This window comes from Leptopilina heterotoma, unplaced genomic scaffold (assembly GCF_015476425.1).
Source record: "Leptopilina heterotoma isolate Lh14 unplaced genomic scaffold, ASM1547642v1 Lhet_267, whole genome shotgun sequence".
Classification (NCBI taxonomy): Eukaryota; Metazoa; Arthropoda; class Insecta; order Hymenoptera; family Figitidae; genus Leptopilina; species Leptopilina heterotoma.
This window is the reverse complement of record NW_025110976.1, coordinates 820,659-889,742: the sequence shown is the minus strand read 5'-3', so window position 1 is coordinate 889,742 and position 69,084 is coordinate 820,659. Positions and strand designations below refer to the sequence as shown.

Sequence of the window (69,084 nt, the reverse complement as noted above, 5' to 3'; positions counted from 1 at the left end):
CGGAGATATAACTATTGGCGTGGATCAATTTTTCCGGAGCAGTCCTTGATGGTGTACATGATTGGCAGTTCAATTTTTGTCAGAAACAAGTAAAACAATATTTTTCTTAAAAAGTGATAAATTTTGAACAGAGTGACGAAGCCATTTAAAAAAAAATTTTTACGCAAATGGAAGCACTTCAAAAATTGACATTTTTTTTGGCTAAAATTACCGTATAAAAAATTAGATAAAAAATTTTCAAATTATTCAATCAAAAAAATCCCACGTCATTCTGTGGAAAATCTATTTAGGAAGATGTATATTAATTTTCAAGTCAATCGACTGAATAGTTTTTGAGTTATCGTGTACACCGTCTCGAAAATTGTGGTTTCGAGAAAAACGCAAAAGAAGAAAAAAATGAACTTTAGTGTAATATAACTTGAAAATTTTTTAATTTACTATTTAATCAGCAATTCCTGGGCCATAATTTTTTTTCTTTAAGAATGGAAGGGATACAATGAAAAGGACCCTTCCTAAATTATGAAAGGGCCTCCTAGACCATTCGAAAATAGAAAGTCGCTGCTTCCAGCAGCTCTCGGCGCGTCCCCACCGCGCTGACTTCTAATGACCATAACTTTTGTAATTAGTGAGACATTGTCTTCGGCGACATCTCAAAATATTCGTTAGAATATAAACTTTGAAATTATGCAAAAATAAAAAATAAATTTTTTTGAAAATTTCAGGGTGGCGTAACCCCTTAATACAAACTCTGAAGGAAAAATACCAGAATCTTATTAAACGGTTTATAATAAATCTACAAAGGAATTAAAATTGGTTAGTAATTTAGATCCGAATGTTGAACCATGGATTTATCCCATATTTTATCCACTTGGAAATAAAGGTAATAATATTAATATGATTTGTAGTGATAGTGATTACAGAATTAGAAATCATACTTTTTCTAGGTCTGCCTACATTAAATACTAAATTGCTGTAAGAGATAAAGAATTTAATCAATTTTTATATGGAGGTAGATTGTTTCAACAATGAGTGGTTAAAAATGATGTAAAAATAGAAAAATATAGATTAAGATTTTGTGCAAATAATCAAGCTCAAGTGAGAAGTGAAAGATATAAAGGACTGATGGATTATTTACACAATCATGTGTTGGAAAATGATGTACCCGAGTGAAAAACGCTTATATTGCCTTCTACTTTTATAGGATCACCTCGCAATATGATGCAACAATATCAGGATTCGATGGCTATTGTTGCTCGTCATGGTAGACCAGATTTATTTATCACAATGACGTGTAATCCAAATTGGAAAGAGATACAGGAAAATTTATTTCCCTATCAAACTGCTGCTGATAGACCTGATATAGTAACTAGGGTTTTTGCATTAAAAGTTAAACATCTACTTAAACCTATTGTTGATAATAAATTATTTGGAAAAGTCAAATCTTATGTTTATGTTATTGAATTTCAAAAGCGAGGATTGCCACACATTCATTTGTTAGTTATATTGAAAGGAAATTCTAAAATATTAACAGTTGAAAGTGTTGATTGTTATATTTCTGCAGAAATTCCTGATGAAAATATCAATCCTATTTTACATAAAATAATAATGCAAAATAATATTCACGGACCATGTGAAGATTGGTGTTTAATTGATGGGATATATTCAAAAAAAAATTTCAAAAAGTTACCAAGAAGAAACTACAATTGAAGAAAATTGCTATGTTCAATGTCGTCGAAGAAATAATAATAAAGCGTATGAACGACCAAATGGATTTATTGTTGATAATTCTAATGTTGTTCCGTATTGCCCTAAATTTTCAGAAATATTTAATTGCCATATTAATGTAGAAATAGTTTCGAGTATCAAGTCTGTTAAATATTTATATAATTATACAGTAAGAAAAGCTATCCGTCAGTCATAGGAAAGTATGGGAATCGCATAAGTCTGTCTCACTCCCACTCATGGGATATGACTGACGTGCTAGGTTTTCGTACTGTATATTGTCAAAGGGCATGATGATGCATCTATTGTTATCACAAATGCGAATGGTGAGGTAACTGTTAATCATAATGAAATACATCATTATGAAGAAAATAGATATGTTGGTCCAGTTAAGTCAGTTTGGAGAATTCTAAATAAACCTTTAGAGAAACAGAGTCTTAGCGTTAATCGCTTACCCATACATTTGCCAAATGAACAGAATGTTATTATTCGAGAAGAAAAGGTAGTAACGGCATTTCTTTCGATTTAAATACAAAACTTTTGGATTATTTTAAACTTAACCAACGAGATAGTAATGCTCAAAAGTATTATTATTCAGAAATACCAGAGCATTATACATGGGTAACAAAATCTCTTAAATGGAAGCAAAGAATTCGTAAAGTAAAAGTATAGGGAAGAATGTATTCAGTTAATCCACATCAATTGAAGTTATTTCATCTTGGATTATTATTGCTTACAGTAAAAGGAGCAACTTCTTTTGAAAGTTTAAAAACAGTTAATGGAGTTGTTCATGAATCTTTTACAACTGCTTGTTTGGCATTAGGACTTGTAGAAGATGATAGTGAGTGGATTAGGACAATCGAAGAAGCTGCATTATGGATGATGCCTCATTCACTTCGCCAATTATTCTCAAGAATTTTAATTCAATGTCATCCCATACATGAGGCATTATTCCTGAACTGCCCCAAAAATAAAAAAAAGTTCTTGGATTTCCTTTATACTTTGGAAATATGTTACCCTAGTAGGTACAAGTTACTACACCAATTTACAGGTCCAACCCCCCACCCCAATCAAAAGGGTGGGGGGTTGAAATTTCAGCTTCAACTCGAACATGCATTCTTTAAACATTTGTAGTTTCTAGTTAAATTATTCAATTAAAAAAAGTAAGTAGTGTTTTAGAAAGGTTTTTTTGTGTACTTTTAAAATATTTTATTTATATAATAAAAAAAAAAATTTTTTTGCAAAAATTTTTTAAAATATAGTTATTTGCAATTTTGTGCAAGTTCGGTAGTTTTTATTTTCTTTTTAATGATCTCAAATGAAAGCTTGGGAATTCCCCTAAAAGAAGATATAAGTCTGAAAATGGGCCGAAACAATTTGCCAAAGATATAGTGTAATAAGTAAAATTTGTCCGTCCGCTCGCGCACTCCAGCGCGATGAACAGTGGGATTTTTTTTCAACTTACTATTGAAAATTGTCTAGAAACTACAAATTTTATCGGATGTTGATGTTCTTGATTTAAAATTACTAAGAGATCCATCAAAGTCGATTTTTAAATTTTTAATTGTTTATTTTTTTCTTGATACTCAAAAATTTGACAAATTACAATATTTTTAGAAAAAATCATGTTAGTTTTTTTATTTTTCCATTACACATGATCGAAATCAATTTAAATTAGTCTAGTATGACCACCGGATAATTAATAAAGCATAATACAATTTATTTAAATTGTTGCAAACAATGTTAATTAACAAATAGATTACTTCGGACCTTCTTCATAAAAAAAATTGGTTTTTCTGCAGACAAGTTTAAATTTATGTCTAATTTAGTAAAAAACTATTTTACAGTTAAAAATTATCATTAATATTAACAATTATATAAACAATAATCAACTTCCTTTTGTATTTGTAAACATTTTCGTCATTTTTCAAACTTTAAATATTTATATTATATGTACATTCTTTCAAAAACTTAAAAAATTTATTTGCTTAAACAATTACATTTGTTATAAGCAAATTTTTCATTTTTAAACAAATAATTAGCTTTTTTCATCAAACAAAATTTTTCCCTTTTTTATATATTTACTATCATAAAAAAGAACTCCTTAATGAAATGGGAATACTATAAATTATTTATTTAATTTTAATAAACATTATAAGTTAACAAATATTTAACTTCGTTCTTTTTTCACAGAAAAAATATATTTATTTATATGCATTTAAATGTAAACTGTTTTAACTGAATAATGGTTTACTTCATTAAAAATATAAATATTTCTTAACTTATAATGTTCGTTAGAATTAAATGAATAATTTATAGTATTCCCATTTCATTAAGGAGTTCTTTTTTATGATAGTAAATATAAAAAAAAGAAAAAAATTTTGTTTGATGAAAAAAGCTACTTATTTGTTTAAAAATGAAAAGTTTGTTTATAACAAATGTAATTGTTTAAGCTAATAAAGTTTTTATGTTTTTGAAAGAATGTACATATGATATAAATATTTAAAGTTTGAAAAATGACGAAAATGTTTACAAATACAAAAGGAAGTTGATTATTGTTTATATAATTGTTAATATTAATGATAATTTTTAACTGTAAAATAGTTTTTTACTAAATTAGACATAAATTTAAACTTGTCTGCAAAAAAACCAATTTTTTCTATGAAGAAGATCCGAAGTAATCTATTTGTTAATTAACATTGTTTGCAACAATTTAAATAAATTGTATTATGCTTTATTAATTGTCCGGTGGTCATACTAGACTAACTTAAATTGATTTCGATCATGTGTAATGGAAAAATAAAAAAACTAACATGATTTTTTCTAAAAATATTGTAATTTGTCAAATTTTTGAGTAACAAGAAAAAAATAAACAATTAAAAATTCAAAAATCGACTTTGATGGATCTCTTAGTAATTTTAAATCAAGAACATCAACATCCGATAAAATTTGTAGTTTCTAGACAATTTTCAATAGTAAGTTGAAAAAAAATCCCACTGTTCATCGCGCCGGAGTGCGCGAGCGGACGGACAAATTTTACTTATTACATTATATCTTTAGCAAATTGTTTCGGCCCATTTTCAGACTTATATCTTCTTTTAGGGGAATTCCCAAGCTTTCATTTGAGATTATTAAAAAGAAAATAAAAACTACCGAACTTGCACAAAATTGCAAAAAACTATTTATTTTAAAAAATTTTTGCAAAAAAAATTTTTTTTTATTATATAAATAAAATATTTTAAAAGTACACAAAAAAACCTTTCTAAAACACTACTTACTTTTTTTAATTGAATAATTTAAGTAGAAACTACAAATGTTTAAAGAATGCATGTTCGAGTTGAAGCTGAAATTTCAACCCCCCACCCTTTTGATTGGGGTGGGGGGTTGGACCTGTAAATTGGTGTAGTAACTTGTACCTACTAGGGTAACATATTTCCAAAGTATAAAGGAAATCAAAGAACTTTTTTTTATTTTTGGGGCAGTTCAGGAATAATGCCTCACATCTGGATAAACTATATATGAGAACGATTTAATGGTCAAATGTCAGAAGATTATTAAAAAATAAACGACATTGAAGCTTAACAAAGGGCTTGTAGAAATATTAAAACAATGTTATTTAACGAAGGATATAATTTAACTGACTTTCAGGGGTTATTAGATAAACAAAATGAAATTTTTACTGAACAAGTGGCTCCAAAATATACTTTAGAAATTATGGATTATATATTCCACCGAACCTTTTGGTGGTAAAATTGTAATTCTAGGCGGAGATTTTTGACAAATTTACCAATTAAAGAACGGGGTACTAAATCAAAAATAGAAAATTTATCAATAAAAAATAGTAAACTATAGAAATATTTCAAAAAATACACATTAACAGATAATATGAGAGCTTTACCACAAGAAACGGAATTTGTAGATTTTTTACTCAAAGTTGTCAATGGTGAATTAAATGATGCAGATGATAATGTTATATTACCAGAACATATTATTATAAAAGGGAATACGTACTATAACCTGTTTCCTTTCCTTTTAATTATTTTTGAATTATTATTTAATTATTTTTATAACGATTTGACATTTTAATCTGGTTTACTATCTTAAGTAAACCAAAAATCAAGAATACTTTGACAATGGGTCAGGAAAGAAGGTTATCTCCACTTTGAATTTAATGATTTAAATAAATTTTAAGAAAGAAAAGATTTATTTAAGCGCCAGGATATTTTGCACTAAAATATCCAAAAGATTTATTAACTTAATTTAATTTTGCCAGCTAGTTCAGAAAAATTATTAGGAGATTATAAATTAATTTCCCAATAAAACCGCGGAGAGGGGGGAGTAAGGAGACAACACAATAATTACACTGTCACAGAATTTAATTTTTATCAAAGTTAATTTTATTCAAGAAAATTTTACTTTAAGAGTGATATATTTTACGTTGGACAACTATTATATTCGGCGGAAGGCCGAATTGGTTAATGAATTACCGCATGACAAAGCGGTGACAAGCATCACTCACTATTTCGAAAGTTTTTATTTTTAATATTGCCAATCTGGCGAGAAAATGAAGATTTGACCTTACTGGGACTCACCGTCAATTCGACGCCGACCCCGCATGGCTCCTCGTCCAGACATGGCACTTGAATTTTAATTTTTAATATTTTTAATTTAAATTTTAATCGGCGTGATGCGCCTGATACTACTATCAAAACGAGAATGAATAAAAATGGACGTGTCTGTCACTACGAGAGCGTCGCTACACATACGCTTCTTTTTAGTTTTTGGTGAGTCCCCGGCGTACTATTATTTTACTTTACAATTTATTATTATCTGCCCGAGATAAGATATTCGCCGCCGGTATTGCAGAGCGCCCACTTATTGGTCGCTGTCGTTCGCTTCGCGTTGGCTTTTAATTCAAGATGGCCGCAGTCAGTGTTTTGACAGGACCAAAACAATTGATCTTCGTCTTCCTGGTGCTCTTGAATATTCGGGAATCACTTCCAAATATAAACACCAGGAAGCACTTCCCTTGTTGATTCACGAATAATTAATAATTCGCGATGGACCGGCAAATTATCAGTGGAGAATTTACTTGCAGAATATGAAAAACAAAAGCAAAATACGAACGGCAGAAAATGTTCAGATATTTTCAAATTTTCTTATGACAGCTGATTTGACGAGTTGGCAATTGTAATAAATTCAATTATTTATTAATTGAATTTCCGAGGTATAATCTTTTTAATTTTATTAAATTTGTAAATTTCAAAATTTTAATGCTAGTTTTTATTTGTTTTAGGTAAGAAGATTCTCGTCTTGATGGAGTTTCTATCAAAACATTTAACTTTCAATTCTAATTTTAACAAAATTTCAACTAATTATTGAAAATATTGTGCGAGGCAAAATGCCGCGTCACAGTACACAAAATTTAAAATAAAATTTAATCCTTTAAAGATAAAATGTTTTTAATAACTATGTGTGTATCTTTAGAGTAATATTAGAAACTTTTTGGTGTAAAAACATTTCCATTTTTAATAGGAGAAAGAAAAGGGGCGTGCGTAGCGCGCAAAAATAGTGACTAGTTTAAAATAAAGAATATTATTCGTTGAAATACTTCAAAATTACGTTTCATTAATGCTCTTGTCAAATTATATTGAATTTCAGATTAAAATACGCTTTAAATACTTCTAGAATCTGCGACTATTTTTCTTATAACTCCTTAAAAATACATGATGCACTAAATAATATTAAAGGGAATGCTTTAAAGTTCGAGCACAAATGAAACTGTTGTAACACTAATATAAATTAACAAAGTTAACACCCTTAAATTATAAATATGATTAAAAATACAATTTGAAAAGATTTAAAAAAAAGAAAAATTTATCTTAGAAAACGTAAAGCCATTTTTAATGTTTTTTTTCTAAAAAAAGACAAAAAAACATGAATCAATGGAAACATAAATATTGAAAGGCAAATTCTTAAAAATATTTTAAACAGCCATTTTTGATTAAAAGTGCAGTTTATTTCTTCTTTTTTAAAAAAAAGTTAAAGTATGATAAACAGCATTTTTTGTAAAAGAAAATCTAAAACAAAATGTTATGTTTTACATTTTCTTCGTCTAAAAAAATAACTTATTCAATTTACACTATTTATAAAATGAACTTATAAAGAAATTTTTAAAGAATGAAAATTTTTAATACTAAGTACTATATTTAAATGCTCTGAATAAAATTTTGAAACGGATGAGCATAAGAAATAATTTGAAAAGTTTTTCTTTATTAAAACTATTTGACCAGAATTTCTATCAGTAATGAAATTAAATAATCAGAATGTTCCGTTTTTTTTAAATTCTCAATATTGTTTACCAATTTCTATTTGATACTGCACAAAAATGTATTAAGGAAACAAAGTTAAATTAATATAATTTAACATTTTTTTTTAAATTTGCACGTCTATTAAAAGAACTATAAAACATTCACAAAGGCTTAATCTATAATGACTAAATTTACTTATTTTGATGACAAAAATTTTATAGTTAAAAAGACATTTTTTTTAATCAAAATGTATTCTCGCTACCACGTATTAAAATAATTTAATGATATAAAGAAAAAAAACATTTTATTATAATTAAAAAAAAAATATTTTAAATAGAATTTTTTTAAAGAAAAGTATAAAAATTCACAATATTCCAACCTATGAAAGTATTTTTTTTGCAAAAATAAAATTTTTATCTTAATATTGGGTAATAAAAATATCCTTATAAATTTCTAGCAAAAACAATTTGTTATGATAAATTAAAATTTTGATACTATGAAATTATGTTTTTGAAATCATTAAAAGTAAAAATATTTGATATATTGTTCGTTTGAAATTAATAGCACCCTAAAAAATTGTATACTAAAATTAGTTATAGGTTTTATAATTTACAAAATACATTTAAAATAAGGATCAATTAAAATACTTAAAATAATAAACGTTGTCACCCAAATTTTATAAAAAAAGTGAAAAGAAAATTTAGAAAAATTACATATCTTGAAATAAACGAATGTCTAGATTGGTAAAAATGCAATTAAAATATAAACAATTAAAATTCTTTTTTTTAGTAATAGAGTTAAAAGACAAGTTTAAAAAAATAAAGCAGTTTTTTACCACTCTAGACCTTAAAATACTTAAAAATGCGTCATAGTAAATACAAAAATAATATGCAAATCAACAAAAATATTAAAAATATGGGTCAGAATTTCTCAAACGGATCACCTAAAACTAAAAAATTTTCTTTTTGAACCAAAATAGTTTTTTTTACTCTTAATATCGTTAAGAAGAATCCCTAAAAATATTAAGCCAAAAAAATTTTTTTTGTAAAAGTTATTAACAATTGAATTTTTTAGTACTGCTTAATTAACAAATTTTTTTCTCGAGTTCCAGTTGACGGATTTTAAAATAAAAATATGGGTTTTTTTTGTCTTGAATGGACAAAATTTTGGTATGAAGTTTGAGGACTTATTTCGGTACTTAAAAATCAATAGAAAAATTTACGAATCATCATTTCTTATGTTTTCATATGCGCTCTATCGAATGGCGTTAAAGAAAAGTCAAAAATTTATAAACAAAAAAGTTAGTAATGTTTTTTATAAAAAAAAGTCCGATTTTTTTCTAATTTTTGTTTAATTTTCATTTTTTTCTACTATGAAATAGCGAAAAAATAATTCCAAATGTTACAAATAACGTGACATAGATATATAACCTAGAAGATAAGACTATAGAGAAAATTAAAAATTAAAATGGCGGCTCAAAAATGGAGTTTCAAGTTCATTTTTTTCAAAATTTGATTCGATAGTACGAAATTGTTAAAAGTGTTTAGATCAGCTTGAAATTTGTTACTCGGGGGTTTTAGGGGTCGCTGATCAGGAATCTGAAATCTAATTTTAAAAATTAAAAATGCCGGATCCAATATGGCGGACAATTTTTTTAAAAACTCAGTAAATTTGCTTGAAACTTGTTATTCGGGGGGTTTTGGGGTCGCTGATTATGAATCTGAAATCCAATTTTCTAAATTCAAAATGGCGGATCCAATATGGCCGACTAATTTTTAAAAACTCATTAGATTAGCTTAAAATTTGTTACTTGGAGGTTTTAGGGGTCGCTGATCACGAATCTGGAGTCTAATTTTGAAAATTCAAAATGGCGAATCCAATATGGCGGACAATTTTTTAAAAAATCATTAGATTCGCTTGAAACTTTTTACTCGAGGGTTTTTGGGGTCGATGATTACGATTATAATGTCCAATTTTTAAAATTGAACATGGCCGCTCTAATATGACATACAAATTTTCAGTTGAAATTCGATAATCACGTTCTTTAGCCATTAAAATACTTAAAATATTTTTAATTTCTTTTATACTTGAGTATAAAAAGTTCTTGAGTCTTAAGTTTTAAGTCTTATGTATTAAGTCTTATGTCTTAAGTCTTAAGACAACATTACAACCGTTGCTATGTTAATGGTTGACATAAAAACCGTTGCAATGTTAATGGTTGCTAAAACAACCGTTGTCGTGGCAACCGTTGATATAGTAATGGTTGATATAGTAATGGTTGCCATAGCAACCGTCGCCATGGCAACTGTTACTATGGTAATAAAAAAATGTTGAATCTTAAGTACATAAAAAATTTCTAAATAAATTATTATTTATTTATTTTTTTGTCATTGTAGGCCACGAAACCCTATGATTTAGGCGCATTGCGCCTGCTTCTCTCATTGATTTTTTATTTTTAAAATAAATTATGTCTTTTTTAAAATATATTTTTTTGGATTTAATATATTGATAAGTAAAATTATTTGAGTTAAAACTGTAAATAATGATGTTTAAAAGGTTTTACAAGAGCTGCAAGCTAAAGATAAAAAAAATTGTTTTTTCAATTTGACCTTGAAATAAGTAATGATTAAAATAAAACATATACATTTCCATTTTTTGACCTTTAAATTCAAAAATTATAGTAACAAATAAAAAGAAGAAAAATACACAAAAAATGAAAAAATAAAAAAGTAAAAAAAATATAAAATTTAAAAATAACAAGAAAAGACTTTCCAGTTCACGTTTACCTCCACGTGGTTAAAGTTGGAAAACATTAAAAAAAATTTAAGTATTTTAATGGTTAAAGAACGTGATTATCGAATTTCGACTGAAAATTCGTCTGTCCTATTGGAGCGGCCATGTTCAATTTTAAAAATTGGACATTATAATCGTAATCAGCGACCTCAAAAACCCTCGAATAACAAGTTTCAAGCAAATTTAAAGAGTTTTAAAAAAAATTGTCCGCCATATTGGATCCGCGATTTCGAATTTTGAAAATTGGACTCCAGATTCGCGATCAGCGACCCCTAAAACCCCCAAGTAACAAATTTTAAGCTAAACTAATGAGTTTTTAAAAATTAGTCTGACATATTGGATCCGCCATTTTGAATTTTGAAAATTGGATTTCAGACTCATAATCAGCGACCCCAAAAACCCACGAATAACAAGTTTCAAGCAAATTTAATGAGTTCTTAAAAAAATTGTCCGCCATATTGGATCCGCCATTTTGAATTTTTGAAATTAGACTTCAGATTCGTGATCAGCGACCCCTAAAACCCCCGAGTAACAAAGGGCCTAGCGGAGTAAGCATGCAAAATCTGCCCTCGCTGAAAAAACTTTGAAATTCTTGTTACATGTTGGCAACATTAAGATAAAATTTTTCACCAAATATTTTTTCAAAAAATGTATTTTTGTAAGAGTTGTGGAGGGGGAAAGAAAAATCAAAAATTTGTTTTTTCTCGAAAACCACTGGATCGATTTTAATAAATATTATATGTATTTTATAAATTCATAAGAGGAATTAAAAAAAAAAATTAAAAAAATTTTGCCTGAAAAAAACCCCCAAAAAAAAATTTTTTAATTTTCAAAAAAAATTTTTTGGTTTTATTTTAGAGATACATCTTTGGAATTTTTACCGAAAATTCTCCTAAATGTGTACTTTTAAGAAATATTTTTGTCAATTTTTTTAATTGGGTACCACATAGTTAAAAAAATTAAAATCCTAGGTGGCGCATCATTCCGGCTAAAGCACAATGTACCAAGTCATTTTGAAAATATAATATTACATTCGTACTGAGTGACCCCAGAAACGCATAATTACTAAATTTCAAGGAAATTTAAAAATAATCAGTTACTGGATACATTGTGCTTCAGCCGGAATGATGCGCCATCTAGGATTTTAATTTTTTTAACTATGTGGTACCCAATTAAAAAAATCGACAAAAATATTTCTTAAAAGAACACGTTTAGGAGAATTTTCTATACAAATTTCAAAGTAGTATCTCCAAAATAAGACCAAAAAAATTTTTTTTGAAAATTAAAAAATTTTTTTTTGGGGGTTTTTTTCAGGCAAAATTTTTTGAATTTTTTTTTAAATTCCTCTTATTAATTTATAAAACACATATAAATTTCATTAAAATCGATCCAGTGGTTTTCGAGAAAAAACAAATTTTTGATTGTTCTTTCCCCTTCATAACTCTTACAAAAATACATTTTTTGAAAAATATTTAGTGAAAAATTTTATCTTAATGTTGCCAACATGTAACAAGAATTTCAAATTTTTTTGAGCGGGGGCAGATTTTGCATGCTTACTCCGCTAGGCCCTTTCAAGCTGATCTAAACACTTTTAACAATTTCGTACCTTCGAATCAAATTTTGAAAAAAAATTGAACTTCAAACTTCATTTTCGAGCCGCCATTTTAATTTTTAGTTTTCTCTATAGTCCTATCTTCTAGGTTATATATCTATGTCTCGTTATTTGTAACATTTAGAATTATTTTTCCGCTCTTTGATAGTGGAAAAAATTGAAAATTAAACAAAAATTGGAAAAAATCGGACTTTTTAAAAAAAAACATTAATAACTTTTTTGTTTATAAATTTTGGACTTTTTTTAACGCCATTCGATAGAGCGCATATGAAAACATAAGAAATGATGATTCGTGAATTTTTCTATTGATTTTTAAATACCGAAGTAAGTCCTCAAACTTCATGCTAAAATTTTGTCCATTTGGGCGTTAAAGGGTTAACAAAAGTATTTACTGGAACATTATTTACATTATCCTCTGTATCTCGCAAAAAATATGCGGGCTTAAGCAACTCGACAGAAACATTACGTGACGAACCATTTGCGTCAATTTGAAAAACGCGGTCCGAATTACGCTTTATGACTCGATGCGGCCCAGAATAAGGTGGTTCCAATGACGATTTTTAATTTTTCAAAAGAAGGTTATATGGACTCATTTTCATTTACAACATATCGTCGCTGGGGGTGATAAACCATACTATTTCAGCTTTGCGCTGAAAACCATTCTATTTCAAATGCGCACTGAAAAACATACCATTTCGCGAGTGGGATACAAAACATTCATTTTCAAAAGACAGTTGAAAATCATACGATTTCAACAAAGTTTTGAATTCAATAATTCCATTTCGGGAACATACAATTTTTGTTAGGTTGAAAACTTAACCCTTAAACCGCACCCTGGGTGTGCGACACCCATATTCTAGCTTTTTACTCTAATATTTCGTTTAAAGTCGTAAAAATTGAACATATGTCGCTATTGAATAACACATTTTGTACTTAACTTTATGTTCCGTGAGGGACATTAGTCTCCCAAGTGTCTTTGTGTATTTGATAACTTTATGAAATTAACAGCGAAAAATTTCTGGGTGGCTGATACCCAGTTTTCGGTTTAAGGTGATTTCAATAGTTTTAAAGAACATTTTTTTAATTATTAAGATTGAATAAATCATTATGAAACTTATTTTCCTTCAAAATAGATGTACTGAGCTACATAAGAGAATTTTTCTGAACCATAATATCCTTTTCCAGCTTGAAAAACACACTTTAAAGTCCCCGGGTGTCGCACACCCAGTGTGCGGTTTAAGGATGGATTCGGAAGTGTGCGGTTTAAAGGTTAAACATGATATTTATAAGGTTAAAAGATCTAAAGAAACTTGCAAATAACTTGAAATGTATATAATTTATCACAATTTTTATCATTTTATATGTAACCTACAATAATTTTTTTAATTTATTAAAAGAAAATACATTTCTAAAAGTCAAACTATTGTTTGAATTTTAAATATAATCCAAAATTAGAAAATTGATTATTTTGTAGAATTAAATTATCTCAACATTGTTGCTTTTAGTTTAATCCAGAACATAAAATCTTAAAAGGATTTGCTGATAAAATATTATTTTTTGCTAATAATTACGTTTATAATAGAGCATTAGAAAATTTATAAAATTTAATAATTGCAAATTTATAATCGATTTTTCCGAAATTAAAAATTGTTTAATAATAGAAGTAGTTATTTTTAAAATATTAAAATTTTTTAAAATAACAGTATATTCTGCCTTTTAAATTAAACATTTATATTTTTAATTTTTAACAATTAGTCACTAAAATTGATAATTTCATAAAATTTAATATTTCAGTCCCCACGTGAAAAATTTCCCGGGAATTAAACCGAGAAATTCCCGGGAGTTACTCTTGAGAAATTCTCGGGACCCTCCCGGGAATTTCTCAGGACTTTCCCGGGAATTTTCCTAGAGAGTCCTAGGAATTTCTCGAAAGTGACTCCCGGGAATTTCTCGGTCCAATTCCCGGGAACTTTTTCACGTGGGATTAATCATACATATTAAAAGTTAAATTTTAAACAATAATTAAGAATTTATAAAATAATATTAATCTTTGAGAATTTAGAATTTGTGCGAGGAATAGACACATACTGTTTGGTAAATGTCAGGGCGATTTATATCGTTACGCAAGATTACGGAAAGATGTCGATTTATTTATGGAAGATATCGGAAGGATATCCTTAGATGCAAATTTCTTTTATTGTATCTTTAAGTTTTACAACTTTTGATTTTTGAGCTTTGGATTATAAGAGTTTTAAAAGTGTTTTGAATCTTTTAAAAACAATGTTTAGAAATATTTGAGCGTCCGCCGGCAATAACTGGATCTGCCTTCAGACGCACTCTCTAATGGAGAGTCCACAATAGGTGCAAATGCTAGGCTAGTGCAAGTACAAGTACAAATGCTAGTGTCACAGAGTTGGACTTGGTTGCGCGCGCACGGTGCCAACTGTTGCGGAGTTCGTGAAAAAAGTTTTTCCTTTTGGTTTTGAAACTTCGCCGTTAACAGCCGTTAAGTAGTAAAATAATCGCGTGATTACGATTTTTTTGACAAATTTGTCTTAATTTGACACCGCCCAGCACTTATTAATTAAATTATTTATATTCTTACGCATTTTCAGCAAGTAAGTAATTATTTTTTTTACTAAAATTTTAAATTACCTCACCAAAGTCACAAAATATTATAGGTTATGTTTACTATATTTAGATTTTATTAATTTTTTTATTATTATTAAAGTTATTTAATTATTAAACTAATGTTCTTATAACCTCTGAAATATTTAATAAATATTATTTTTATAAAATTAAAACGAAATATCTAATCGAAATAAAAAAATTACGTTCATAAACAGAATAATTTTTTCTATATACTCTTTTCTTCAGTCACATGCATATTTTTAAACATTTTTGCTAGATAATTAATAAAAATTACGAGAGTAGTACAAATTTCTATTTTTTGAAAATTTTGGTACTTATTTAAAAATTTTTAGTTAATTAATTTTTTTTTATTTTTCGAAACATATTATAATTTAAAAAACCAAAATTTGTTAGAAAAATAATTAACCAACCATAAACAACTAAAATTCAGATGAGTTGAAATTTCAGAGGTCCCTTCCGTAATTGCGACTTTTCCAAACAAATTTTAGAAATTTTTTCACTAATTTTGTTTTTTACAGACTATGGAGGATCTAAACAGCCTGTTGATAAGATTAGTGCAGAACCATCCGATAATTTACGATAAAGCCTCGAAGCATTATAAGAATAATTTTAAAAAAAAGGAAGCTTGGGAACAAATTGTTCTCGCGTTCAATACAAAAGTTAGAAGCGACATAACAGGTATATAAATAATTTTTATTAATTTTAAAGAACTGTATAAAAATAATTAAACAAAATAGTTTTGAATTAAAAATCATACTTTAAATTTTAAGTGAAATTTAACATTTTGAAACATAAAAGTAGTTATTCATAAATTACACAGCCACACAAAAAAATAAAGTGTCTTGATCTGAGGTCGAGACATATGTATTCCGATGTATTTCGATGCGCTGAATCCGAATCCGCCATCAGAATTTGGCCAATGGGTCCTGGTTTCGCCCTAACCTCAAAAAATACCCTAAAATCGCTAAAATGGTCACTTTTGATTTATCAAAATTGAATCTAACCGCATGTTGATAATATTCTAAGATCCCTTAATTTAAATTAACTATTCTATAAGCTTTTCAATTGAAAATTCCTATAAAACATTAAATCTATCGAACCTAATCTCAAAAACACATCTAAGATTCCAAACAAACAAATTATACCATACACAGCACAATAAAAATTATGTAAGCTCATGAAAGTTACAACTTAGGTGTTTTTATGATTGCTGATTACGAATCCGGTGTTAGTTTATCAAAATTCAAAATGGCGGATCCAATATGGCGAACAATATAATTAAAATTTGTTTGGATTGGCTTAAAAATCGTTACTCGGGGGTTTTCGGGGTCGCTGATGACGAATCCCATGTCGGTTTCTAAAAATTCAAAATGTCAGATCCAATATGGCGGTCTTTATTATTTTAACGATTATTTTAAATTTATTACTCGCGGAATTTTTCGGGACATTAGATAACGAATCGTATATAAATTTTTATAATCTTAAAGTCTTACGAATTGTTAGAAAACAATTATTAGAAATTTAGTGAAATGGAAATTTTTTGACAAAAAAATTTTTGTACCCGGTTGTAGGCACCCTTGAAAAATCCGCTAAAAATGGAAAAATATTACAAGAAACCAACACAAATAAAGAAGAAATAAAAGTTTATTTATTTTAAGAGACTTCGCCGGAATAAAGAACAAAAATGATGACACGTTTTCACACTATGCTCATCGCTAACAGAAGCATAATGCTACCATGTGAAGTAGCTGGCCCGCATATCATAACGCACTTCTAATGCACTGAACGACTATATTCATCGCATTTAATGGAGTTTTCGGCTGTCAATTTCCTTGGCAGAAAGTTTAGATAGATGAGTCAGTAGTCCACATCATTGTCAGTTGGTAGAGCCTCCTTAACATAAAGGTGCCCACAACCGGGAATGACAGTCATTTTTTAAAAAGACTGATGCAGGATTTTGGTTAAACACGAAGGTAAATCACAAAATATAATGACAACACTGCAAAAAAAAATTAAACCCTTTTTTCTGAACGAATCTACAGATTCTACACCCATATGTTGCTCTTTGAAAACAATACAAAATTACTCTTTTATTTATTTAATGCAAATTTTCTTTATTATGCTCTCAGCTATTACACGAATGCATATATTTGTTTCGTTATTAATACAAAAAGTCCGTATTGTCAACGAACACGACTAGCAATACTTAGATCAGTAAAGTCTGCTTGCCGTCGAAGTTTACGTAGAGGTGCCCACAACTGGCGCACTTCAGCTAATAAATTTAAAATAATCGTTAAAATAATAAAGACCGTCATATTGGATCAACCATTTTGAATTTTTAAGAACCGACATGGGATTCGTCATCAGCGGCCCCGAAAACCCCCGAGTAACGATTTTCAAGCCAATCCAAACAAATTTTAATTATATTGTTCGCCATATTGGATCCGCCATTTTGAATTTTGATAAACTAACACCGGATTCGTAATCAGCAATCATAAAAACACCTAAGTTGTAACTTTCATGAGCATACATAATTTTTATTGTGCCGTGCATGGTATAATTTGTTTGTTTGGAATCTTAGATGTGTTTTTGAGATTAGGTTCGATAGATTTAATGTTTTATAGGAATTTTCAATTGAAAAGCTTATAGAATAGTTAATTTAAATTAAGGGATCTTAGAATATTATCAACATGCGGTTAGATTCAATTTTGATAAATCAAAAGTGACCATTTTAGCGATTTTAGGGTATTTTTTGAGGTTAGGGCGAAACCAGGACCCATTGGCCAAATTCTGATGGCGGATTCGGATTCAGCGCATCGAAATACATCGGAATACATATGTCTCGGCCCCAGATCAAGACACTTAATTTTTTTTGTGTGGCTGTGTTATTGTATAGAAAAACTAATTTTTTTAGAACAAAATACCAGGGTTGCTGCGGTTTCAGTATATAAAAATTGCCTGACTTTTTCAGGATTTGCAGACCATTTTTCTTAAAATTACCTGACCAAATTAGTTAGTTATTGTTTTATTCTTTGATTCCTCACATGTTTAATATTTTTTCTTTTTAAATATTTTCAATTTTAAAATTAATGTATTGGACATCATTGAATTCTTGCATAAAGAATTTTATCAAAAAATTTTAGAATAATTCAATTCCTTCGGAGAATTTTATGATTTATAAGAATAATTTAATTATTGTGAAGAATTTTATGAAAATGATTGATAATTCAAATTAAATTGTTTAAAAAATTTGTTTCAATTTTTTTTAAATGGATTTCTTTTATAATTTTAATTGATAATTTTCAAAATAATTTAATTTCATCAACGATTTCTTTCAAGTTTATAAAATAATCGTGTTTCTTAATAATTGAATTTAATTAAAATTTGTAGAAAATTATTGATTATGTCAATTTTTTTAAAAATTATAATTAATAATTATAATGTAAACATTTATTAAAATTTTTCTAAAAAATTAAACTCTTTTAAACAATTTTATTTGAGATGTGGGTCAAACCATTTTATTTCGCCTAATGTATTTTTGACCTTCAGAAAAAATTTCAATACTTCGGGAAAATATTCTTACATGTTTTGGGATTACGAAATGCACAATGATTTGTAAAAAATAATTTCATTTCATATAAAAAAAGATATTATAAATTGAGAGTACATGAAAAAAGGTTACATTGACAGGCATTACAAAATATTTAAAAAAGGAGTAATCTCTTTAAGAAATATAAAAAAAGCGATTGCTATTTATTTTTAAAGACTTAATTTGTGATTTGAACTTGATAAAAGTATCAAATGATTTATAATAAACTGTAAAATATGTTATTTAAGTTTCTGTATGAAATGTCAAAAATCGATCATATTTAACAATTTTTTTTGACAAAGTCATTTAATTTTCGTAAATCAGAATTATTTAAATAATAAGTATTTTAAATACACTTTATTATTATTTAAATACTTTTTTGATTATCAACTGAGAAATATAAAAAAATTTACCTTAAAAATGAACCATTCTTCTTTTTATCGGGATTTTGAATGTTTGTAACTTCGTTGGAGAAAACCCGATTTATGCCAAATTTTTGGAGCATGTTGATTGAAACAATATCTTCCTGCTACTAAAATTTCGCGATGGGTTTTGCACAAGTTTTCAAAAAAAATTGATTTAAAAAAAGTGTTTATTTTGAAGGTTAATGACAAGTATTATAGCTGACTTGAAGTTGGTTCGCTACTTGCAATAAAAGTCAAATTCAAAATAAAACGATTTTTTTAAAGTCAGTTTAAAACAAACCAACTTCAAGTCAGCTATAATACTTGTCATTAACCTTCAAAATAAATACTTTTTTTAAATCAATTTTTTTTGAAAACTTGTGCAAAACCCATCGCGAAATTTTAGTAGCAGGAAGATATTGTTTCAATCAACATGCTCCAAAAATTTGGCTTAAATCGGGTTTTCTCCAACGAAGTTACAAACATTCAAAATCCCGATAAAATGAAGAATGGTTCATTTTTAAAGTAAATTTTTTTATATTTCTCAGTTGATAATCAAAAAAGTATTTAAATAATAATAAAGTGTATTTAAAATACTTATTATTTAAATAATTCTGATTTACGAAAATTAAATGACTTTGTCAAAAAAAATTGTTAAATATGATCGATTTTTGACATTTCATACAGAAACTTAAATAACATATTTTACAGTTTATTATAAATCATTTGATACTTTTATCAAGTTCAAATCACAAATTAAGTCTTTAAAAATAAATAGCAATCGCTTTTTTTATATTTCTTAAAGAGATTACTCCTTTTTTAAATATTTTGTAATGCCTGTCAATGTAACCTTTTTTCATGTACTCTCAATTTATAATATCTTTTTTTATATGAAATGAAATTATTTTTTACAAATCATTGTGCATTTCGTAATCCCAAAACATGTAAGAATATTTTCCCGAAGTATTGAAATTTTTTCTGAAGGTCAAAAATACATTAGGCGAAATAAAATGGTTTGACCCATGTTATAAATTATTAAATTCCTTTAAAGAATTTCTTTAAGTGTTTTTGAAAATGTAGTTTTTTAAATTAATTTTAAGTAAAACTCTTAAAAATAAATTATTTAACAAAGAATTTTTTCAACTTTTTAAATTAATCGTTACTATTTTTTATTTAATTCTTGCGATAAATTTTTCTAAATACTTATAAAAATATTTGAAATGTTTCGAAAAATTTATTGAAACATTAGAAAATAATTAAATTTTTTTGGAAAATTTTATAACGAATTAAGGAAAAAATTGTATTGTTTTCAAGAATTTATTAAAATTTCTGAACATAATTGAATCTTTTCGAAAATTATTCTTAAAAATTAAAAACAATTAATTATAATCTTATTCTAATTAAGTATTAAAAATTAAGTTTAAATGAAATATAATTTTTTAAAATTACTTTCAGTTTTTCCTAATTAAGATTTTGAGAATAAATTTTGTGATATTTTTGAAAGAAAAATTTGAAAGTTACTTTATTTTTAAAAAATTTTGCATTAGTAAATTATAATAATAATTTTTGTACCTTTTATAATTTTAAATCTGAATTAAGTTAGTTTCAGTGCATTTTATTTTATTGCAGCTGATCAAGCATTCAAAAGATGGAAAAAATTAAAAGACATTTTTGTGAAGGAAAGAACAAAAATTAAAGCATATATTCCATCAGGTTCGTCTGCTCAATGCCATACAGAAAAATGGATGTACTACGACGAGTTGATTTTTTTAAAAGATATCGTCGATCACAAAAGGTTAGAATTAAATAATTTTTTTCTTAATTTCCTGTATAAAAATTTCCTGTATTTAATCTGCTGTATAAATCATAAAGTCAATTTTTTTTAATAACGGAAATAATCATTTACTTTCAGTACTGTTAGTAGTTTCCAAAGACCAAATGAGCACCTAGAAGAAGGTGAAGATGAAGAACATGAAGAAGAAGGTGAAGTTCAAATACAGGAAGAAGAAGGAAGAGAAGTGTTCGATGATGCAGGTGAATTTTAAAGTGGTATGGTGGTATAATTAAGTGTCAATTTTTAAAAAATGAAAATAGTTTATTAATGACAGGCTTCTCACTCATCTATTTGAAAATATGCTTATTTGTTTAAAAAAATGATTTAATTTAAAAATTTTTTTAAACAAATAAGCATATTTTCAAAACTGTGTATTTGTCTTTAAATCTGAGCGGTCAATTTTTTTAGATTATAATTGAATATTGAATGAATAATATAGTTAAATTTTGTTAAAATAAATGTTATGTTCTTTAACAAAATTCTTGTTTCAAAAAACTATATTTATATAATTTAAATTTTTAAAGAATTCTAAATAAAAATCTGGAAAATAATTGTTTTTTTATAAAAAATTAGAATTGAAGTTATAATCTGGATAAGAAAAAAAGTGATTTTTTATTTTAAATGAGAAAAATGTCGGGTAATACTCAGAATAAAATTTTTGTAAATTAACTCAAACGAGTTTATTAGTCATCATATTTATAATTTTGAATAGCTACTTTTTTCAGTCTTAAAACTACTTTTTGCTATTTTTTAAAATTAAGTATTGAGTGGGAGCCTTTAATGAAATCATGGAAATTCATTCATACATTTCCATAAAAAGATTTTTATTATTTTTGTTTTGAAACTCGATTTAAATAAAAGTTGATTGCTTGCTTTAAAAAAAAACTATATGAAGCATGTTTAATTTTCTATTTTCAGATATCTTCTGTTACTTTCCTCTCAATGCACCATCTTCTTCTCCGACCCAGATAGAATATTCTGAACCAGACGAATCATCACTTCAAAAAAATAATATTAAAATTGAGCGATTGATTGTGATAAAAGATATATGGGACAACATCCCTCAAAATCAAAAAGTAAATTGTTATAAAGAATTAAGTCAGTTAATGAAAGAAGGATAATCCTTATTAATTTTAAATGAAATAAAAACACATTTCGAAGTAAATGAAACAAATTTATTTACCGTAGAAATTATTTAAAGTAGGGGAGAGGGCCCCAAGGTGGTCAGGGCCCTAAGGTGGTCACCCTAAGAAAATTGTTGTATATTAGTTAGTATCTTCAAATGTTTTTTGTTATTGTCATTATTTGAGAAGGCAAAGATTTTAGTAAAGTTTTGAGGTAAATAATCGTATGAGTCTCTTTGTAACGTGAACGTCGTGAAATTTCTGTTTTTAAATGATCGAGAAATTTTTTTCTCAGGGTGTTAAAATCATCGAAATTAACCATTTTTAATTAGTAAAAATCGTTATAATTATCTTTATATATCGTACAATAGTATTCCAAATGAATATAATTAATATTGTGCTTTAAAAAATTTTTTCATTAACGTTTAAAAAATTGTGTCTTGGCCCTAAGGTGGACACTTTTTTGGCCCCAAGGTGGTCACTTTTGATTTTTTATGAAAATGTGCTTATACGCTATATTTATCAACATTTATCACTGTGAATGTGAATTTTATCAATTTTTAAGTTTTATGATGAATAATAATGAAATAGAATTATTTTCATAATTTTACCTGACTAATACATACACAAAAAGTATCATTTTTGAAGAAAGGACAAAGTGCAAAAAAATATTATGTAATATGTTTCTGTCATCCTGAAAAACAATTAATATTAAATAAACAACTTAATAATACGTTTTTTTACATTTTTTTAAAACTTTTTTAGTGAATTTTTGTATGGTGACCACCTTGGGGCCACTTTTTTAAAAGTCGAATTTTCAACTTTTTTTAAAAAGTGCCATAACTTTTTTTTTATTAATGAAATGAAAAAAACTTCATGATAGGAAGTTAGGTGATAAGATAAAGTTTCAAACGCCGTATTATTGACCTTTATATATAATTCCATTAGAAATCTACAGTCGTTTAAAAGATGGGTGACCACCTTAGGGCCCTCTCCCCTATTCTTTTCAAGTAAGAAAAATAATTTTTGGTTCTGTTTTTACTAATGAATTATAATAACTTATAATTTCTCTGAAATATTTAGAAAATATAATTGAATAATAATATATAATTTGTCAAATTTTTAAATATTCAGTTTTGTTTGTAAACAAAATAAACTGTTTATGGCTATTAGTGTATGAAAATAATAAATTTGTTAGTGTGAATAGTGAAAATTCACTTAACTTAAAATTAACTTAAACTTCAACATTAAATAGCGCGTCAATAGTAGTTAAATATCTATAAAATATAATTGAATAACATTATATAATTTGATATATTTCTAAATATTCAAATTTCTGTTTTTAAACATAATAAAAACTTTTTATGATATGTATCAAAATAATACATTTTTTAGAATAGTTAAAATTCACATAACTTAAAATAAACTTCAACTTCAAAATTAAATAATATACCAATTATTTAAAAACGATCCTTTCTGTCAAATTTTAATTTTGATTAACAAATATTGAAATCAGCAAAATGCAGTACATATTTCAAAACTTATTAAATTTTATAAAATATAACAGAAAATTGTGGTTCTTTGGCAAGTGGATAACCATTAGCACACACTTTAACCTTTAAAATTACCTGTGATATTTATTATTGTTGTAATTTAATAATTATTTGAGAGATACTTAACATTTAACAGAAAAAATTAATGACGAAGGGGGGCATTTTCAAACGAGTAATGTAAATAACATTTGTCGTAAAAAGCACACAGCGAAATAGTGCATCTAATCTTTTTTATATTTCAGCAAGATATCTAAGACTCTGTCCATTAAATCCTTCTGTTTATTTTCTTCAATCTGCATCTAGTCATTTGCACATAAATTAAAGAGAGCATCTCCACGAGGGACAGGAGTATCAGTCTTCTGCAACTGTTTTTGTAAGACTAATTGTTTCGTTTTCGCGAATTGAGTAAATGCATTTGACATTTCTTGAAAATTTTCAGACGTGCGCAAGATTGCTTCGTTAATACTGGACATTTCATTTTGCCTTTTGGCACATTTTTCTTTTGCAAATCGATCTATCGGCGGTAACTTATTAGCTTTACTAGTCAACTGAGTTTTAGGAATATCTTGTATTCGAGTGTATTGTCTCATTTTGGGAGCTGTAGGGAATGCATCAAATGCATTAGGTTTATCAGGCATTACTTTTCTTTTTAAATTTCGATTTAATGATTGCTTTTGGAGTTGATGAGAAGTCGTAGAAATAATATGCGGTTGAGAAATCGTGGAAGAATTTTTTGAAGAATCCCCAAATTGTAAGGTTGCTGATGTGGATGGTTCTTGAAGTTGAGAAAATGTTGCAAAAGGATTTTGAAGTGCAGAAATCGACAATGAATTTTTTGAAAATCCTCTTAATTGTGATTGAAATTCATCTTCTGTGGAATGTAATTGTGAATTAACTTGCGATTCGAATAATTCTGACTGTTGTCGACATGAAGAATTGCCACTTTGAAAATCATCTTCATTTGGCAAAGTTGAATATTGTGAAGGCAATAATGAAGATTGTGATTGCGAAAAAGTGGAAAACGATTGATGAACTGGAGAAATTTGTGAGAATGACGACGTTTGTAAAAAATCTGAAGCTTGTGATATCACATTATCGTCATCAACTGTAATAACTTCATCCTCAAAATATAAGACATCGTAATTCGAAAATGGTTTTTGGTCAGTTGCTTCGTTATCTTCTAATAAATTATGAAAATTAACATTTTCCGCATCAGTTGAGGATTTCTCTGCATCATTATTTCCATCTGATGATCTCTCCCCAAGAGCTGCAAGACGGTGAAGACATTTCAACATCTATAAAAAATACACATTTTTCGATTATATATTTTATAATGATTCAATTAATTTTAAAAAAATATTTAATTGCACACCTGACACTGAAAGATGAGTATTTTTTGCATTAGGAACAGTTTGAAGTCCGGAAGATCCAGGATTTTTGAATGATTTAATTCTGCTGTGCTGAACTAAAAATTGAAGATCATAATATAAGTACCAACTGGAATTGCATTTTTTATAATGTCCATTGAAAGATCTTCTTAATTGGTTCCACCTCTTCTGCGGATCTGTAAATTAAATAAAATTTGTTATAAAATTTTGCTCATTTCAAATTCCCTGACTTTTCCAGGTGTTCCAGGCAGGGCTCGAAGAAGTGAAAGTATTTAAAAATACGGACTTTACGGACCAACTGACAAAAATAGAATCAGGGCGAATCAAATAAGAGAATATTTTACTTAAAACCAGAAATTCAGTTTTTCATAACTAAAAAACATGAAGAAATCGAGAACTCCGAGTCTTCGACTCGAAGTCATCGTTTTCTTCACGTTTTATAATAATTAATAATAATTATTAATAAAAATAATTTATAATAATTAAAATCATTATCAATTCAATTATTATTTTTAAGAATTTTTATCTAAAACTATTCTTTATATCGAATGTTATTAAAATTTTCAAAAATAATTAAATTCTTGTAAAAATTAACAGGAATTCAATTATTTAAAAAAATTTTTAATAAAATTCTTGGCATCAATTAAAAATAACAAAGATCTTATCAGATCTTCAATTACTTTCAGAAATTTTAATAACATTTTTCGCAAGAATTTAAATATTTTTCGTAAAATAATAAAAATCTTTGCAGAGATTCAATTATGTACTTTCAAAAGTCTTAATAAAATTCTTCGCAACTATTCAATTATTTTCAAAAATATCTGAATTTTAGCAGAAATTCAAACATTTTAAAAAAGTTTTGATAACATTTTTTTTAGTACAAATTTAATTATTTTTAAGACAATTTAAAAATAATGTCTCGATAAAATTCAATTATTTTTAAAATTTTAATGAAATTCTTTGAAAGAATTCAATTATTATAATCTAAGATTTTAACTGAAATCTATTTTTAAATCAATATTTATGAGAAAATTCTACCAGAATACAATTATTTAAATACAAAACCAAATAATTTATTGAATAATTGAATTTTTTCTTGGAAATCAATTTCTATTAAAAATTTTGTCAACAAATTTTTAAATAATTAAATTATTTGGACGAATTTTAATAAAATTTTTAAGAATTTTTTCGAGGAATTAAAAAAATTCTATTGAAAATAATTGAATTCCTAAAAAGAATTTTATTACTTTGGAAAATAATTGAAATTTTTCAATGGATTTTATTAAAATTTTTGATATTTTTTATTACTTTAAAAATAATTGAAATTTGTCGAAGAATTTTGCTATTTATTTATAAAGATAATTGAGATGTTGACCGTTTTTAATAGATTTTTTGAAAATAATTGAATTTCGGAAAAGAATTTTAATATTTCTAAAAATAATTGAAATTTTGACAAGAATTTAAAAAAAATTTTGAACATAATTGAATTTTTGCGAAGAATTTTATTACTTTTATAGAAATAATTAACTTCCTGCAATCATTTGTAATTTCTCTAAAATTCTCAAAACTATATTGTACAATTTACGAACTTTTCTTCCTTTTTAAATGAAATAAAAATAAGTTTTTAAAACTACATATATGTTACAAAATTTAATAATTAATCCTTATAAGTTTTCCATATGAATTAAGATTTTCATAAATTTCAAATTAAAACCTTTCTAAAATTAAAAAATTTATAATAATATTAAAAATTACGGACTGATGGAATCATTAGTTCATATTATAAAATACTGTTACTGTAACTCCTTCAAAATAACTTTCATCAGTTGAATTCAATTATTGTTTTCCGGAATTTTTTACTAAAATTCTTCTTTAAATTAATTGTTTTTAATAATTTTTTAAAAAAAATGATTGAAAATTTTCAAATTCTTTTGTTTGCAATTTAATTTTATGAAATTTCATCGATTATTCTGAAATTGTTCAATCAAATATGTATTAGAAAATAAAAACTTCAAATAACTTAAAAAAATTCAATTAAACTTTTTAAGAAAATATTAAATCTACACAATTTTCAATTAAAAGTATAAAAAATTCAAACATTCAAAGATTGTAATTTGAAACCTTTTCAAAATTCAATTATTCCTAAAAATCCACGCTACAATACTTTCTGTATAAATTTGAATTGGTAAACATGTTTATTACTTGGAATTAGTGACTGACCTTTTCCTTTTGAATTAGCAAATTTTACTATTAAATTAGTAGAAACGACTATTTATTAGTAAAATCTGCTAATTGAAAAGCAAAAAGTTAGTCACTAATTCAAATTAGAACACATTTTTACTAACTTCAATTTAGAGAGTTTAATATTCAATAATTATCTAAAATTTTAACTGAAATTCATATTTAAATCAATTTTTATCAGAAAATTCTACAAGAATTTAATTATTTAAATACAAACATAAATAATTTATTGAAGAATTTAATGTTTTTTAAAATAGAATTTTCATAAAGAATTTTATCAACAAATTTTTAAATGGGTATAATTAAAATTATTTTGACGAATTTTAATAAAATTTTGAAGAATAATTTCATTTTTCGAAAAATTAAATTAAAATTGTATTAAAAATAATTTAATCTCTGTAAAAAATTTGCTTGAATTGAGAAAAGCTTTTAAGATAATTGAAATTTTGACAAAAATTTTATTAACATTTTTTTAAACATTTTTAAGAATAATTGAATTTTGGATTGAATTTTTGCGAAGAATTTTGTTATTTATGAATTTCGAAGATAATTGAATTCATTAGAAGAATTTTATTAAATTTTTTAAAAATAATGTAATTTTTGCACAAAAATTTGTTATTTTAAAGATAATTGAATTCATGATAAGAATTTTGTTATAACTTTTGCAAATTATTAAATTTTTGAAATCATTATATTAAAATTTTTAAGAAGAATTTATTTATTTTACAGAATTTTTTTAGAACTTATAAAAACAATTTAATTAAAATTGTATTGTAAAATGATTGAATTCTTGAGAAGAATTTTATTAAATTTTTTAAAAATAATTGAATTTTTTGAAAGAATTTTGTTATTTCTAAGATAATTGAATTCTTGATAAGAATTTTATTACAACTTTTGCAAGTAATTGAAACCTTGGAATAATTTTATTAAAATTTTTTATAAGAATTTAGTTGTTTTGAAGACTTTTCTTGAAAACTTTTAAACATAATTAAATTATTTCAAAAAATTTAATTAAAATTGTATTAAAAATAATTGAAATTCTGCGAAGAGTATTATTAATTATAAAAATAATTTAATCCGTTTAAAAAATTTGATTAAATTCATGAAAATAATTGAATTATATTAAAATTAATTATATTTAAATCGAATTAATTTTGAAATATTTAAGAATAATTAGATTTCAAGAATAAGCACAATAACTTAAGAAAACAATAATTTTCCAGGATTTCGATCAAAATTGCCTGACTATTCCAGGTTTCTTCAATGTTTATATAATACCCTGACATCCCTGTTTAAAAAAATTATTAAAATGGATAGGATTTGATAGAATTTTCTTCCTTCAATCCTTGAAATTCGAATCCAATTTAATCAAATATTAAAAATCCAATCCACTTCTATCCAAAGTAGAAAATGAAATCCATTCCTATCATAAGTTTTGATGTATTATCTATCAAAGTTAATAATATACTAAAATTCAATATTTTACTATCAAGAGTTTGGATACAAATTCTATCAAATTCTATGAATCGAAAAATCTTATAATTTTCTATCCATGAGTTTTGATTGAATACCTATCAAATTCTTTGGGGCCGTACACATAATACGTCACGCGGCTAGGGGGAGGGAGGGGGTCTGAGAATTGTGACTAAGTGTGACATGGGGGAGGGGGGGGGGTGAACTCATGTGTTACGTTACAATCTTTTAAATTCAAAGATTATAAGAAATTATATGTGACAATGTCACTTTTTCTAAATAAAACTAGTTAAAAATGCTTTAAACTATTTAATATCTATTATGTTCCTGTTTAACATCTATTGGCATATTATTTATAATATGATGATAAATAATATATTCTTTTAATTTGAATCAGTTAAAAATCATGGTTTTAACTGACAATCAGTAGTGACTGACTTTTTGCTTCTGAATCAGTTAAAAACAACTGAAAAATTATCCACAAAACACCGAAACTTTTCTAAATATGTATATTAAAGATTTGCTTGCATACTTCGAAAAATTTACTTGCAAAGTTTAGTTAAAATTGTGTAAAGATTTAAATTTCTCACTATACAATAAATGTTTATCGTCAAATTTTCTTAAAAATATAGCTTGAAACATTCCTGAACATTTTAATTACATTTTCGACTATAATTTCGTGAATATTTTCAGGAAAGTTTCGCGTTAAACATTTATTGAAGTGGGATATTTAAATCTTTACACAATTTTCACTAAACTTTGCATTTAAATATTTCTAAGCTTGCGAGTAAATCTTTAATAAATTTTTAGGAAAGTTTCGGTGATATAGGTAGTTAAACGTGACTAAATGAATTAATCAAAAAAAATTGTATTGAAACATCAGTTATTTTTAACTAATTGTCAGAAAAAAATATTTTTAACTGATTCAATAATTTTGAGTGTAGGATATAATATATAATGTCAAATGTATAAAATTCACATTAAAATTTACGTGTGTGACGTGACGTTATAGGGGGAGGGGGGGTTCAAGGTTTGTGACGAAGTGTGACATAGGGGGAGGGAGGGGTTAAAAATGGTCAAAAATCGCGTGACGTATTATGTGTACGGCCCCTTTCCAAATGAAAATTTAATATTTCTCTATCCAAGATTTGGATACAAATTCTATCAAATTTTATGAGTCGAAAATTCTTATAGTTTTCTATCCATGAGTTTTGATTGAATACCTATCAAATTCTTTCCAAATGAAAATTTAATATTTCTCTATCCAAGATTTGGATACAAATTCTATCAAATTTTATGAGTCGAAAATTCTTATAGTTTTCTATCCATGAGTTTTGATTGAATACCTATCAAATTCTTTCCAAATGAAAATTTAATATTTCTCTATCCAAGATTTGGATACAAATTCTATCAAATTTTATGAGTCGAAAATTCTTATAGTTTTCTATCCATGAGTTTTGATTGAATACCTATCAAATTCTTTCCAAATGAAAATTTAATATTTCTCTATCCAAGATTTGGATACAAATTCTATCAAATTCTATGAGTCGAAAAATCTTATAATTTTCTATCTATGAGTTTTGATTGAATACCTATCAAATTCTTTCAACATGAAAATACTATATTTCTCTATCAAAGATTTGGATACATTTTCTACCAAATCCTATTATCTGAAACGTCTTATAACTTTCTATCTATGAGTTTTGATGGAACACCTATTAAATTCCTTCCACATGAAATTTCACTTGTCATGTCAAATTAAAAATCAACAAGCTTGAGTTTGGATCTTGAATAATGTCATCTTGGTTTAATTTTATTCGGGGATGCATTCTATTTGGAATTTAAAGAGTTTGATTAATCGCGAATTGGAATTCATAAAATTGTCATTTTCGCCAATAGTTATTTTTGCAAAAAATTATTATTGCAAATTTACATTTTTACAAATATTTATTTTACTAAACTGTTATTTTGCAAATTTGTTATTTTTGCAAACTTGCATTCTTCGCAATTGACAGTTTTACAAATTGTTAGATACTTTTGCTAATTCTTATTTTTTCTTTTTTGCAAAACTGCTCTGTTATGAATCATTATTTCTGCTAATTGTTGTTTTGCAAATTTTATTTTTGCAAATTTGCATTTCTGGAATTGATATTTTTATGAATTTGTTACAGTTGCTATTTGTAATTTTGCCAATAGTAGGGTCAGACCGGCTAAACTGTGTTAAAAAATTTTCTCAATTTCATGCAATTTCATATGTAAAAATTCATTGTGTCACGTTTAGTGGAGACCCCCCCTCCCCCCAAAAACGTGACATCATTTGTGAACGCTCCCAATGTACATAACGAATTTTTTTATTAAAAACGCGCGCCAACTCCATAGTGGGAAAAAGTTGATTGTTGTGGAAAATTCAGTCTATAGAGGTCACAAATATTATTTGTTTTTAATAATTTTTTTTTAAATGAAAGTTTGTAAAATTGCGCACCGATCTGTGGCGGTAGAATTTTGAAAACTGTTAACAAATATTTTTTATTTAACAACATATATGAACAAAAGAGGAAAAAATTTCCAAAATATTAGTTAAAAAATGCGTAGCAATAATATTTTTTAAAGTTAAGATATCAGATTTAATCTGATTGGTGCACAATTTTATAAACTTTCATTTAAAAAAATTTATTAAAAACAAATAATATTTGTAACTTCTAGACTGAATTTTCCACGACAATCAAATTTTTCCCATTGTGGAGTGGACGCGCGTTTTTAATAAAAAATTCGTTAGGTACATTCCAAATTGAAAATACCAAAATTGTTTATTAGGAGCTTCAAGAAAAGACTACTGAGTATACTTCCTATAAGTTTTATTGCATTTGGAGGGGTAGAGAACACAAAAATAATTCAAATTGTTTATAAAATTGTTATTAAAAATAGGGAATTTTTAAATTTACAATCATGCAAATATTTTCTTTTAAAAGAGTGAACAATTTTGTGTAATCAGTGTAAATTTTATTAATTTATGGTAAACGACTTTTGAGTTATTAATTTTTTTTAAAGTTTGTAATATTTTGTTAATGCAAAAAAATAACAAAAATTTCAAAAAACGATTAAAAGTGTTTTATTGTTTTGTTGTGAACTACAGAGTTTCATAAAAGTTTTAATATTTTAGAAAATCATTGAAATTTTTTTAACACAGTTGAGCTGGCCTGACCCAGTCATTTTGCGAATTTTAATTTTTACGAATTTTCTGTTTTTTATTTCGCTTAATGTTATTTTTTGCAAATATTTGCAAAAAATTACAAAGCGGTCAAATGACATTTGAGCAAAAATGTATTAAATATTTAATTAATACTTTTAACATAATAGCATATATTGCAAATCTCTATAAATATTTTAATTTCTGCTTGTATTTTTTTAGGTACTTACAAAAATTATAATATTTTACATAAACTTACGTTTTTCAAAGTTGCAGTTTATATAGACAGGTCGAAAAATATTTCTCACGTCGATTCGATAGCCGCGGTCGTTAAGCGTTTAGATAGATAGGTCATAGGTGCGGGGTTTGATTCCCATAGGGTACAAGTTTTAATTTAATTCCTCCAGTTTAATTTAGAATGTTTGTATGTTTGGAGTGTGCTAAGAATATAATGTTACTAAAGGTCATAAGAATCTTTTATTATTTTTTCCACAAATTTTTTTTTAAAACTATGTTTTCAATCGGATACAATGGGAAAGAACTTTTTGTTATTTTTCGATACAGGATTTGATAGAATTTAAATCAAAAAATCTTATTGGATTGGAAACAATTTTTAATAATCAATTTTGATAGAATTTGATAGGACTTTCTTCGAAATCAGTGGGACAACGCATGGGACAATTTTCGGATAGACAAAGTATTGATTTGGATAGACTTTCTATTAAAATTATGTGATAGAAACTGATTGTAATTGTTGAAAATTTTTGATTCAGAAACAGGATTGAAATGGAAAGAAATTTTTTTCTTTCCATTTCTATCAAATTTTTTAAACAGGGATTTCCAGGTTGCGTGACAACAAAGCATACAATATAAAATGTAGTTTTCAATGTAAAACTGTAAACATCTATCGCCTGCATTTAATTTAATACACAATTTATTACCTGTTATTGGGATTCTCAACTCTTTTAATTTGCAACTTATTTGGGACCACGTTCTTCCTAAGGTGCCTGGAGGTGATGTTTGTTGCACGTAGGGTATATAGATACACGGATTTTGAAACACCAAAGTAACTAAAATTCTATCAAAATTTTGTTGATTAATTGTGTTCATTTTAAATTTAAATTCTTTTTTTTATTGTGCAGATATGAGCTATCACTAACACGTGTTCAAACAGGCTTTTTGATATTTGTCTGTCTCACTCTGTCTACTTGGAGGAATGACAACGACTGCTACAAGTTGCGCGCTGCGCTTGCGCAACACTTTCATTCTTATTAGGTAGTTCGAGTTGGGTGGCGGGAAATTCCATATGGCTGTTTTACTGGAGGAGAAGCAATGCATTGAAGTGAATGGGAATCAAAAAATTAAATTTAAAAAAAAAATTTTTAAATCACGAAAATTTGACAAAATTCCCAATTAATTGCAAATTTAAATAAGTATTTCTAAATGTTTACGAGAATTTAACTATTCAAAGAATTTTAATTAATTTATAGATTAAATTCAAAACTTGAATAATTTTTATAAAGTAATTGAATTTTTGTAAAAAATTTTATTTACAATAGTAATGGAATTCTTAACAAGAATTTTATTGAAATATTTGTAAGTAATCGAATTTTTTTGAAGTGTTTTAAGAACTTAATAGAAAAATTAATTATTTTGAATAATTTAATCATAATCATACTAAAAAAATTGATTTCTTAGAATAAATATTAACGGATTTAAAGTTGTGTAAATTCACAATAAAAAGAAAAATTATGTTTTTATTGTAACAAATCTAAAAAAAGTATACAAATAGTAGCAAATCGAAAACAGGAATAATAGTAATTTGTTTTAGGAGTGTTACGTATGACTTCGTAACCTTTATATTTACATAGAAACTACGAATTTTAATTGAATTATATAGAATCCATTTAATAATTTTGACTTGTAACCTAAAAACACAATTATCGTTCTTACACAAAAATACATATTTATTGGCAACACCAATAAATTCCAACATTAAGCAAAATTCTTAACAACCCACTTTTAATCGGGTAATTAGCACAATTAAATTAAGCAAAGCACATTTTTCTTTTTATGTTAATATCGCAAGGCAAGGTTTCTTTCAATTATTTGTAAATTATTGCACAACAACGAAGTGGTCAAAATCTAAATTTTGCAAGTACCAAATTCTGCAAGCTGTCAGAATAAACTGCATTGAGGATTTCCCCACCTAATTGTCAATCAATAAAAAGAATTGACAAGAAGAAATCTGGGCAGTTGCCCGCGTAAACTTGGCGAAACTAAGTTGGGCAGTTTAATTCAGGCAAAGTACCTGAACGTTATATATATTGTGAGTCATAAAGACTAAAGAATTTTTATCCTTTTTGTGAATTAAAGGGCGTAGTCCCCATTTATTGTAAAATAGAAATATTGAATTGAGATTAAGTCCACTTTAAAGAATATCAAGTTTGAGACTAAATACAAGTAAGAGAAAAGGAAGATTGCTGCGATATAAATACAAATAAAAGAAGCAAACATAACGATTAAAAGTGAGTAAATAATTTCACATTACACTCATATACACAAATCAATTTTCATAAGTTGATTTCATGAGATTTTACTAAAAAGAATATTCACATTCTTTTTTTTATTATAATTTATATTTTAATCCCAGAACATTTATATATTGGAAAATTAAAGGTTTATAAAATATATGTAAATTTGATAATTAAATAAATATTAATTTAACCAATAATTTCTATTCTTATTAATTGTAACTACACAATTGATATTAATAATTGTGAGAGAGGAAAAGTCCCCTACCTATTCAAATTTATTTAATTTGCTGAAGAGCATTTTTCGTTATCACGACAGATTTAAATTGATAATAAAATAATTTATCTATTTTACTTTTATTAAATTAAATCCTATTCGTAACAAGGAGATGAATACGAAGCCGCAGTTTTTTAAAATTCAAATAAAAAAAATACCTTAACGTAGTGCTCCTTCTGGGGACATGAAATAGGTGGCTAAAAGATGTTGTTGATCATAAGCGTCATTAGGCATATTATGATGAACAAATAATTCATTCCTTGCTTCTTCATTTGCACGGACTCGCGCGGGAACAGAAACTCGTCTTCTCTCGGGATTATTAATCAGTTCCTCATTGATTACAAAATTATGTAAACATATGCATGCTTGAACAACGCTTATCGACTTTTCTGTATTAAAATCAAGTCGATTGTTGAAAACTGTCCATTTGCTCGTCAAGATTCCGAAAGAGTCTTCGATACAATTTCGTGCTCTGGATAATCTACAATAAATTAAATTATTAAATATTTTTCTTATAAATCATAATTGAATATAATAAATAATTAAAATACCTTTCATTAAAAATTCTTTGTTCTTCGGAAACAATATTGTTTCTGTTAAAAGGCGTCAGTTTCGTTCAAAAATTGCATCACCGATAAAAAAGTATGGCATAAGAATATTGCTTTGAGGTAGGAAATCGTCTCTAGGAAGATCAATTTCACCCATTTCTAGGGCTTTGTATAAATCGGTGTTGCGAAATGCAGACAAGTCACTCACAGAACCTACATATTTCAAAGAACTGTTACAAAAATTATAATAAATTTCTTTAAAACGATTCAATTATTTAAAAAAAAAACTCTAAATTCAATTATTCATACAAAATTTAACTATTTTCATAAACAATACAATTTTCATAGTAATTCAATTAATTTAGAATAGTATTTTCATAAAAATCAATTATTAAACAATATTTTTATACAAATGTTTCACAATATTTCAATTACTTTCAAAAATAATATTTAAATTATTATTTTAAACAATGTTCATAAAATCTTTATGAAGAACTCAATTATTTTCAAACATAAAACTTTTCACAAAAAATCAATTCTTTTTAAAACATTTTTAAAAAATTATTTGCAACAATTCAATTATTTTCATAAACAATAAAATTCTTCAAAGACATTGAACTATTTTTTTTGTAAATAAATAATCTTCGAAAGCTAATTTTTTAAAATTAATTATCGAGTGCATCACATATTGCTAATAATTTGAAGCTGAAAAACTTCTTATAATTATAATACATGCTGCCAGAATGTGGTGGAGCTTTAATCCGTATTTCTTTGCCATCCAGAGCTCCCATGCAGTTTGGAAAATCCCATCTTGCACAAAAACCCTGGGCAACAACTTTAAGCTCATCGGCAGATTTCCACGGAAGATAAATCGGCGACAACAATTCCCATATCAGAGGACAAACTTCTCCTACAATTTCATACGTTGTACTTCTACCCACGCGGAACAAATTTGATGTAGTGAAGAGGCTATCACCGTAAGCCAGATAACTATAAACAGGAAATGTTATGTTTATTTGTAAAGAGTATATTATGTATTTTTTTAAAATTTTACCACAGATTAGGAAAATCAACGAATTAAGGGAAAAATCCGAAAGAATAAAATTGGTAGGTAAAAAACAGAAAAAGAAACTTAATTTTTTTGTAGCAACCTTGGAACTTTGATTTAAAGAAAAATTTTGTCAAATGAAGAAATATTTTCCATAAATTTGGAACTTACCTCAGTGTTAAAGCAAGGCGCAGTTCTCCGCTCAAGGGCTTTCTCCAACTTTTTTTGATAAGTCTTAAACGCAGAAAACTATACAATTTTTGAAACGATTTCACATCCATTCTCATCAAACTATAGAAAGATTCGCTATCATGATTTGCATAATATAAAAACAACATTTCGTAGGCTCCAAAATTATCTCGCATGTCTTCTTGTATATGTGGCTTCACCCACCAACGTCGGAAAGGTAATCGTCTTTCATGAAAATACCTCTGCATCAAATGAAGGAAATTCAACCAGTGGTTTGAGATTACCACTATAAAATAAAAATTGAACATCCTTGTAAAAAACTGTAAAAAAATTCGTAATGTAGTTTTTGCTACAATAGTACTTCTATGAAATCATTTAATATCACGTCAGGTAATAAATAACAATTATTTTTTTTCAGTGATCACATGAAAATTTATTAACATTTGTAGAATTCCCAGTTCCTCATGATTAGAAAAAGTAAATTAAGAATTTATATACCAATTTTAAAAAATTTAAAGAATTTGAATTCGAACTTTGTGGGCCTTCAATCCAACTATTTATTAACAAATTTTTGTAACATTAAAAAATAATCTTTCTTTCAAATAAAAAAAATGTGTCGAATAAATAAAAAGGAGCAGAAAAAAATCATAAATAAAGTTTGATAAAAAATTTTCTTTCAATTTAAGAAAATCAAAAATAATATTTATTAAATATTTCAGAGGTTATGAGAACATTAGTTTATTAATTAAATAACATTAATAATAATAAAAAAATTAATAAAATCTTAATATAGTAAACATAACCTATAATATTTTGTGGCTTTGGTGAGGTAATTTAAAATTTTAGTAAAAAAATAATTACTTACTTGATGAAAATGCGTAAGAATTTAAATAATTTAATTAATAAATGCTGGGCGGTGTTAAATTAAGACAAATTTGTCAAAAACGGCGAAGTTTCAAAACCAAAAGGAAAAACTTTTTTCACGAACTCCGCAACAGTTGGCAACACGGTGCGCGCGCAACCAAGTCCAACTCTGTGACACTTGCACTTGTACTTGCACTAGCCTAGCATTTGCACCTATTGTGGACTCTCCATAACATCCTAACTAACTGAGCTAAGTGGAGAACTGGTAGCAAGAAAATTAATTTTGCCTTTAAGGAGTTAATCATATTCTTGGTTCACCTTAAAGGCAAAATTGATTTTCCTTTTGACAGTTCTGTACTTAGCTCAGTTAGTTAGAATGATTGGTTTATACGCGTCGATCCCGGGTTCGAATCCCAGTCCCCCCAAATTTGTTTTCAAAATTTTCTGCTTCATGTCAGGTTTCCAAAATAGAGAAGAGTAACAAACTTAACTTTTTAATTTAATATTTATTTATTAATTATATTATTAATTATTTTGTCAATATTTTCCATAACTGGTAAACTTATCACAACCTTACCTTAACCTTACAACTTATTAATTACCTTACCTCAACCTTGACATATAACCTTACCTCAACCTTAACATGTAACGTTACCTCAACCTTAACGTGTAACGTTACCTCAACCTTAACGTGTAAGGTTACCTCAACCTTAACGTGTAAGGTTACATCCACCTTAACGTGTAAGGTTACATCAACCTTAACGTGTAAGGTTACCACAGCCTTATCATATATACTTACCACACCCTAACATGTAACCTTACCTCCATGGCGAAAGTTTTTAGTTCCCCTTAGGTCTACCACAGCAATATCGTGTAACCTTATGAGTCTTACGATTAGTATTCAACATAACCTTACCTCATACTATTGTGCTATGTGGATAGTAATATAATGCAATAATTATAATTATAATTATAACAATAATAGTAATTGTTATTATTAATAATTATTATATTTTATTTATCAATTATTTATATTTATTTTTTATTTATTACATTATTATTATATAATATTGTATATAAATACATTTTTTAAAAATAAAAAATATGAGTTTTACTGCGTAAAAATTGAAAGAAAGTGGAACGCCATTTGGGGCCGTACACATAACACGTCACGCGATTTTTGACCATTTTTAACCCCTCCCTCCCCCTATGTCACACTTCGTCACAAATCTTGAACCCCCCCTCCCCGCTACGTCACGTCACACACGTAAATTTCACTGTAAATTTTATACATGGGACAATATATATTATATCTTACACTCTAAATTATTGAATCAGTTAAAAATGCCTGATTTAGAAGCAAAAAGTCAGTCACTTATTCAAATAGTAATATTTTTTTCTGACAATTAGTTAAAAATAACTGATGTTTCAATACAATTGTTTTTGATTGATTCAATTAGTCACGTTTAACTACCTACATAGCACTGAAACTTTCCTAAAAATTAACTAAAGATTTACTCGCAAGCTTCGAAATATTTAAATGCAAAGTTTAGTGAAAATTGTGTAAAGATTTAAATATCCCACTTCAATAAATGTTTAGCGGGAAACTTTCCCAAAAATTTAAGTTAAATTTTCAGGAAGATTTTCACGAAAGTATATATAGTCGAAAATGCAATTCAAATGTTCAGGAAAGTTTCAAGCTATATTTTTAAGAAAATTTGACGATAGACATTTATTGGAGGGAGAAATTTAAATGTGACGTAACACATGAGTTCACCCCCCCTCCCCCATGTCACACTTAGTCACAATTCTCAGACCCCCTCCCTCCCCCTAGCCGCGTGACGTATTATGTGTACGGCCCCTTTGGTGAAAAAGTGGTAAATTGAGTATTTCAACGTTCGAAGAAACATTGAAAATCTCAAAAACTGAAACTTTTTTTGTGATAATCTTGTTCCGTGATGTCTAAACTATAGAAATATTGCTTTGTTAAAAGTAGTGTACACTCTTAAAAAATAAAGTTTTATTAGGAACGCCATTTCGGTGTTTTTCCAGTCTGGGCCTAGGCGCGTGGAACGCCATTTGGAACGCCCTGCCAGTGAAGTGGTTAATTGAATTATTGCAAAGAAATTTATAAAAAATTTGTTAATAATTGAATTGCTGTGAAATATTTATTATTTATGAAAATAATTAAATGTTTAAGTACAATTTTATACAAATTTTTTCTAAATATTTGAATTCTTTTGGGTCTATTAAAATAGTAGATATTGAAAATCATTGATGTGAGCAAAATTTTTGAATGTAATTGATATAATGCTGCCCAGGCGCGATCTGACAGTGAGTTCAGGCTTTACGAAGCTTGATTGAGGCTTGGTCAGTATTGGTTGAAGATTGGTGGGACAACGAAAGCAAGGCTGCTTGAGTCCGGAATAGTAACATCGATATAAACCTGACGCTCAGTCTTTGTTGAAGACTGGCGTTTAATCTTCAATCAATGCTGCGGAAGCCGAAAGCAGGACTGAACAAGACTGCTTCCACTGTTTCCAAAGTTACACGCTTTTCACGCGTTCATTCAATATAACGTGAATATATTAATTATTATTATTAATAATAAACAGTATTGTTATTAATATATATATATATGTATTTACATATTTAATGACAATAAGTTATTATTATAATAATTATATTATTTTCATATAAATATTATATTACTAACAATAAATGTCATTTAACATAATAATATTGAAAAATAATTTTCGCAAAAAAAGACAATTTGTGATAATTGGTACATTTTTTAACTTCATTTTTAACAGACTTTTAATATTATTTACAAACAAGTTCACAATTTTTTTTAACAACACTTATTAATTATACAGATTAAATAGTAATTTTATTATTTTATGTAACGCTTATATATAATGAAAAAATCCGCTCGCATGTGGGATCGAACTCACGTCCCCCCGCCCCAGACGCATTCCGGAAGTCCTTGACGCAACCACTTAAACCGCACGGCCAGTGAGTCTCGATGAGAACTCGGGCTAATCTAATATATTAATGCCAGTGCCGTATATTTTGTTACTTATAAGGGCAAAGTGAAAACTATGACTAAAAATTTTACACATACTAATCCAGAATTATTTTAATTATTAAAAATGAATATTAAATAACTCATAATAAAATTATAATCATTACAAAATTCAACTTTTAAAACATTTAAAAATTAAAAATATTAAATGAATAATTAAATAAACATAGATAAATAATTGATATTTTTTTGTTACAAACCAGAATAATAAATTTATGTTGTTCCTTTTATTCGAGCTTTTGAGATGGCTCTTATTTAAATTCGGTTTGGGGAGGCACCAAGCTGCCAGGGTCCTTAAGGCCCTGTTTAATTGTGTGGGTTCGTGATCCTACTTTTAAAAGTTACTGTTTCTGCTTTGTTTTAACTCTGATAAATAATTATTTTAATTTACTTTATTTATTTCAGGAGTTTTAAAATAAATAAAATCAGATTTGGCATTCACATTAAAATTTTATTTTAACAAGATTTTAAATAAAATTGTTTATATTGTGGCCTTGGGTCCAAAAGATTTGAGAAAGTTGTTAAAAATCAGCAATTATTACTTTATTTCATCGAATGCATTTTCACTGTGAACACAGCTCATCAGGACTACAGAAAAAATATAAAAAAGTTGAGTAAATAGAAAATATGAAATCAATAGCAACATTGTGTGTGGAATAGACCTACCACATTGTTCAATGATACAAATTTATAAAACTTTTAAAAAATTTAAATTCGAAAAGTTTTTAAAGGCCAACATAACCTCGAAGTCGAGACCTGTCAAAAAATGGAATAAAATTTGTTCGGATTTACTGGATTCTTGTTTGAACAAGAACCATCGAGACTTCCTTCATTTTATAACAAATAAAAATCCAACAGAACATTCCAAATTGATAAATAAACATAAAAATAATAAACAAAATAAATAACACATGTGCTCATCATTACAAAGGACAGTGATACAATTTCAAAAAACATAAAATATACAATAGTAAAGTCTATGACACAACACAAACTGTAGAAGAAAAAATATATAAAGATTGATTCACAGTGACAGAAATTCCTTCAAATAATATGAAGGTTATTTCATAGATGTATAGGTATGCACCGGAATTATTGTCCTTTAGTGTTCGAAATTCTATCACATGTTCCAATAATATCAAAATACATTATTGATAGATTGTCAATATCAGTTCGGAAATTTACGGAATTTGAGTCCTTTGCGATGTAATACATTTCTAAAAAGTTTCTGTTTCTATAAGAACCTTCGACATCTAAGATTTTAACGCTGTTTTGGTCGAAGCAAAATGTATGTTTTAAATTCGTAGAGTGTTTACATAACGCTGTGTTGGTCTTTTTGCGTAGTTGTGAATGTTTATGAGCAGAAACTCTTTTTCTTAGTTCTTGTATTGTCTGGCCAATACATATGCCGTTACAATCATTACAACTTAATTTATATATAACGTTGGTCTTCTCGAATTTTGGAATTCTGTCCTTAGGGGATGGAAGTAAATTGTTATGAAGTTTCATAAGGGTTGAAAAGACTATTGAGATATTTAATTTTTTACATAGGTTTATGGTTGGTTTGAGAATATCAGGCACATATGGAATTACTATAGTGCGTGAAGGTTCGATCAATTTTCTGTCAAAATTTATAACGTTATTATTATTATTTTTCAAAGTCAAAAATTGTATTCTTTGATCGATATTTTTTTTTTTTTTTTTTGATAAATATAAAAAATTAATATAAACATTATAGTTTATATTAATATATTAATATAAACAGCCACAATATAAACAATTTTATTTGACAAAAATTAAGGTCCTGAAAACACTCTACGTTAACAAGATTTTAAGAAATTTACAAACTTGCACATGTTTGAAAGAGAATTAAAGTTGAAAGTAACATTAAATCATTGAAACGATACAGACTTACCGCTAAAATCCTTAATCCTACCGACAGGGCATAATTTCTCTTATACGGCGCAGGTACTACGCGTACGGACTGGCCGGTCGAGAAACAGGGATCCTCCATCGGGCAAAACACAAGTTGAATGTCGAATATTAAGTCGTCTATGCGACTAATTTTTATTTACGCGAACTCGCGAATTTTGTGGGGCCACTGCATTGAGACGGCGCAGGTACTACACGTACGGACTGGCCGGTTAAAAAAACAAGATTTTCTAATTGTTTAATATTTAATTAACTGAAACCTCACTCAACACAGCTCGCACTGGACTCCGTCGGTTAGAAGATTCTATTTTATTTTTTCGTCCGCCTTTCGTATTATACTAGTTTTTTCGCTGAGTTCTATACGGGGGTCCGACGCGCAGACGGGCTTAGTCTCGGCATTTCCTACTTTCTTGCGATCAACAGATCTGCCAGGCCGTAGCCGGGACAGGTGTTGATCGCTTGAAGAGGAAAATTGTACAGCGGCGATAGAAATTTTTGCGACAAGCCTCTACTCCTTGTCCTGATGTCAAAGTGGGGTAAATTTGTCAACTAAGGATTTTTAGAATTAGAAGTAGGGAAATTCTTCAGGCCCATTGGACTTTGCACTATGCTGACGTTTCTGATTGCATGCAGTTTTCGTGAGAACGGAAACGGCGTTGTTAATTTGATACTTATCAGAAACAATTTTTATAACTAAATATATAAATTATAATTATATTGTAAAGAAAGAATTTTTTATTTATAATTATAATTTATTTATAGTTATAAGTGTTTAACCCTTAAACCGCACCCTGGGTGTGCGACACCCATATTCTAGCTTTTTACTCTAATATTTCGTTTAAAGTCGTAAAAATTGAACATATGTCGCTATTGAATAACACATTTTGTACTTAACTTTATGTTCCGTATGGGACATTAGTCTCCCAAGTGTCTTTGTGTATTTGATAACTTTATGAAATTAACAGCGAAAAATTTCTGGGTGGCTGATACCCAGTTTTCGGTTTAAGGTGATTTCAATAGTTTTAAAAAACATTTTTTTAATTATTAAGATTAAATAAATCATTATGAAACTTATTTTCCTTCAAAATAGATGTACTGAGCTACATAAGAGAATTTTTCTGAACCATAATATCCTTTTCCAGCTTGAAAAACACACTTTAAAGTCCCCGGGTGTCGCACACCCGGTGTGCGGTTTAAGGATGGATTCGGAAGTGTGCGGTTTAAGGGTTAATATAAGTTGTATAATTAACGTTATATTGGTCCTACATTTTATAAGTCACTAGTATATGTATTTTGCATTCATAATTATACATATACACATATACATGCAACTTACAGTCCTCCGGCATTTTATTGTTAACAATAAGTTACAATAAAATGTTTAGCTATTATCAAATTATTTTCTGTAAATTTGGAATAGTGCATAAAACGAATAAAATATATACGCTTCATAAAGCGTTGAGTCAGCCTCCAAATGCATGTGCATTTGTTATGATATTCTAGTCCCTAAGTTTGTAGGCCCAAAGGGGAAAAGGAAGGAGAGACAAGGAAAGACAATAGGAGAGACAAGGCAATGAGCAGAGCCATGTAGCATGCTTGTATGTGTGCCCGTAACGCGAAGAACTCAAGGGTGTGGTCGTGTTAGATCTTGTAGCCAGCGGAATCAGTGGATGTGCACGTATACACCTAGGTCGTCTCAATGCATATGTGTGAAATGCATTACCTTTAATTATTTTCAAATAGAGGTTTCTTTTATTACATAAAATTTTAAGTATTAATAATGTTTATAAATTTATGCATATAATTTATAAACAATATTATAAATATATAGGATTTTATGTTTTATTAATTCTGTCCTATCTTTTGTAGCTTTAATAAAATAAAAATAATAATAATAAAATAGTACCTGTTAAGTACCTTGTACGTAACAATCCACCATGGAAATTTTCTGTTTTCGTCCCCGAGAACTTTTTGCTCAAAAGATAAGACAGAAACCACGTAAAACATATATTTTATGTTTTTTTAACGAAAATTTTATATATATATATATATATATATATATATATATATATATATATATCAATTTAGTGAACATACATTTCAAAATGTTTGTCATAGATCAAAGAAATTTTTTTTTTTATTCAATTTACTTCTCAACTATAGTTTTGCACGTCTAGTCGGTAAGATTAAGTTTTGCTATTTTGAAAGTTCTCAATTTTGCACTCGATTCACTCGCATATTTCATATAACGATGATATTTCGGTTAAATGTATTAATAGTACAGAATATTATTTTTTAAAAAATTTTTCTTTTAATTTTACTCTTCAATTGTTTAGATGACACACAAAATACTCTCTCCTAGCAGTTGAAATTTTCTTAATTCAATTGTATCGTATAAATTAGATTTTGTTAAATGGACATATGCGGAGAACATAGATATTTACTTCGATTGATGCGCTGAAAACAATTTTAATATTTTACAATTGAGACATGTTACCCTTTTTTACAGGCATTACTTAAACTGTATTTAATTGTACCAATTGTTTTTATGAAAGCATTGAAGTTATTTGTTTATAATCCTCCTTTCGTAAAAACGAGGTGTGTAAGATGGACTAACTTCAAGTGTAGAACTTTTTCTTGATTGGCTCTTTTTCAAAATCCTTTACTTTGATTGGATATAATCGTCGTGACACTACTTACTGATGTCAAAGCAACGAACTTCAAGTGTAGAACTTTTGCCTCATTGGCTGATTTTATAATGAGTGTTCCTCATTGGCTGAATTTTATAATGATGGTGACCTCACACTTTTATATTTTCGTTTTTCTTTTTTAAAATTTAAAATTAAAAAAATAATTAATTAAAATTATTAACTAAAAGTTAACTAAAAGTAGTTTAATGTAATAATTTTTAATTATGGTTTGGTTTGTAATAAATTAAAAGTTTAATATTAAAATATATTTAATTTTATGATTCATTTTAGACACTTCAAAATTGTTGCGCGCGCATCTATTTTCCAAACAAAAATTGTTTGTTCGCTACAGCTATGTAACCTCACCTCAGTGTGAAACGCATAGTTTTTGATACGAAAAATTACGAAATGTTACAAGTGTTAGCAACTGTCAGCCATTTGCAAAGTGTGACACGTGTATTGTTTCGATAAGAAATATTGACTGTTATTTACCGAGTGATTTTTCTTCTGAAAGTGTTGATTGTGAATTTTGTGGTTTTGTTTTTTGTATATTAAAAAAGTTAAAGTACATTACATACGTTGCGTACGTAAGTATTAAAATACATGTAAATACTAATTATATTTTTTGTCAATATTATTTGTATAATTATTAGGAGGAGTTTGTAAATATAATGTGAATTATTTGATTTATTAATTAATTAATTATAAATTTAATTAAAGTTAAAGACATATAATTTAATTAAATTAAAGTTTAAAGGAATAAAGGACATTTGCCTGTTATTTTGATTTCTGAATGTAGAATATTAATTGATTTTTTTAAATTCTGATGTTTGTATATTACATAATTATATTATAGTGGTAATAATTGTGATTTAATATTGATTTACATTTGTTTTCTTAATCTTAACTATTGATTTTTCAACATTTTGGTAGTTAGTTAGTTATTATTTATTATTTGGAAAAAAAGTTTATAAATATTAAAGATAAGTACTAAAAATAACATGTGATTACGAGATACCAGATACTAGATAAACAGAGATTTAGTCAAGAGGTACTAGATTAACAGATACTAGACAGATATAAAACAGAAAAGCTTACAAAAAATACGCATATATTTATTGTTGATAAAATAAATAAAAATTAAAGATAAGAACTATTGATAACATGTGATTACGAGATACCAGATACTTGGTAAACAGAGATTTAGCCAAGAGCTACTAGATTAACAGATACTAGAATAAAAGATAAAAAAATAAGAAATATAAACAAATACAAAACAGAAAAACTTACCAAAAATATACTTATATTTAATAATATTAATAATATTAATAGATGAAGATACATGCTTTACATTCTTAATAATCTTCAATAAGAAAGGATAAGATAAAAATTCCAGTTACTGTTAAATGTGACAATAGTAACATTATTTACATGTGTTCTGAATTAATTAATTTTATGAAAAACTATTTTTTAGAAGCGATATCTCTTCAATAAATTGAAAGAAATCATGTCGAACAAAAAAGAAACTGTTAATTTAAGTGTTACAGATTTTAATATTATACTTACTGAAGGAGGAATATTAAATGATACTCATATTGATGAATTCGAAAAATTATTGAGAAGAGAATCAAATTCTGCTTTTAGCATGCAAAGCACTTTGTATTTATATACGCTTGAATTTATTAGTCCGATTGAAAAAGGTAAAAAGCATATTCAAATACTTTTTAGTGGACCTATCAAGAAAGGTCATTGGATTTGCACTTATTATGATGGAATGAGACTTTATATTTATGATAGTCTTAATAAAGGATGTTTAAATGAAGATCAAAGGAAATATTTAAGTAGATTAATGTTAATCTAATGTTAATGTTCAAAAACAATCGTTTAAGTAAATTTTCATCAGTAAGGTCGACTAATATTAGAACTATGACTGTTGAATATAATTGGGAGTGTCTTCTTAGGAATCGAGCTAGAGAAAAAAGTTTCCAAAATGAAGAAAATAAAATTGTTGACAATAATTTATCATCGCTGAATTCAATTAGCAATGTTAGTAAAAAAAATTTTGTTGATAGTTTAGAAAATTTGCCTTTAATTCCAGCAAATGATGTTAATAATAATAATAATAATAATAATAATATAATAATAATTTCTATTGATTCAAGCAATGGAATGAAAGATACAAGATTAATAATAACTGAGAAGCAAGAAGAAAAAAGAGCTATGGTTCATTTTCCTGAAGAAGAAGAAAAATATAAAATTATAAAACGTCAAAAAAAGCTGCTTATCAAAAAAAATATCGACAAAAAAAGCGAGAAAATAATAAAATTGTTCGCTCTGAATCATTGGATTCTAATAAATTCATTAGTGCAGAGCAAACTTTAAATACGAGGCCCCAAAGCACATCTACAGCTTTATCATCAACAGAAGAAAATATTTCTACTTCTAAAGTTAAAATGTCAATTCGTGACAGAAATGTTGCTTACAAGCGCACCTCTCGACAAAATTAACATACTTCTGTTCAAAAACAAAATCAGTCTGATATTATTTCAAAGTCACATATAGAGATAGGTTATTGTAATGAAATGAACATTACACGTGATCATTCTTATGTAAAACTTTGTGAACATAAAGTTAACAGTGAATTATTTATAAAATCAAAAACTAATGATGATTGTAATGATTCAAGAAATGTTACAAAATATACTAATTTAAAAAATGAAAATCAAGTAAAAAAAAGATCAATAATACGTTCTTTAGAGGAAGAAGAACAACATCAAGTCATGAAACGTCAAAAGAAAGCTGCTTATCAAAGAAAGTTTCGACAAAAAAAAGAAGATAATAATAGAATTCTCAACCCTCAATCACTTTAAACAAAGGACAGTATTATTACAGTGTCAAAATCAAATATAAATTTAGAAAAATCCTCTACATATGTTACTACATCTTTGGCAAAAGATAATGTAACTGTTACAGCAAATTTATCAAATACTAATATTTCCGGTCGTCAAAAAAATGTAGCTTATCGAAAAACTCATCGCCAAAAAAACGGGCTTCTGCACAGAATCAAAATTTCTCTGACAGTATTTCAGTCTCGCATATAGAAGAACATTTTGCTGGTGCGATGAACATTTCATGTGAGCATTGTAATGCTAAACATTTCCAAGCAGAAAGAGTATCTAATAAAAAAACTCATTTCATGATTGTTGTAAACATGGCGAAGTCATTCTTGAAGATCTACCTGCTCCTCCACTCATATTACAAAATTTATTTGATGGCACCCACGAATTATCTGGGAATCTTCTTCATAATATACGACCTTACAATAATTCATTTGGTTTTGCTTCTTTCAACGCTAACTTAGTTAATTTTAACAATAGACGACCAGGACCATATTGTTTAAAAATACATGGTCAGGTTTATTATCAAATGAATTCATCTTTGTATGCAGAAAGAAACGATACTCCTTCATTTGGACAGTTATTTATTGTTGATCAAAACGAAGCTTCCGAAATTCGTTGTAAGAATAATGTTCAATTAAACCGAGATATTGTTGATGGAATTGATACAGCCCTTCGGGATTGTAACCTATTTGCACAGTCCTACCGTATGATGCATGAAGAAACTAAAAAAACAATGACTGAAAATAATGCAGAAATTGAGCCTGAGATGCAATTATTATTTTCATTAAAGCCTGGGATGGATAGTAGACGTTATAATTTACAAAGTGTCAATGAAGTTGCAGCAATTTTTACTACAACTGCTGATGGTGATATTCCAGAATCATATGTTACCGTATATAATAAGAATACAAAAAGTTTACAATATATAAGTTCTATAAATCCCAATGTTGAGCCATGTATATATCCTTTATTTTATCCACATGGAACAAGAGGTTGGGACAAAAATCTGACCTGCGCTAATACAAATAAACGTGTATCAAGAGCTGCATACATCAGGCATAGAATGGCTTCTAGGGACAACAATGTATTTTTAAAGGGTGGTAGATTATTTCAGCAATGGATTGTCGACAGTTATGTGAAAATTGAAAAAGATAGGACAAATTTCTGTCGAAATAATCAAAAGAAACTTCGTGCAGATACTTACGAAGGTCTAATTGATCATTTACAAAGAAGAGCTGATGATTTGAACAATGAACTTGGGAAAATTGTAATACTTCTATCATCTTTCACAGGTTCTCCGAGAAATATGATTACAGCATTACCAAGATGCAATGGCTATTGTGAGAAAATTTGGTAAACCTGATCTTTTTATTACGATGACGTGTAATCCAAACTGGCGTGAAATAAAGGAAAATTTATTACCTAACCAAACTGCCTCTGACAGACCAGATATTGTATCGCGTGTTTTTACCATAAAAAAAGATAAACTTATTAATACTATTGTAAAGGAACAATTATTTGGCGAAGTGATTGCTTATGTGTATGTCATTGAATATCAAAAACGTGGATTGCCGCATATGCATTTATTAGTGACTTTGAAACAAAATTATAAAATAACAACACCCGAGATTGTAGACAAATATATTTCGGCAGAAATTCCAAGTCAATCAGAAAATGTTATACTTCATGACATCGTTATGAAAAATATGATTCATGGCCCATGTGGAAATTGGTGTAAAGATAATAATAGTAAATGTTTGAAAGGTTTCCCAAAGCAATTCTGTTCTGAGACAATAATGGATGAAAACAGATACGCAACGTATCGCCGCCTAATACAGGACAATACGATCGCCTAAATGGAGGAACTACAGATAATCAATACGTTATTCCATACAATCCTACATTACTTCAGTTATTTAATTGTCATATTAATGTAAAAGTAGTTTCAAGTATTAAATCCGTAAAATATTTGTATAAATATATTTTTAAGGGACATGATGCTGCTGCTGTAGTAATTACCGATAGTAGTGATAATACAAGTTCTTTAGAATATGATGAAATAAAAAACTTTATTGAAACTCGATATGTTAGTCCTGTTGAAGCATGTGATAGAATATTTGGTAGACCATTACAGAGTAAAAGTCATTCTATTCTCCGATTACCTGTTCATTTAATTAATCGGCATACTGTAACCATTAGTGAAGAAGCAAATGATGATGCTATAAATGAAGCTTTACAGAAACGGACTATGTTATTAGAATATTTCGATTTAAATAGGCGTGATCCACAAGCTAGACAATATACATATGCAGAAATTCCATGTTATTATGTTTTTAAGAAAGAACGTGGTGAAAATGCATTAAAATGGGTGAAGCGTAAAGGGTCATTTAATGTCATTAGACGGATGTATTCAATTTCGCCCAGTCAATCAGAACTGTTTCATCTTAGATTACTTTTAATAGTAGTTAAAGGCGCTACAAGTTATGATGATCTGCGAACTGTCAAAAATATTTTACATGACATTTTTCGTAGTGCATGTTTAGCATTAGGCCTTATTGAAGATGATGGAGAATGGGAACGTGCTTTGACAGAAGGAGAAGTATGGATGATGCCACAACAATTAAGACGTTTATTTGTGCGTATTTTAATTTATTGCCATCCAGTTCATCCAAACGAACTTTGGGAAAAGTTTAAAGAGGCTATGTCTGAAGATTATCAGAAAAATTATCCATCTAATGAAGCTCATAAAAGAGCATATAATGATATAATTAACTTTCTGTTGCATGAAGGATCAAATATTAGCAATTTTCCTGAAATGATACAGTTAAATGAAATAAGTATTGAAACAGAAAATCAAGCGAACAACGAAATGTCATTACAACAACATAAAGAGATTGGTGAAATGCAATATGTGAAACTGAATTCCAAACAGAAGGATATTGTTGATGAAGTATTAAATGTAGTTATCCAAGATAAAAGAATACCATCTTCTTCATGTTATTACATTGATGGACCAGGTGGATCCGGAAAAACTTTTGTTTATACAACTTTATACCATTTGTTAAGAAGTAAAGGAAAATGTGTTTGTACTATGGCATTTACAGGCATTGCCGCAATATTACTTCCCCGTGGTAAAACTGTACATAAAACGTTTGGGATGCCTGTTCCATTGTTCTATGATTCTACATCAAATATTAAAAGTCAATCTAAGGAAGCTACATTTTTGAAAGGGGTTGATGTCTTTATTTGGGATGAAGCTCCAAAGGCGCCAAGATATGCTATGGAATTAATTGATAGAACATTACGCGATTTTATGAATGTTGATATGCCATTTGGTGGAAAAACTATGCGATTTCTCATCCAAATGTTCAAAAACTGGCTGTGAAAAGGGATTGTCTAGGCATTGAGAGAAATTCCAACAACTGATGCTAAAATCTTAATTGTTTATTCTGTATTATAAAATACAAACCAGAAAATTAGTTTAAAATTTTAATGAAACTTTAAGGTTAAAAAAAAGGAATAGAATCTCCATTTTCAGGTAACAGTTTTAAATATTGTAATAATACATAGCATTAAGAATATTTATAACAAATATGTAATTAAAATAAATAATAATTAGATTTTTAATTAAAAGACTAACAATAATAACGATATAAACAGAATATTCAAGTCTAACATGCAGATGAATTTTCTTAATTTTTTTTTAAATTTATTTATTCATGACTTAGCGTAAATGTGGGTATTACCGTGGTTTGAAATCTAATGCAGACTTAGTCAATAGATTGTGAACAAACATCACAAGATATTTGTATAATTTTTTTTTTAATTGATCTTTGACTTTATTTGATATAATAAAAAAATTTAGAATGTCGTAGTACGTATATTTTATTAAATAATAAATATTTTTGAAAGTAATGCAAGTGCTGGTATTACCGTGGTGCACAAAGCTTCATGATCGGAATACCGTGTGCCATATACCGTGGATGATCTAGTTACCGTGTGCCTTATACCGCGATAATTTCAACTTGTAGAATTCGCAAACGGTTGAATGAAATTAAGCAAATTTGAAACAATGGTTTATTAATTTAACAATAAATATTCTTATATTTTAGCAGATACAAATAATAATCACAGAATTCGTTATAAATCTATTAATAACTTTATTTAGTGCCTTTATTAAGTACATACATTCCTAATAATATTTAATTAAATTTTTTTTATGAAAATAGTAATTATTATTAAAATAACAATAGTATTTGGTGTAAATCATTTTGAAATTATTTTTTTAATCCTGCGGTTCTCCTTTAACTTGAAAAGCACGATTTGTTACTTTACATATTATTTTTAATGATAATAACGACCCACGGTATTTGGCGCACAAGTTCAAAACGTTATCCAATTACCGTGTTGAGAAAATAAACATAAAAATACTTTAAATCATAATTTACCACGAAGTTTTGACTTTAAAAATACATTAATTAATCGAATATACAAAAATTAACAAGTTTAAGAGTATTAATAATGAAAAAAGCGATTTATATAAAACTGTATTTTTGCATTACAATAAGCAATTTATCAAACTTCCGCACCTACAAAATTTAGAATTTTTTAAAACAAGAAATGTAAGTTAAATAACAATAATTTTGTATTTATTAAACACATACAATATGAAAGTAACTATCTGAATTTTTTGGATTAACAAATTGGAATATAAATGGTAAAATTTGACAAAAATAGCGAAACCACGGTAACTCACGCACCCACGGTAATACCCACACTTACCCTATACAAAATTTTTTTTTTATTAACTTTCTTATGATTTTTGCAAAAAGATACAAAAACTAAACAAGAGTTTACAGATAAATATAAAGATAGAATCTGTAAGTGCTTCTTTAAAATGTCTATTCAAAAACATGTAGTAATATCAATAAACACTAGTTGTAAAAAAAAATTTTTTTTATTAAATAGCAATTTCAAAATCTGTTTGTTAAAAATTTTTTTTTTTAATTCGAAATCGTATTTTAATATTAACTATAATAATCTTCGTATTCTTTCATTCAGTCTGTCCAGAGCGTGTACATTCTGTCCGCAGTGCGAGAGAAAGGTTGATAGAGAGAAAGAGTGGTAAGTATCGCCTGTCCTTTTAGTTTAGAGTAGGAGCGAAAGAGAGGCAAATATTATTATTATATCTATATATATATTAAGTTAGTCTTTCCTTATATACTCTGTTCACAGTGAGAGAGAAACAGAGGGAGGGAGGTATTGTCTCTCCTTTTAGTTTAGAGTAGGAGCGAAAGAGAGACGAATAGTTAAGAAAGTAATTCCCACTTTTTGGGTTTAGAAGGGGGTACAATGTTTTCTCCATTTTCCGTGTCAGGTAGAAAGAGAGGAACAGAATTTGATAGGGGAAGGAAAAGTGGGGAATTTTACTTTCAAGCCAAAATACGAAATGGGCGTCTTATTTCCTTATTGGCTAATTATTTTTCTTTTTTCACTCACAGATAGAATAAGGAGTAAAAGAAAGGCAGATCGAGAACGAGGTATGAGTGAGAGGTATAAATTTTATCGTTGTTCCATAAACCAAATAAACAATTTTTCATCAATTTTTGACTCCCACCCCGCCTCCAGTTGTGAACAATCGCAAATATTTTAAAAAACTAATTCGTATAATTATTTAAGATTCAATTATCTTCGAACAATGGGTAAGGCTTTCTGAAGTGTACCGATGGTTTTTTAAGCCTGTTGTAATGAATGTAAAGAAATTTAAGTGCGGATTAGCTCGCCGGATCAGGGTTCGTGGTAAATAAGAAAAAGTTTTACAAACACTACAAATTTACGATAACAAAACAACGGTTTATTAATATCAAAACGAATTAATTAATTAACATAAGTAAAATATAAATGATATAAATTAAATAAAATACGAGCGAAAAATAATAAATGCGACGACGTTATACGATACACGAAAAAATACTAAAATAAAACTATTAAAACGGCGAAATAATACGAAAACGCGACGGATTACGAAATACGGATATTTACGGAAAATGGCGGAAAAATACGTTTACTAACACGGAGGCGACTACTTAAATGGTTCTGTTCGGTATTGAGAGAAGAATCATTTCTCTCTTCTTCTCTTGCCGTGGACGTCTTCTTCGTCTTGCCGCTTCCTCGTTGTTGAATGCGTCGAATAAAGAGTCAAACTCTAAACGAGGGTCAAACCTCTCTTCGACCGGTGACCTGACGAACAAGAGTCATACTCTTGCGAGGGTCAAACCACTCTTCTTTAGCGACGTCTCGATGGGCCATTTCGCCTTCCGGAGTCAAACTCCTTAGCTGGGTAAAACCCTGCGGCGAAATGCGAATGCTCGCTCCGCGAGCGCTTCTTTTATACTCTCGTCCGAGAGCCAGTATCGCGTGATTGGTCGGTCGCGAGGCGGTGGGGCGCTCGGAGACTCGACACGGTGGGAGCGAAGTTGACTGTTGCGCGGCGCCTATACTAAACTCGTTCTTCTTCGCGCACGTTCGAATTCAGTATTTCTCGTGTAAATTTACATTGTATATTTTTCGTCGCGAATATTATTTCGATAATTTACAGACAATCTTTACACCCCCCTTTCGTATAGAAAGAAAACTCTTGATAGAGTTTTCTGTCTCGTTGATAAACAAAAAAAGAAAAAGCGGTAAGATTCGACGGGTGTAAGTCTGAAAAGCGTAGCGAAAACGATGATACAATAAAAACATGACGGATATAATTTAAATCAAGAACGTAGTATGTAACATTGAATCGGATACTTGCGATAAATCGGTAACGAAGTACGATGTAAAGCAAAAATCAAAAGCGTTGTTAAATACAATATTGAATGAATAATAAAATCGTTGTTAAATGTAGACTACACTTTAACCTCAATTAAGTCGGACCAAACTTGCGAACGATGTTTTCTGTTGTCGTCATATAAAGGTAGTCAAAAGCCAAGGTCGATAATCTATGCGATGGCGGTCTGCTTGCGGGAAAACTTTGTTGTAACTGACATCCGTGTACGACTTCAAACTTCTGGACAGGAAAACTCGACTGAACAGCGACTGGTAACGATACGGATGACGATGACATTAGTAATTTGTGTGATATTTCGACTGATATTGGTAATCCAAATGAATTCACACAAGACTTCAACTCGACTGACGTTGACTGAACATCATAGGACCTCGATTTGACGTATATAAACTGTATACGGCCTTGACTGACTCTTCCGGTAATGACTTCAGTGACACGACTGTTCGGTAGGCACGTTGGACTTCTTTTCGTTGGCGGAATCTTCTTTTTGGTCTCGACTTTTAAAACGCGTAACAAAGTGACATACGAATATAAATAATTTTATATAAACAATATCGGAGCACGAACGGAAATCCAAATTACAATTTAAACGAGTAACGAACGATTTCAATTCGGATATATCTGTGAAAATGAGAATTATAATTTCTCTAAAATTAAACGACGGTAACGAATCGTGCGAATATAACGGATAAAAAAAACGAAATATGAATTTTCTATATACATAAAATAAAACTAAATAGAGAATATACGGATATAAACGACGTTAGATGCATACGATGTGACAACATACGAACGTGATCGTAAATTACTACGTAACCTAACTATACGATTTACTATGACGAACGAACGAATAAATATTCAGAATATTTTTGCGACAATGAAATTTATAATTATTTTAGATAACGTGATCAAAATACGAACGAAACGTTTTACAATGACGATACATTGCGATAAAATCAATTAAAAACGGACGAACGGTTATAAACGAATCGGAACGAAATTACGGATTATCAGAACGAACAGTGTAACGGTTTTTTCGATACGTGAGACGAAATTACGTATTTATAATTTTATGGATAAACGTATCCATTCTAATCAAAAGATTCATTAGTTCGAAACTCAAACTATAACGTTTTACAGAATAACGCCTTCGAAGAAAATTAGTAATTAATTCACAAAACAAAATATTTTGTACGATTGAATCGAATCTATCCGAGTTCTGTAAAATTTAGGTTGACACGAGCGATCTATATTACAATGAACCTTTTTACTAACTACGGATATGACGAATAGAACCTTTCATCGTGATTATAAAATTAAACTGACGTACAATACACTAAACGATTTTCGACAACGGGTTAATAAAACAAGAGTGTTTTATTCGGATCGGTCAGTACAGATACTTTACTGTGTTTCGCGTCAAAGGAACGCGACGATGATCCGACTCAAACGTGAAATACGAACGACGGGACGAATAGAAACTGTCTTACAACGACCAGACATGTTTCTCGAATACGATTTCGAACGGGTTGTAAACAACGAATAATAACGTGGAAAATTGGTACGGTCAGATCAAGGACCGACGATATTTGCTATTAAACGAATTACGTAACGTGGGGATTTATCAAAACAAAAAGATTCAAAACGGATTAAACGTGCGAACGATAATAATATGACTTGCGACGATAGAACACAATTCTTGTAAAACGGATTTCGGAAACGGGTTATCATGATTATTAGTAACAGACGAAATCAGTACGGCGAGAACTAAAGCCGACGAAAATAGATACTAAAAATCATAAGAACAAAACGATAACGAACGAAACTGAAAAAACGGTGAATATATACATATCGCCTAAACGTCTATGGATACGCAACGCCAGATGAAAAATTCTATTCACCCTACGACAGCGTTATCCACAATACGACAGGTCGATTACACGAAACTATTTACATTTCCGGCGCGGCGGTATAATAAAAATAATTTCTCGGATCAGTTATAGAACAAAATGTAGCCTGGGTATGCGAAAGACTTAACGACTAAACGCGACTAACATGTTCTCGTGACGAAAGCGACATACGGATACGAATACGGAATAATGAAATAACTCAAGTATTCATTATAAAACAACGGAAAGACGCGACGAATAAAACGAAATACGTATATATACAAAAAGAGAATAGCTAACAAAAATTAGCTAAAACGAATTCAATTAATTTCTAAATACGAGTTACGAATATGGAACGACGATACGGATAATTATTTTCGAAACGAATACGACTAACGGATATTTTTAAAACATCAAGTAAAAGATGTTATAAAAACTTTTAAATCGAGAGAAAAGATGGATTCGACGTACTGAATTTTCATTAATAACGATACGATATTACGACACGAATAACGACAACGGTTGACGGATTAATAAAAATCTAATTAAAGATTGTTAAAACGTCCTTGAAGCGAGCGAATAAACGAACGGAATCTTGATAAAGGCGACATTTTTTGATTAATATCACGAAACACGACAAGAGGGAACACGACACGTATAATTAAAAAAAAAGTTTTCCCGTAACCGACGATAACGAAAAATTACTAAAAATATTTTAAGACCGAAAAGTAAAATTGACTCTATACGCGAAAACTGAATGACTCTACTGTTTAAAAGACAAAATTAACTTCACGGTCCCTGTTCGGGCGCCAAAAATCTGTAATGAATGTAAAGAAATTTAAGTGCGGATTAGCTCGCCGGATCAGGGTTCGTGGTAAATAAGAAAAAGTTTTACAAACACTACAAATTTACGATAACAAAACAACGGTTTATTAATATCAAAACGAATTAATTAATTAACATAAGTGAAATATAAATGATATAAATTAAATAAAATACGAGCGAAAAATAATAAATGCGACGACGTTATACGATACACGAAAAAATACTAAAATAAAACTATTAAAACGGCGAAATAATACGAAAACGCGACGGATTACGAAATACGGATATTTACGGAAAATGGCGGAAAAATACATTTACTAACACGGAGGCGACTACTTAAATGGTTCTGTTCGGTATTGAGAGAAGAATCATTTCTCTCTTCTTCTCCTGCCGTGGACGTCTTCTTCGTCTTGCCGCTTCCTCGTTGTTGAATGCGTCGAATAAAGAGTCAAACTCTAAACGAGGGTCAAACCTCTCTTCGACCGGTGACCTGACGAACAAGAGTCATACTCTTGCGAGGGTCAAACCACTCTTCTTTAGCGACGTCTCGATGGGCCATTTCGCCTTCCGGAGTCAAACTCCTTAGCTGGGTAAAACCCTGCGGCGAAATGCGAATGCTCGCTCCGCGAGCGCTTCTTTTATACTCTCGTCCGAGAGCCAGTATCGCGTGATTGGTCGGTCGCGAGGCGGTGGGGCGCTCGGAGACTCGACACGGTGGGAGCGAAGTTGACTGTTGCGCGGCGCCTATACTAAACTCGTTCTTCTTCGCGCACGTTCGAATTCAGTATTTCTCGTGTAAATTTACATTGTATATTTTTCGTCGCGAATATTATTTCGATAATTTACAGACAATCTTTACACTGTTACGCGCTTTAAAAAAGACATGGAGCGTGCAGTTTCACGGGCAGTTGCACTGCCGCGTTACATGCGTTGAATTGGTTTCAATTTGTTAGTTAATGCTTTATTTATTAAGCATTTGACACATAATTTCGAAAATTTTAATTAAAATTAAATTCAAAATGGCGGATTTTTTATAGTGTCAAGAATACTCTCCTAAAATAATATTGCAAAATTCGAAGTAAAACAAAAATTATACATCCTTATTCTTCGCCATGTCAAAGATGTTTTTGTATGCGGATAAGCAATCGTATGATTTAAATGTTTTCTCATTTGCATTTTTTAGAAAAGACAAACAAAAATTATGTCATATTCGTAATCAGCGACCCCAAAACCCCCCGTAACGATTTTCAAGCAAATCCAATGATTTTAAAAAAAGAATGTCCGCCATATTAGATTCGCTATTTTGAATTTTAAAAATCTAATTCAATATTCGTAATTAGCGACCTCGAAAACCCCCGAGTAACGATTTTCAAGCAAATCTGATGATTTTTTTAAAAAAAATTTCAAAACTTATGAACAAAAACTTAAAATGCGTTTTTCTCAAAATGTCTTTTTTTGATCTGGAAAGAGTGATATCTCGAGTTCTTCTAAAGCGATTTTAAAATATCAAACGGCTTTTGATTCAGCGTAATCATGCCTATAAGTGGAACCTCAAAAACTGTAAAATTTCCAACTCTCTTTATTTTATAAGGGAAATTCTGAATAAAAACACCTTTTTTTGCATATTTTAGAGAAAAAGTACTCTTTAAAAAGGGGGGGAAGAAAATTCCACTTTTTTGAGGTTCCACACCTAAAGAAATATCTAACGAAGAGAATGCCACTTCGTTTTTGGTTTTATCTGTTATAGAAAGTTTGGAATCGATCTTACCACCGAGAATGGGCATTTTCGAAAATGGCGTATATCGCAGCCATTTTGAAATAAAAATGAAAATTTTTTTTTAACAAATTCTTAAATAAATTATTTTTTACATGTAAAAGAAATTTTTTAAATAAATGTCATAGTTATTTTGATAATTGTTACAGATGAATTGATAAATATTAATTAATTAACAAAATTTATTAATAAAATAAATTTTCATTATACTGTATTAAATTCTACATTAACTTACTCAACAGAGACAGAACTTTAACTAATTCATCTAAGAATAACTTAGGTACTCTTCGTAAAAATGTAATAAAATAATTTATTAATTTAAAATAAAGGTAGTGGATTCTTTTCTAAAGTCCACTATTATTCAGCGGCTCCGATTAGACGGTATTTATAATGAAAATAAGGAAGGAAAATATTTTGTAATAGGTGTAAGATTTCAATGATACGCTATTCCATTTGGTTAAAATAATATATGATTTATTATTAACAATTGTATATATTTAACCCAAATGACAATTTTAATTTTATATGCTTGTTATCAATTATAAAAAAAACAATAATCTATTCTTTTGCACAATATCATGTAGTATCAAAATGAATGTGTAATTGTATAAATTGTGTGCTGTGATGGACAATATTAAATCAACTCACCAAAACAATTTTATTTCATTCAACTTATTTCAGAAAAGTATCTTATTACTTCCTCAGGTAGAATGCTTAGTATACACCTGTTTTTAGATAAGTATTTCTGTACTCCAATTTTATTTCCTTGGCCACTTTGTTATTTTCAATATTAATCCTCATATATATTTATACTATTTGCAAACTCACGATGAAATAAATTCCTTTTTCTTTTTTACTGATTTCATATAATTGAATAAATATTCAAAACTCGGGGTCACCGGACTTAAACTTTATTCAATTGATCGATTTTACTTTTTGTTTAAATACACTATATTTTTAATAATTAATCACTTTAAATTGTAATGCAAATTCCTTTTTATCAAAATAATGAACAAAACAAAATCAAAATATCAAATCGAAAAATAAAATATCGCAGAAACTTTACAAAATATATATATAAATATATATATATATATTATTTATATAATCAGAAAAAAACTCTCAATTCCCGAGAGCAACAAAGTAAATATACACAACTTTGTTGCGGGAGGAACCAAGTCAAACTCAATCGTTAATCGGCTCAAGTCTTGGATCACACCCTGAATTTCGTTAAATTATTAATAGTGGGGATACTATTACACATAGCTCATTGAACTTCTTGTTGCGAGGCAAGCTTTTCGCAAGCTTGCAAATTCCTAAAGTTGGCTAACACGAGTTCAATGCTCTAAATCCACTATACTTTTAATGTGTATATTGCTTTTCTTGATATTTAAAACAATACATTTAGAGTCTTCCACTGGAAAATAACTCTTTCGAAATATGGGTGTTGTCCATACTTCTTAGCGATTCTTAATTTTAATAAATTAAAATGTCATTTAATATTGTTAGTGCAAAAGAAAATATATCCAAATTACTATTTAGGTAAAATTAAGGATAACAAATAGTAAATTTGTTACTTTTAAATGATAGATAGTTTGAATTGTCTTTGTGTGAATGATTTGTTTGCTATAGTGTACTTAAATCTAATTACAAAATTCCCAATTTTTTAAATGAAGTTATATAATATAAGAATTTTTAATTTATTAAAAAAATTAAAAATAGTTACGAAGTCATACGTAACAAATACCCCCCTTTTTCTGGCTGACGTCCCTTGGCAGCTTTATGTTGAACATATAATTTTGTGAGATTTACATATAATCCTTTTTTCAATGGTTTTACAATATTTAAGTTGTTGGTTTAGCTGAAAATAATGGTTTTTAAACAGAGGCAAACTTTTAGTTGTAATTTTATCTCAAAAATTCGTTTCCTCTCTTTTTTGTTTTAGGAAGATTTTTAAATAAATGAAGTTTGCTTTTGTTTTATTCATAATAATAATAATAATAATAGTCGGAAATTTTTTCGTTGTTTAATGACAAGCAACTTTGTATTTTAAATCATTAAGATCGAGCATGGAAAAAAAATGCGCTTGAATATGTGATTTTAAACTTGCTTTTTTTTAAATTGAGTTACTAAAAACCTAAAACTTACTTTACTTACTGATATATTATTGCATTTTTTACCAGGCTAGATTTTATTTGTCTTGTTTCGGTGTACAATGATGTTTCTTTCTACAAAAAAAATTTAAATAATTTAATTGGTGATGTCTGATTTTTTTTAAATATTAAAAAAAATTATTATAAGTTATTATTCATGCTACAATTATTTCGTATTTTAAACGTATAATACATAGAATATATATTTTATAATAAAATGATTTCACAATGTCAAAAATTTAGTTTATTGTAACATTTTGTTTAAATTTTAATACAATTTTTAATTCGTCTTTTTTGTTTATAAAGAATTGTTCACCTTCTGAAGATATTTTTTGCTTTTTTTTTAAGGAAATTTGTTGCGTAGATTACAAAGTTTTATTTGTTGTTTGATTTATTCTTTCTATATTTTTTAGATGAAAACAAAGTTAAGTTATTTCATGCTTTTTATTTGTCTTAAAGAATTACTTTTTTTTTATATTAAATAATCTGAAATTTGGTACATCTACATGAAATGACTTTTACAAAATAACCTATATGTCACTAATTTTTGATTTGGTATAATAACAATGATAGATTTTAAATTTATATTAAATTTTATATTAAAAAAAAAATTTTTAAACAAAAAAATATGTTTTATTAATTAAACTTACATTGATGAAATTTTAAATAAGTTTATAAAAAACGAAAATCTAAACATGCTTCGATGATTTGTGTCGGTTCAGAATATTGCAAAATTTTAAAGAAATAATGTTAATTTTTATTGGCTGACATTGGTTCTTTAATATAAGTTTTGCAGAAAATTATTTAAAGAAAAAAAATGACAGACAAAAATTAATAAAATTTATGCCTACATGGTGTATAAGAAAAATGAAAATTTCTGATTTTCTACCCCTATACCCCCCTTTTTATACGCTGTCGTCCCTTGACAGCTTTATAGGTTTACTAATAGAAAAACTTCTTAAATAGAGGCAAATTTTGATTACGCTTTGTTAAACGGTTTTATCTTTAACTTTTCTTTTTAGGAGAACTTTATTGTAAATAAAAATAATTTGCTTTTATTTAATTTTTCCTATAGTGTACTTGATACATTTTATGAGAAGAATTTGCTTATGATAAATGTAAATTAAGGACTTTTTCCTTTTTTTATGAAAAATTATTTTGTTACAAATTTAAGTATTTAATAATGTTGTAATATTTAAACATTTCTTTTTTTTATTTTAAAATTTTAAATAGAATTTGAGGTTTCGAAATTTTAATTCAAATGTCGTGCCAATTTTAAATTATCTATTTGACTCAATTGAATGTTTGGATAAAAGTTTTGTATCCTAATTTTCGAAGTATAATAAAATGCTGAGATTGCTTTAATTGTTTTATGTGTTATAATTTTGTTTCTTAGACATTGTGCATATTTTGATTATTTATTTCGTTAAAATATTATTTTAAATTTATCAGCTATAATTTTTAGAGAACGAGAAATAATAAGAAATATATATTTTTCATTTAAATTACATAAAAGTGAATGAGACATTTTAATTGTCTATTCAGGCATTTCTTTCAATGTTTATATCCTACTGACCTGGTCACCTGAAGTGTAACCCGATCTGGTGTCGCGTAACCAAGTTCGTACACCTAATTTTAAGCATTTTCTCTATATTTAATTTCAAATATTTATTTTTGTATTTATGAATAGTACTGCGATAGAACTTTTCAATAAAATCAATTCAGGAGTTAATGTTATTTACAATTGTAAATAATAATTGAGTATTAAAAGTATTAAAGCGTGGATCTTAAAAAAATTAGACTTTGCAAAAATTTCAAATTGAAATCCTTGAAAATCCAAATTTCTGTTATACTTTTCGACGTTAATGATAGATCGTCCAACGTCCTTCCGGCAGGACGAAAAAGACTCAGGTGAGTCCCTCCGAAATCACTAAAGAAAACCAACATGGATTCAGATAAATAAAAAATGATATATATCATTAGAAAGGTAACGAATCAAGCTTTCAGCGCATATAAATATCGAGCTTGTAAGTTCAAAACTAAGGGCTGGGTAGTTTGAAGAAGTTACATGTTCCAAAAATTCACATAATTTTTAGTCGCAGAATGACGAAGCCCGGTCCTGCCGGCAGGACGCTTTTCGCTTTATTTAAGAGACTGCCTAGCCCAGGTTTATAAATTTAAAGACTCGATATTTACATCATTTGAAAGCTTGTTTCATTACCTTTCCAACGATATATTTAGTTTTATATTTATCTGCTTCCATATTAATTTTATAGAGCAATTTCTAAGGGACTCCCGCCTGAGTCTATACTCAAATATACTGAAAAATATTAAAAATGAATTTTTTTTAATTAAAAAATTAGGTTTCATTCTTTGAACGTTTCTGAAGAGAAAGATACTTGTCCGGTCAAAAAATATTGATTTTTGGGGATTTTACATTAAATTTACGAAAAAATGATTTTTTCACTGTTTAGAAACATAGGAAGTTTGAAGGCTTTGAAAAATGGTTTAATATTATTATTTTAAAAAGTCAAAAATATGTATTTTTTCGTCTTTTCGTCTACTTTAATCCTAAAGAGTGCCAGAAAAGAAAAGTTGAATTCCCTTTTTTTAAAAGCCTTTTTTTCGGAACGTCCTTCCGGCAGGATGGGCGCTTGGACGATTTATCATTAACTCTGCAGAATTATTTTAAAAAAAAAAGTTCAATTAAAAAAACTGAATTATTTAAAAAAAAATTTTATTTCCATATTTACTTAAAGGATTTTTAATGATTAGAATTTTTTTAAATTTAACTATAAACTCTAGATTTAAGTGAAAAAATCTTGTCTCTTTTTTTAAAATAAATTTTAAAAGAAGTCACTTTAGAAAAGGTTCATTGCTAAAATTGAGTAAAATGGAAGATGGAAATGATGAAAGTAATTTGAAAGATTCACAATAGAAATATTTTTGGAATATAAAATAAAAAATTCTGTTACTAGGTTGTCTTTAATTATTGTGAGTCATTAAATTTATAAGAGATTCGGACTTAAGACTTTTTTTTAAATTTCCATTTCTAAAAGAAAATAGTTAAGTAGAGTGGGATAAAAAATTCAAAAAAAAATACCATCTGAGTTTTATACATACAACAGTTATTAAATCGATCTGTAATCCATTTAGCATGTAAATTAAGAAAATTATTTTTTTACTTATTTCAAGTATTATGACAAGAAGGAACATACTTTCTGCATAAAAATGTAATTTTTTTTTTATGTGAAAAACAACTTTAAGCAAAATTTTTGAAAATTATTTTTGAATTAGTTCTATAATGAATAAATTTTTAAATATGTATATAATGGAATGTTTTTAGAATAATTGAACTTTGTAAAATGTAATTAAACATGATTATAATTTTTTTGAAAATATGTTTGATATATTTTGTATTTATGCTATAGTTATATTTATTATTTATTAAATTGGACATTATTTTGATTAAAAAAAATAAGAAATCGTTAGTGGTTGGTTTATTCTTTATTTTTGTTTTAGTTGCATAGTTATTTTTTTTAAATAATTAGTTCTTTTCTTAGTTTGAGAAAGACAATATTCAATCTAATTTTAAATAATAGTAAAGAATATTAGAGTGGGTTTCTTTTATTGTAATTGAGTCATTAGAAAATGTTAATATTAGTAGTTTAATGTTACATTGTTAGTTTTGATTAATGTTAATCATATATGTTTACTGTTTTCTTTTTAACTTCGAGAATTGTTTTCTCTATTGCTATTTTGTGTTAAATATTACTTTTAAAATGCTATATGCGGACATTTACATTAAAAAAAATCAAAAGCACAATTTATTAGAGCTTAAATGTCATTTGATTTTATTAGTAAGTCAGCTTGGAATTTCGATGGTTATTTAAGAAAATTATAGAATTCCATATTTTTATAAGAGGGTAAAATAACGGAAGGTGTGGCAATTTTGATTTTAAGAGTTACAATAATCTAGTTTTATCCTTTTTTTAATATTATTGTTTTGACGAAGTTTAATTCATGCCTATTTATAGAAACAAGCGCAAATTATTTACAAGCAATTTTATTTATATTGTTAATTTTTAATACGATGATTGTTTCCTGACAAACGACATTCAATCAAATTTACTTATTTTTACCCACATTTATAAAACATGCATGTTTTGTATTTATAAGTATTTATTTGCTTAATTATGTACTTTTCTTAGAATTTAATAAATCTAAATGTATCCCTTATAGTATCCATAAAATTCTATTTAAATTCTATATCCCATTTAATTAAATAATAAGCTATAATGTATTTTTTCCTTGTAGTATGTTACTATGTATTGTATGTTATATGCACCCATATTTTTAAATTATATGATTTACCCGTGTTTATTATATAGTTCGTTTATGATATTTAAAAGCCAAACAACAAAAAAAATCAAGCTTTTCTATATTTAACCAATACCCAACCTATTGAAGGGAATTTTTGTTACTACTATTTTTGGCACTTTACATTGTAGTAATTTATTTTCTTCAAATCTGTAGATAATTTCATTCTTTTTATTTATGCCAAGTAAAAATATATCCCAAAAATATTTTTGATGTGTTCCTGATAATTTGTTGTGTACTGAGATATAGTATTTTATCATTTCTAAGATTTCTTGATTTAAACTTTTTCCTGAGGGCGGAATCTTATTTATGATAAATTCTTCCACCTTAACATAAGTATTTGTTGAAATGATTTCATCTGCATTTGATATTTGTTCTTCTTCTTTACTTCCTTCTTCATTTTTGATACTTAATTGTTCTTGAGTTATAGATTTGATTTTACCAGGGGGTTTTCCTTTTTTTAAATTTGTCGTAGGGCTGCCCGAATTCATATGTTCTACTATTGAATGCGAATTATCTATAAATGAGACATTCTCAATGTTGACCTGGTTAATATATAAAAGTTCTTCGCTTTTCTCGATAATTTTTTCGTTGATTTTTTTATCTAATATTGTTTCATTTAGTTTATGGTTACCCTTGGATTTTGAAATATCATTTTTTGGTTGTAAAACTTCGTTAATAGGACAAGTATTGTTTTCGAATTGATCTTCTTCCTCTAACTCCATTGTAAAGTTGCTTCTTTCTGGATCAGGATTTTGTAAAGTGTCCTCCTTATTTCCTTTATCATCTTCAAACATTTCACTGTCCCAAAATTTTATCATTTCCTCTTCTGGAAGTTCTTCACTGATGCTGATATCTTCCTCGTCATTGGAACTATCTATAATAGGACTCATGTACTCCACTATATGTTCTTCTTCCAAATGCTTTTCTATACTGCGAATTGTTTTATGTTCTCTGGATTCTTCACTTTCGATGGTAGGTTGTAGTGCATTAATAGAAGGTAAGACGTTAGGATCCCTTTGTTTTTTATCCTTTATAAGGTTCATGCTTGGTTGCGAATCGCTGAATATAACGGGTGGTATTATGAAATCATCAACACGTTCTCTATTAAATTTGCGTTTGTTTATAAAATAATCTCTTCTATAACAATCATTGTTAAAAGATGGTTCCTGTCGATTGCATAATCTTCTATAAATTTTCTGTTGTTCGTTGTATCTTCTTTCTCTTTCACTGAGATGATAACTTCGGTCATCGTTGGTGTATGAATTCTTTCTGGAATTAGTGTTATAATCTTGAAAATACTGATTTCTGTTGTTAAAATTTTCTCTTTCATAGCCCTGTGATGTCATGTCCGTATTTTGCCAATGTTCTTCTAAATCCGTGTTTCTATTTTGGTAATCAAATTCATTATTGTCATAGATCCTTCTATTAAATTGTTCACTTTGTTGTTGGTTTCTTATTTGACATTTTTCGCCAATTGGTTCGTAGTAATTATTCTGTGTATTTGGTTCATACATGCTGCATTGGTTATTCGCATCTTGGTAGTTGCATCGATCCTCATAATCCATGTTATCATCATAATAATCAAAACCTCGTTCATAATCACTTTTTTCCATCCTGTGCACATCTCGCCTAACGTTATAATTATTTTGGTATTGATTTGTTTCGAAATTGTCATCTGCAAAATTTGGTTCCTCTTGGATCATATACGATTCATCATAGTCATAGCATCTATAGTCTCTACTAGTACAACTTCTGCGCGCTACGCGCGCCCATTAATTGTTTTTTAACTATAAAAGATTATGCTTCTTTTAAACAAAAACGCTTTAAATGAGCACTTCAATTTTTTTTAATATGTCAATCATTTAGAAATGAATCCCACAAATTCCACAATACATTTAAGTAATTTTCATATGCTTTAATATCTTAAAAATGTTCAAATAAAATATTTCGAATATCCAGTAGAGCGAAGAATTTTAATATCCTACAGATATCGGAGAATCTAAGCTAAAAAATAAGTGACTATTCGCTGATTCATTAGTGTATATACGCTGATTGAATCAGCTGCATACTTATAGCTACCCAATCAGCGACTTATCACTGATTCAAATTTAGAGAGTACAAATATCTTAGGGATACCCTAATTGTATAGAAATAGGAAACATTCAGGGTATTCTTAAATATCACCTAAGTAACACATGACATTACAGTAATGTGACCGTAATGTTCCATGTAATGTTATTAATATACCAATGTAATACAAAAATGAAATTTCAACAACATTAACATGTCCACCCCAATATGATATTTTAAGTTATTGTAGTTACATTACATGGTAATATTACTGTAATATTGCAGTAATGTAAAAAAAAGAAAGATAAAATAAAATAAATATCGCAAAGAAAGATAAAAACAATTCTTCTTATATGAACGGTGATCTTTTTTCGTATTATAACGGTATTGCTTTCTTCCTCTTTTGAAGGAAAATAACATCAGAATGTCTCTCTTTACCTAATTTGCATATCTACTGATTTCATATAAGGATGCTCCTCTCTTTCGTAATCATCCTGTATGTTGTTATATCTTCTACATTCGTCTCTGAGATCTTCGTGTCCTTCGTCAGTAAATCTGTGTTGTAAATTTCTGGATTCTGGATCTCTAAAATTATTTTTATGTTCCATTGCTTCAAAGCTATATCCCTCCGATTTCCATTTTTCTATGTAGCCTCTCCGTAACATTGCTTCATACACTGTACCCATTTTATGATTTAATACGATTTAAACATAAGCAATAAAAAATAATTGATTTTGTTTAACTTCTATTTAAATGGAACTGTAATTTAATTTGAAGTCTTTCATATTTTTTTTTACGTAATGTAGTAACACGATTGACCTATATCGGCTCATGTTACCGTATAAGGTTATTGTTTTTACGTTTATATTACACAGGTCAACAAAAAAAGACTAACTTTTTTTTATGAGATATCGGAATGGTTTCCGATGTATTTTTGGACGCTGAACACGATCTCGACTTTCAAAATTGCCCATCACGTCAGGATTTTGAGAAAAGTGGGGGTAAAGACCCCAAAAACGCTTTTTTGAGGATTTTCAACATTTTTTTTCTCTTTAACCTGACGTGCTAGAGACTTCCACAAGGTCTTAAATTAAAGCTTGTAATGTGCACTAGAAGACCCATATCCATAAAATAAAAAATTAAGATTTTTTTAAAAAATGGGGTTGAAGACACTAAAAAATGTGTGTTTTTGGATTGATTTAATA

The 69,084-nt window shown here is 27.8% G+C and overlaps 2 protein-coding genes across 4 annotated transcripts; one reads left to right on the top strand and one right to left on the bottom strand.

The window, feature by feature from the left end:
• The first annotated feature begins 14,852 nt into the window (after nt 1-14,852).
• Nucleotides 14,853-22,010, top strand: LOC122503640 (transcription factor Adf-1-like). Its single transcript, XM_043614266.1, has 5 exons — nt 14,853-15,056; nt 15,609-15,768; nt 20,713-20,878; nt 20,996-21,132; nt 21,836-22,010. The coding sequence occupies exons 2-4, from the start codon at nt 15,612-15,614 to the stop codon at nt 21,126-21,128; spliced, it is 456 nt and encodes a 151-aa protein (XP_043470201.1). The 5' UTR covers nt 14,853-15,056; nt 15,609-15,611; the 3' UTR covers nt 21,129-21,132; nt 21,836-22,010.
• A 1,573-nt stretch (nt 22,011-23,583) lies between these two features.
• LOC122503638 lies at nt 23,584-37,469 on the bottom strand. 3 transcript variants are annotated; one of them, XM_043614258.1, is made up of 8 exons: nt 37,345-37,469; nt 36,462-36,799; nt 35,975-36,232; nt 35,246-35,455; nt 34,853-35,175; nt 32,825-32,961; nt 24,967-25,158; nt 23,584-24,889 (listed from the first exon to the last, which is right to left on the bottom strand). In XM_043614258.1, the coding sequence occupies exons 7-8, from the start codon at nt 24,994-24,996 to the stop codon at nt 23,894-23,896; spliced, it is 1,026 nt and encodes a 341-aa protein (XP_043470193.1). In that variant the 5' UTR covers nt 24,997-25,158; nt 32,825-32,961; nt 34,853-35,175; nt 35,246-35,455; nt 35,975-36,232; nt 36,462-36,799; nt 37,345-37,469; the 3' UTR covers nt 23,584-23,893. The 3 variants fall into 3 exon arrangements, with proteins under 3 accessions (XP_043470193.1, XP_043470195.1, XP_043470196.1); XM_043614260.1 differs by lacking the exons at nt 36,462-36,799; nt 37,345-37,469 and having other exon boundaries at nt 35,975-36,334; XM_043614261.1 differs by lacking the exons at nt 34,853-35,175; nt 35,246-35,455; nt 35,975-36,232; nt 36,462-36,799; nt 37,345-37,469 and having other exon boundaries at nt 32,825-33,270.
• Between the last annotated feature and the right edge of the window lie 31,615 nt (nt 37,470-69,084).

What these genes read in the sequence shown, in the direction of transcription:
- LOC122503638 (XM_043614258.1), bottom strand. Translation starts at nt 24,996, where the DNA reads ATGCAAAAAATACTCATCTTTCAGTGTCAG. An exon ending in TACTCATCTTTCAGTGTCAG is followed by an intron (nt 24,890 to 24,966) that starts GTGTGCAATTAA and finishes TATTTTTTATAG; the next exon opens with ATGTTGAAATGTCTTCACCG.
- LOC122503640 (XM_043614266.1), top strand. Translation starts at nt 15,612, where the DNA reads ATGGAGGATCTAAACAGCCTGTTGATAAGATTAGTGCAGAACCATCCG. An exon ending in AGTTAGAAGCGACATAACAG is followed by an intron (nt 15,769 to 20,712) that starts GTATATAAATAA and finishes ATTTTATTGCAG; the next exon opens with CTGATCAAGCATTCAAAAGA. An exon ending in GATATCGTCGATCACAAAAG is followed by an intron (nt 20,879 to 20,995) that starts GTTAGAATTAAA and finishes ATTTACTTTCAG; the next exon opens with TACTGTTAGTAGTTTCCAAA.